The sequence below is a fragment of the Hypanus sabinus genome, chromosome 13 (assembly GCF_030144855.1).
Source record: "Hypanus sabinus isolate sHypSab1 chromosome 13, sHypSab1.hap1, whole genome shotgun sequence".
Taxonomy (NCBI): domain Eukaryota; kingdom Metazoa; phylum Chordata; class Chondrichthyes; order Myliobatiformes; family Dasyatidae; genus Hypanus; species Hypanus sabinus.
The window spans coordinates 56,698,017-56,770,105 of record NC_082718.1 but is presented as its reverse complement, the minus strand read 5'-3'; the positions used below and the strand labels follow the sequence as shown (position 1 = coordinate 56,770,105).

The 72,089-nt window shown below is 43.0% G+C and overlaps 1 protein-coding gene across 1 annotated transcript; it reads left to right on the top strand.

The window, feature by feature from the left end:
* Positions 1–14,324: 14,324 nt before the first annotated feature.
* st8sia1 (ST8 alpha-N-acetyl-neuraminide alpha-2,8-sialyltransferase 1) lies at positions 14,325–69,807 on the top strand. Its single transcript, XM_059986786.1, has 5 exons — positions 14,325–14,506; positions 38,662–38,806; positions 52,618–52,727; positions 56,453–56,545; positions 69,333–69,807. Exons 1-5 carry the CDS (start codon positions 14,325–14,327, stop codon positions 69,805–69,807), a joined length of 1,005 nt encoding a protein of 334 aa, XP_059842769.1.
* Positions 69,808–72,089: the final 2,282 nt, after the last annotated feature.

The following is a 72,089-nucleotide window of genomic DNA, read 5'->3' as shown; positions in this document are numbered from 1 at the left end:
CAGATCTCCTTTAAATTTCTCCTATCTAGCCTTACACCACCAGACACCAAACATTGTGGGGGGGGGGGGAGAGGAGTCTTTGACTATCTAATGAATGCCTCTCATAATCCTACATTCTGGTGAGAATAAACCCAGCCTATCCAATCGCTCCTTACAACTATGAGCTTCCATGCCTGGCAGCATCTGGTGATTCTCTTCTGCACTCTTTCTGATGGTTCTGTATCCTTCCTGGAGTCTAGTAACCAGAACTACACATAGCATTGAAGTGCAATCTGTCCAACGTTTTATGCAACTGCAATGTAATATACTGAATCCCTATAGAAGAGTCATACTACTTATCCACCTGTCTCACCACTTTCTGGGACCTATGGACTGGCACCTCAATGCCTCACCCCTGTTCACCCAAAAATTCTATTCAGATGTATCACCACACTTCTTCCAAGCAGGTGTACTGTATTTGGTTTTTATATTAGAGCAACCAAACTGAAATTGGGTGACTGTTTGGTGACCACCTTCATTCTGTCTACAGGATTGATGCCCAGCTTCCCATTGTCTGTCAGTTAAATTTTCTGTTCCCTCTCAGACCTATCAGTGTGTAGTCCCTCAGCTTTTGAGACTCAGTGTTGAATTCAGTCCTTTCAGGTCATTTCCTTTCTCTATTCTATCACAATTAGCCAGTTCAGCTGTAGTTATCCCTTCATTATAAGTAACTTGCTTCTTTCTCTCTCCAGAGTCATTGCCTGATCTGCTGAACATGTTCGACATTCTCCTTCTGGTTTCTGTTCACTGCAGTATATCTAACCTGCATTCTGCCATTCCTGTTTTCTCTTCATCTAGCTGCCCTGATTCATCTGTCAGGTACTCAACTTTGTAAGCAGCTTATCACCATAGCGACTTGATCACACTCTATCACAGATATTTCTTTTGTCCCATCCCCCAATTCTCTGCAGCTAGAGACTAACTTGATTCTCACTTCCAATTCTGACAAAGGGCTTTTGACCTAAGACATTAGCCCTCTCTCCACAGATGCTGCCTGACCTGCTGAATATTTCCAGCATTTAATACACACAAAGTGCTGGAGGAACTCAGCAGATCAGACAGCATCTATGGGGAGGAATAAACAGATGCTGTTTTGGGCCAAAATAAGTAGGGTCTGTCGTGGTTTCTCGTGCCCCACAAATGATTAGGAGACGCAGAAGATTCTTCGAGAAGGGTTAAACTTTAATTTGCAAATCAAAGCTGAGACAGTCATTGAGCTAGTCGCTTATTGCCCACCGATCTTTGGACACAGTATTTTTTATAGCAATCTCTTGGTCCAGTTGCTATAGTTGCGTTTCACATGTACCACACGTACATCTTGTCCCTATTGTTTCTACCCATTGACTTAATCATGTTCTAATCTACATCTCTTAGCTACCTCTCATTACCACACCATTGTCTTTTACATTCCTAAGATTTCATTCTCTAGCTAAATTGGGTACATGCATAGCAAATAGCAAACTCAGAACTGAGCAAAATTTATACTCCAATAGGTCCTAGCCCAAAATGTTGACTATTTACTCCTATCTATTGATGCTGCCTGACCTGTTGAGTTTCTCCAATATTGTGTATGTGTTACTCTGGATTTCCAGCATCTGCAAAGCTAACTGATTTTATGGTTTCCAGCATATTATGTTTTCAGATTTCCTGCACCTGCATTTTTTGATTTACATAATTTGCAAGCCTCTTTATCAAAAGAATGACTAAACAACTGCTACAGAAATCTCGGAGTGCAAACTAAATATCGTGGGAAATGTTATGAGGATAGATAGAGTTGACATGGATAGGCTGAACGGTTGACATTGAGAGAGTAGGGGAGATACAAACAAGAAGACATGAGTTGAGAGTTCAGGAGCAAAAGTTTAGGAGTAACATGAGGGGGAACTTCTTTACTCAGAGAGTAGTAGCTGTGTGGAATGAGCTTCCAGTAGAAGTGGTAGAGGCAGGTTTGATTTTGTCATTTAAAAAATGTCATTTATATGGACAGGAAAGGAATGGAGAGTTATGGGCTGAGTGCGGGTAGTTGGGACAAGGTGAGAGTAAGCATTTGGCACGGACTAGAAGGGCCGAGATAGCCTGTTTCCATGCTGTAATTGTTATATGGTTATAGGGTTAATTTTGGGAAAGATTAAGGAGTAATGGGTAGATGGTAAAGCTACATATATTAGAGATAATGGAATTAAAACCTATAAGTAAAACAAATGGAATTGCACATGGATAGAAATATTAATAAATGTTCATCACAACTCCCAGCCTATAGTCATTCTATTAATGGATGAAAGATTGAAATAGATAAACCATAGAAATAAGAATAATGACACCCAAAATTAATTAGGGGAAAGATTTCCTTATGACGTCGGAGGTTGTGTTGGTCCATCAATGCTGATCCACAGAGCAAACTCTGTTCCCCCACTAATTTGTTTCCATGTAACCTATTTATCCCACATTTCCATCAGCTGCCACCAGACTCTAAAGCTCACCCACAAACAAGGGGCAAACCACCCAGTCGCAGGGAGAATGCAGAAGCTCTGTGCAGTCAGTATCCAAGGGCAGGAAGGAACCCGAGTCACTTGGACTTGTGATGCAGCAATTCTGCTCACCATTATAAGTGAACAAAGTTCTTTACCCAATCATAGGTGCTTACATAAAATTGAAAGCATTTCTACTAGGAGATGACCAAGAAAGGTGGAGGAATGATTATCATAACAAAATAAGACACAAGGTAGTTGTCAGTACCTCCAGTTGAACTCAATTTTTTGGTGTGTTTTCCCCCTAGCTGTCAGTGTGTGGTTTTGTATTGCCATGTGCTCCTATCCCCACTCCTGATCTACTCTGGCCCCTGTATTACTGAGTACTCCGTCTCTCATCTGTTTCTCATTATTACCTGTATTGCTGCCCCCTGTGTCTCATTGTGCTCCACCTATCATCTACCTCTGTATATTGCTCAGTGTATTTCAGTTCTGTGTTTTTACCCGTTTGTTGACAGATTTTGCCAGTGAATTTTTCTGAGCCTTTCCAGCATTCCTATCTGTACTCTGTCTGAAAATCGACTCTGCCTGTTTCCTGATTCTGGTTTTTGGATTTCTCTGAATGTTTTGATCTCTGCCTGAACTTTGACACAGACTTTGGTTGCACCTCAGGATTTGTTAATCAATTAATATCACTGTGTGCACAGTACTGGATCCCTGCTCCAGTGTCCTGACAGTACAATCTGGCTAGAATGGATCCAGCAGATCCTGATTGTCTGAGAGCGCTCTGGAACAAGAGGAAGTGATGCTGGGGAGACACCAGAACCAGCTGGACTCTGTGTTCAGGGCAGTGGAGTCATTTTCTGCGAATGTAGCTGAACTTGTGGCCCAGACTCAGTCACTCCAGCTGTCCCAGAGCGCCCATCAATATTCTGCAACTGCATCTTCCACCCTGCCCTCTGCGTCCTCGTATGCTCCTCCCATCCAAGAGCCCCACCTGCCTCCTCCAGAAAAGTACTCAGGTGAGCCTTTTTTCTCCTGCCGCTCTTTTTATTTCCCAGTGCACCCTCATTTTTGAATAGCAACCAACAACATTTCTGACTGATCAAGCCAAGGTACCCTACGTCATCACCCAACTGTCCAATCGGGCAAGAGAACGGGGAACAGCCACCTTGGAGGCAGGCTCCTTTTTCTGCATTATGTTCAGTTATTTTCTGAGAGATGAGAAAAGTGTTTGATTGTTCCAAATGTGGGAGAGGCTGCCAGTGAAATGCTGCATATGTACCACGGGTGCAGATCTGTGTCAGATTACGCTTTAGATTTCTGGACCCGAGCCACCTCTAACAGTTGGAACTTGGATGCACAGTACGACACCTTCCTGAATGGCCTCCCTGAAGACATCAAAGATGAACTGGTCACCCAGGACCTTCCTGCCACCTTTGAAGTCCTGGTGGATTTGGCCATCCGCATTGATGTTCACCTTCAGCAGTGCCACAGAGGGAGGCATACCAGAGGGCCCTGCAGGCACTGGGTGAGTTCCAAGCTCCTCGTCAGTCTCCATTACCCTGCCATTTGCCTCCATCTACAATTCCCATTCCAGAGCCCGAGACTATGCATGTTGACTGTACCCGTCTGATGCCGACTGAAAGACAAAGGAGAATCAGCACCTGCTCCTGTTTGTACTGTGGCCAACCAGGCCACTTCATCTTCACCTGCCCAGTAAAAGCCAGTGCTCACCAGTAGGATGAAGAGTACTGGTGAGCATGACCCCTGTTCTGCCTTCCTCAACACCATTCATTCTCATACCTGCTTCTCTGGAGTTGGGTGTCCTACAGCAAGCAGTCTCCCTCTTGGTTGATTCTGGTGTGGAGGGGTGCTTTATTGATTCCAGCTTAGCTGCCCAGTGGGGATTACCCACATCTGCTGTTGGTGGCCAACGCCTTGAACGGTCAGAGACTGGCTAACATCACCCATGTCAAAGCCCTGGTGAGTCTCAGTTTATCCGGCAACCATCATGAACAGTTAACCCTTTATGTTATTGACTCTCCTCAAGCTCCCAATGTCCTGGGCCATCCCTGATTAGTCAGACACAACCCCCACATTGACTGGCTCAGTCGCAAGATTGTAGGCTGGAGCCCATTCTGTCACCCCCACTGCCTCTGCCATGCTCAGATCCCCTTGTCTCCAAGTCCAGATCCCCCAAGGAATTTCAAGACCTTAGTGCCATCCCTCCTGAATACATGGACCCCAAGGCTATGTTCAGCAAGTCCCAGGCCACTTCCCTGCCACCCCTTTGTCCACATGATTGCGCCATTAACCTCTTGCCTGGCACATCTTCCCCAAGGGGCCGCCTGTACTCCTTGTCCATACCTGAAACAGAAGCCATGAACAAGTACTTTCAAGAGTCTCTGGCTGCAGGCATTATCCGGCCATCTTCCTCCCCTGCTGGTGCTGGTTTTTTCTTTGTTGAAAAGAAGGACAGCTCCTTACGTCCATGCATTGATTACCGGGGACTGAATGAAGTCACTGTTAAGAACCGTTACCTTCTTCTGCTCATGACCTCGGCATTTGAACTACTGCAAGGAACCTCAGTTTTCAGCTTGATCTCCATAGCACCTACCATCTTGTCCGCATCCGCGAAGGGGACGAGTGGAAGACAGCCTTCAACACCACCTCAGGCGATCACGAGTATCTGGTCATACCATTTGGTCTCACCAATGCCCCCGCAGTCTTCCAAGCCCTCGTAAATGACGTTCTCAGGATGAACCAGTTTGTTTTTATTTGACAACTTTTTGATTTTTTTCTAAGTCCCTTGCTGAACACATGGGTCACGTCTGCAGAGTTCTCAGGCACCTTCTGGACAACCAGCTCTTTGTGGAGGCTGAGAAATGTGAGTTTCATCGCAATGCCATCTCCTTCCTGTGGTCTGTAATTTCAGGCGGTTCCATTCAGTTGGACCAACAGAAGGTCAAGGCGGTGGTCGAATGGCCCCAACCAACAACTCATCAGGAGTTGCAACACTTCTCGGGCTTTGCTAACTTCTATCGCTGCTTCATCAAAAATTACAGTCACTGGCTGCACGACTCACTGCTCTTACCTCATCGGCTGTCAGACCCTCCTTGGCCCCCGCTGCTGAAAAAGCATTCTCTGACCTGAAGCAACGTTTCACTTCTGCCCCCATCCTGATTCAACCCAACACCGACCGGCAGCTCATGGTGGTGGTGGATGCATCTGACATTGGCGTAGGAGCTGTACTCTCTCAGCGCTTGGCTAAGGATAAGAAGGTACACCCCTGTGCCGCCTTCTCTTGCACCTCACTCCCATAGAGTGGAATTACAATGTCGGAAACCGGGAGCTGCTGGCTGTGAAGCTAGCTCTGGAGGAGTGGAGGCATTGGCTGGAGGGAGCAAAGGTACCACTCTTAGTCTGGACTGATCACAAGAATCTGGAATATATCCATACGGCCAAGCGTCTCAACTCCCGTCAAGCTCATTGGTCCCTGGTTTTCTCAAGATTCAATTTTACTCTGTACTTCTGCCCTGGTTCTAAGAATGGAAAACCTGATGCCCTCTCCCGAAGACTTCCTTTTCCTTCCTCTGTGAGGTACCCAATGTTATCCTCCCTGCTTGCTGTCTCATGGGTGTAGCGCAATGGGACATTGAAGGCATGGTGCAAGCTGCTCAACAGAGCAAGGCAGCCCCTTGTCAATGCCCCACTAACCGTGTTTACATTCCCAGCTCTGTCCACTGACAGGTATTGCAATGGGGTCATTCTTCCCAGTTATCCTGTCACCGTAGAACCAAGCATACTCAGGCCTTCATCAGTCAGTGGTTCTGGTGGCCCTCCATCGGAAATGACATCCACAAATTTGTTTCAGCCTGTGCTCAAGGCAAGAACTCTAACCGGTCTTCTGCTGGTCTGTTACAACCCCTGTCTATCCCCAAGAGACCCTGGTCCCACATTGCCCTGGATTTTGTCACCATTTTCACAGTAGTTGATTGTTTCTCCAAGTCTGTACACTTCATTCCTTTACCTAAACTCCCCTTGGTCAAAGAAACACCCAAACTACTAGTACTGCATGTTTTTAAATTACATGGTTTACCTGTAGATGTTATGTCAGACAGGGGCTCTCAATTCACATCCAACTTCTGGAAGGCATATTCCGTCTGAATATTGACTCTGCCTGTTTCCCAATTCTGGTTTTTGGATTTCCCTGGATGGTTTGATCTCTGCCTGAACTTTGCTGACTTTGTTTGCACCTGGGGATTTGTTACTCAATTAATATCACTGTGTGCACAGTACTGGGTCTGCAGTTGGATCCCTGCTCCAGTGTCCTGACAGTAGTATGAAAAACATATGCAACAAAGACCAAGGTATTGGATTGGAGTAAAGGTGATTTTGTAGCACCCAGGGGAGACAATCAGGTCTGTAGCGAGCTTATAATGTTGGCCAGACCCTGGTTAGTTGATGCTACACTTCCATCATCCCTGGACAACCTGGCCAGATAACCTCAGAACATGACACTAGATCATACAGCACGGAAACAGACTGCTCAGCCCTCATCCATACTACTCTTCCCTATCTAACCTTCCACCAATATTTAAACGCCAGTCAGTATGACAGTGCATTGAATGGAGTATACACCCTACAAGCTGTAGCGCAGAGAGATATTGGCAAGAGCCTCTTGGTGGTGCTGCAATAACTTAAAGGACACTGCCATTTTTGTTGGATGTTGTTCCTCAAATTGATATTGGTGAAGTGTCCAAATCAGCATTCTGAAAATGTTGGTTTTGTTCAGTGGGTTCTGCATGTCGGTAGGCTTCACACAAGTTGTAGCTCTATTATTAAACCAGCATCGGATGATGCAATTACAGGTACAACAGCCTCCTTCCTGTCTGGATACCAGTGTTCTCCTGTCTTCGAGCGGTGCAACACATGCTTTTTTGATGCAATGGAGTGCTGACAGTTAAGGTCCTGACGTACTCATGGCATTGCTGCATTGTGTGAGGTCTCTGAATTTCATACCCTTGGGCTGCAGACCACAAGTGACTTAATGACTTACGATTTAGCTGCTATTGTGGAAAGGCATCCATTATGATATCCTATAATTGTTCTGTAGAACATAGACGTAGAGTTGTACATGACCTCCAACCCATAACATGCTGAGTTTTAAACCTACTCTAAGATCAATCCTACCCTTCCCTTCCACCGTACATAGCTCTAGCTTTTTCTATCATCCATGTGCCTCTCTTCTCCAAGGATCAGCACCTTGTTATGATGCAAAGACCTCTGAGTTCTTGATCTTGAGTGTGATGCCATCGGGAGCTTAGCTCCTGGTAGGGTTCCAGACTGATGCAACCAAGACCTCAACAGCGCAGCTGGCGGAAGACAATGACACATGACAATGGCAATGAAGGTGGAGGAAGGCTGCTGAAGCGAAGGGTCCACAGTCGGTTTGCATGCCATGCCAGTGGACTCTGACCCAGATCTGTCCATGCAGTGACTCCCAACATTAAACGAAGACATGAAATGGCATTCTTCATTAAGGGAATAACCCCTTGGGAGAACATCATGCATGACTCAAGTAATCGCATTACCATCTAAGAATTTCTTAAATACCCCTAATGTATCTGCTTCTTCCACCAACCTGGCAGGCACTTGAACATCTAGTTAATAATTTTTGTTCGTGAGCTTGTAGACATTCTTGAGCATCTTACTTGTATGTATATATTAAGGGATTGGACACGCTAGAGGCAGGAAACATGTTCCCGATGTTGGGGGAATCCAGAACCAGAGACCACAGTTTAAGAATAAGGGGTAGGCCATTTAGAATGGAGTTCAGGAAAAACTTTTCCACCCACCCAGAGAGTTGTGGATCTATGGAATGCTCTGCCTCAGAAGGCAGTGGAGGCCAATTCTCTGGATGCTCTTTCTTGAAAGAGTTAGATTGAGCTCTCAAAGATAGCGGAGTCAAGGAATATGGGGAGGAGGCAGGAACGGGGTACTGATTGTGGATGATCAGCCATGATCATACTGAATGGCGGTGCTGGCTCGAAGGGCCAAATGGCCTACTCTTGCACCTATTGTCTATATGCAATATACACAATGAAAAATCAGAGAGAACTCTTGTCTAAGTGGTAATTAGATGATGAAATTCATTACCACAAGGAAAATATTCTTTATATTGTGATCCTTTATCTCCCAGAATAACCTCTGAAGCAGTACTTCATCAAACACCTTTTTACAATCTAAGTATAGTGCATCTACATGTTCCCTGCATCCACACTACACATTAGATCTTCAAAGAACTCCCATATTTGAAGTTAATGAAAATAAAAACTGCAAAAATGATTTAAAGTGCTTAAATAATTGAAAAAATAATGGAATCTCAATTGAAAGTCACATAAAACTATTGCCCTTCCACAAAGCTAATCTTCTCAGTTCCTGATGTAGATCTGCAGATGTATACTCTAAGAATTACAGAAAGTTTGTGATGAAAACCAATATCAGAGCACAGATATAAAATCAACAACAGCATTTGGACAGCAAGATTCGGGATTTGATATTTACACTTGAGACCTATCTTCAGACATGGGAGTTGCCTTGGCAACCTCTCACTGCTTCCCCCACATCCCATCAGGAAAAAGATACAAAAGTCTGAAAGCATATATAACACCAGGCTCAAGGATAGTTTCTTGAATGGTTCCCTTGTACCATAAGATGGAGTCTTGACTTTGCAATCCAACTTGTTATGACCTTGCACTGCACTTTCTCTGTAAACATAACACTTTATTCTGCATTCTGTTATTGCTATCTGCAAAGCACTATTGTAAATTAATTGATCCGTATGAATGACATGCAAGTTTAGTTTACTGTTCCTTGGTATATGTTACAATAATAAATAAATTTACCGATTTACACTCCACAGTTTGATGTTAAATTGCCAGCATTCCCCTTGCCATTTCAACAACTTCTGGATTAATGTTGTACTTTTATTTACAAATTATAGCAACATTTTTGCACTTTATTTTTCTACCTGCACTGCACTTTTTTGTAATTGTAACCCTACATTCTGCAGCCTTTTTTAATTGCCTCGATGTGTTTGTTTATGGAATTATCTGCCCTGAGTGGCACCTAAGCCAAACCATTCAGGACACCAGTTTTGTTCAGTGACTAGTCAAGTTAATAACCAACCCTAAACTTTCAGTGAGATATACTCATCCAGACAGGCAGAACTGCTGTGGGATTACAACGGTAGCGTAGTGGTTAGCACAATGCTTTACAGTACAGGGATCCCGGGTTTTCCAGTTTCCTCCCACAATCCGGGTTGGTCATTATAAAATGTCCTGTGATGAGGCTGGGATTAAATGGGGGATTGCTGGGAGGCACAGTATCTCAATAAAAAAGATCAACGATGTTCGTTAGCCCCTGCTCCACACCCACCCACCAGTCACTGCACTGTAAAAACTTTAAGCCACTTTTGATAATGCTGTTAACATTGTAAATGCATAGTGGTATTTATGCATTTATGCACATTTTAGTCCATATCTCTGTATAATTCTTTATTCTTCATAATTATTTAAAGTTGCTTTTTTTGTTGCATGTCACACCAACACAGCACAGCAAATTTCTTATACATGTAAATCTATATGGCAAATAAAGCTGATCTTTAATCGTTCAATTTCATGTGATACAGACAATATCCATGATCAGAAAATTCATTCCCAGCTTTACTAAAGCATTAGAATTTCCAAGTACGTGCCATTGGACTGTTGAAGATATATTGATACACAGTGGAGTCAAATGGCATTCACTGAAAATTCTTATAACCGTTGCCACTTTTTATCATAATGCACAGGGGGGTATGTTGATTTATTTTTTCTTTTAGCCTTAAATTATTTCAGATCCATGTGAATGTCTGCTCTTTGTTCAAAGACATGCTGACCCTCTCCACCTCTGATGAGGATTAGGCCTCTGGTTTCCTTCTCCTGAAGTCAATAACCAGCTACTGAGTGAGAGGTTGTTGTTATGGCGCCACTCAGCCAGATTTTCAATCTGCCTCCTATGTGCCAATCTTTGATTCAGCCTTCGACAGCAAACTTGAAAATGGCATTGAAGCTATGCTTAGCCACACGGTCACGAGTAGCATGGGCGTAGCATTGGTGCACCTGTGCTGATTGATCTCATGGAGGGGATGTTTTTGATCTACAAGCTTTTTAGCCACTTTTGTATGTCACAATATGTCAATATGACAGACCTGAATATAGAATTTACAGTCCTTTGATACTCATGTTGAAAAAATCCATCCTTTTAGTACTGCTGTCCCAGTGTGTGGAGACATTTACATCATTATGGAGGAAACACCTGCCTAAAAGAATCAGTTGTGGGGAAGGGGAAAAAGACTAGCTCATGAGGCTTTCTAAATAAATATTCCAAAGTGTGTATTTATTGTTAGGGCCACCATCACAAGTAGCACCTAAGGAATAATTGTGCATTTTCTCCACTCTCCTTAATATCCACATTGTTCGAAAGCAACAGATCAGAATAAAATGCTAGGTTGGTGCTAAGGTTGATTCTGGTTGGCCTTCAATAATAAAAGGTTTCCTGAGTTTAAAATGTCCTTAAATATCATATGTTTGCTTCAAGCGTATTTGTATACAGGAGGCGGGGCAATTATTTTATTTTCCTTCATTTAAACGGCTATTATACACGACTGAAATAACCCGTATAATTTTGTTTTTGAACATGGATAAAACAAGTAATTGCCCAGCATCTTATTTAATAAATTCAGTGCCTTTCATTAGAATGATTACTGGACTTTGTTAGAATTTTTGAAGTTGGGACAGAAAATTGTCCAGGACAAAATCCATTTGTTAATTATTATTGTGGGTAAAACCCATGAAGGCATTTGTCACGTCACTTTAGGAAGCTAAAAATCAGTACTTTTGTACTCAGAAGACAACCCTGGTTAGTACTGGAAGGGCAATCAGCTGGGAATGGCAAGTATGGTGGGATATTGAGGAATACTTCATCTGACCAGATTTTCAAGAAGAATCCCTCTTGTGTTATACAAGCAAACCACTCCTTGCTGATTGAGGCAGAAGTCTTAATAAATTTAATTCTAAATCCAAAAACTTAATTCAATATGACCTATGCCAAACTGGCACACAAAATGGTTGTTTATCTAATCAGACAACTAATATTTACTTTTTAAGCTTTCTAATTGACAAGTCATTAAGAACCATAGAACACAAACAAACCACATGCATGTGGCAAAGCCACACTATTAATGTAATGCTTTATGTAAGTTGATTTATTATTGTCACAAAAGTACAGTGGCTTTTCTGATAATACTCGTTGCTTCACGGAGACAATGGGAAATGTAGTAATTGATAGTCAATTTCTGTCGGGTTGTTCAGGCCACAGGACAGCATTCTTCAAAAGTAGTGCGGTGTTCACCACAGCACGTAGACGACGACTGAACTCAGCTTGATAAGTATGATTCAGTGGTCAGAGTATGAGGAAATGATGTGTAGTGAAAGGCTAGGGTTAAATCGGGGGTCGCTGAGCGGCGGGGCTCAAAGGGCCGGAAAGGCCTTTTCCGCCCTGTACCTCAATCATCAATCAGTTAGCTTTGTGGCAGCAGGGTGATGCTGAGTTCAAAATTGGAATGTAAGGGTTCCGACCGTGTTTAAAAGTTGGGAGCACGTGGTGACACAGCTTTGTCCGTATGCACACTGCGTTAAACCTTTTTTTTACAAAATTCCTTTATTACGAATATCGGTGCTATACAATATATACAAAACAGTGACCAACACAATTACTTCACTACATATAGACAATACTCATTAAACCAAAGTGTTCCTTCCCATCGCTGTCAATGATGGCATTTACGCCCAACGGTCCCGGAACGCCTCTAAGGTCGCCGTGGACTGTGCGTGTTCCTGTTCAATATTTACCCCAGCACGAACATTGCCAGGCAGATCCTCCCGTCACCCGTTTCCAAGACCCACGGATGGCTGTTTCCGCCTGCCCCAGGAGCAAGTTAACAAGGACATCCTCATCCCTCCATGCCCCCCCCCCCTTTACTGGACGACTATATATAAACAGGGTGGGGCTAAAGTGCAACTAAAAGGCGAGAAGCAGCCCACGCAAATACGTAAAATGGGGCTGCCCACTCCAGGACATGTGGTGCACGGTCTCCTCCAGCCCACAGAAATGACATGCGGGTGGGAGATCCGTGTACAAACGAAAGAACTTTATTGCAGGGCACCGCTCTATGCAGCACCCTCCAGCCCAGATCCCCCAGGTGTATGGGAAGAACCCCCTCGTAAAGGGACCCGCCTCACCTCCAGGTGGAAAGACCGACCGCCACGGCGTGTTGGGATAGTGGACAAGGGCAAGGAAGTGGAGGGTGTGGAGCAGTAGCCCATACAGATACCTCCTACTTGCATCCCTGAATGGGATCGTGGGTGTCGAGGAGATAGCTCAAGTTGCGTGGACTCGGCTCTCGGATGAGATTGCGGGGCCTGGGTCATTCCACACACCTGAGCCGCACCGACATCCTTTGAGGTGGGGCAAGGGTCGGCCGGGACTCCGCCCTCTGTCAAAGGAGAGGTTTCCCGGCCTGAGGCGACTCCCAGGAGGTCCAGATAGAAGCCGGGCAGACTCCGCAAAGCAGCACGGCTGACGCCCGCCGGTGGCAGCCGCATATCTTCGTGAAGACAGCAGCCCCCTTGGGGGTTTCTGCTGCCCCCTTCTTTAAGACGTTTCTCCAGACTAATCCGATGGAACGCCTCAGTAGCGGTCATGTCAATTCCATTCCACTGTGAAGTGCCTTGGATTGCTTTGTTCGTAAAGCCGTTGTATGAAGGCAGGCAGGCCGGTTCCTTTAAAGGGAGGGAGATTGATGTAAAATGTTGTTTCTTATACCAGAGCACGATTCGAAGTGTGGGCAGGTGCTGCTAAGGGGAATATAAATGAAAATTGAGGACAGCAGAGGGTGCAATTTCAAACTGGGATCAAGGTGCATTTGTGCAGATGGAGTGAGGGAGCGCTGTTTTGCGCCTTGTGCGGTTGCTGTGTCAGGATGTGCTTGATATTCGACACTACGTAGCAAAAGGAGGGAAAACGCTCCAATCTCTAGTTTCATATGAACGTCAAAAAAAAAATTTACAGGCATTTAAATGCTTAAAAATCACAAGGAGCTTGTTAACAAACCCCTGTACGTTTAGCAGCGGGTGTTTTTTTCCAAGCCAGAAAATTATATATGTATATATTTTTTAAAGGCTTTGAGCAGCCCACTGAATGAGTATTGTGGCATTTGAGATCGGGGGCGGTGAGAAAACATAGCCCTCCCACTGTAACAGACAAGTCAGGAGCCAAGCAGCCGGTGGATGTGCCTCTCACACAAGGCTTGCTTTGTGTAGTGGGCGAGAACATTGCATCCCCTCGCTGCATAACACTTTTTTTTTGCATCATGGATGCAGCATTTTTTGCATGCTGCATATAACTTATCTAACCTGAGCTGCGGATTTATTATTCTGCATTTGTGTACCCCCCCCCTCCACGTTATTAGCAATACATCGAGGTTAAACGCAAAACGATCCTTTTTTTTAAAAAAAGAGAATCGTCAAAGATTTATTCGGCTCGTCCAGCTCCGAGACCGAAAGGCTGGAAGCTTTCAGCTGGCAAAGCCCACCAAATGCTGCATTGTTACAATCTCTCTAATTGTCTGCATCTCGAGAGACTAGAGGACCATGTGAAGCTGAACGCCTCCCTCCCTTCGCTCCCCTCATCCCTCTCCTTGCGCCAAGCATGGTGCCGCGGTGGCTGTGCCCCCGCTCCCGGCTGTCGCTTGGGGTAGCCCTGTGTGTCTTTGTCCTCTGTTGGCTCTACGTCTACCCGGTCTACAGGATTCCTAATGAGAAGGAGATCGTCAGCGAGATCTTACAGCAGGCGAAGTGGAGGAGAAACCAGACAGCCGTCGCTGATTTCAGGTAGGAGAGGGTGGGCGAGGGCAAAATGGTCAGTGCGGGGAGATATAACGGCACGGTGATTTTTAATTGACAGCAAATGTGGAAAGAGCCGGTGAAGTATTGAGAGCAGCGCAGCGTCTCCATACACACAGCAAGGGACAGTGTCTCTTCCACACACATGCATCCCATTGTACCGGCACACCCACATACACCAGTTCAAAAACATCTATTTATTTATTTATGTATGTCGTGGAATACACCATCCACATACCAGTTTAATAATATCAGAGGACTGTATATACATTTGAGAATAGACGTACCAATTCAAATATATCCATATAATGTGTGTATGTGTAACAGACGCATACTGGAATTTGCACCAAACCAAAGATGCCCATATTGTATTGTCCTCTAAACGCATGAACATAATTTACCAATTGAAAGATGTCAGTGTATTATTAAATATACGTGCTTATGTATATCCAATATCTCATACACACACCTATGATGTGCATTTATGTGTATGCATGACCTCCACATACATGACCTCCGTATGCTGGGTGGATCTGGCATCATTACAGCGGCCAAGCCCCCAGTGAACATAGCACAGCTCACATTCTTCACCAGGTGTAACTTGTATATCTCACTGGCTCGGATTCAGCTGTTGGGGCAGATAAACCAGGGAACACTTATTTCTGCTGCAACAGCCCTGTATCTGAAAGAGGGCTTGATCTTGCTGGAAACCACAGTGTCACATCTCCAGGGCTGAGGAGAAGGAACTATTTTGGTTTTGCGTAAGTGATTCTACTCATAGCCTTTAATTATCTGTCCATTGTAACCACACAGTAGGTATTCAGACTAATCTGATTAGAAGGTCTACAAATAAATGAATAGTGCACTTGAGATCTGAGTTCCAAATCAACTGCTAACGGTTTAGATAAGACCATAAGACATGGGAGCTGAATTAGCCTTTGAATATTCTCTTGCTAATTTATGTTCTTTGTGAGGGTGTATAGTACTGTGCTGGCTGCTGGTTATTGGGCATAACTGGCAGAGCCCTGTGTGATTTACCGATCATTTGTCGTGCTTATTTTGTGTCCCAAAGACTGGAGAAGGTCAGTGGTCACTTGGCAGGCTACACTGATTGTAGATGTGTTGTTTTCCCGTCAAACCACCCCCCCCCCCCCACCTTCCAGAAAATGAGTGTTGTGAATGTAAAGATCACACTCTGCACGTTCAGTGGTACACAGACAGGCTGACCACTCCCAAGAGTGGTGCCTGGTCATAGAGTCAGTCATACGGTGCAAATTCAGGCCCTTTGGCCCACTGAGTCAGAGCTGACCATCGACTTTGCCAGATTCTATGACTCCCCGTCAATCTGGGGTCGACTTACAATGGCTACCTAATTTACTAATTGGCTAGTCTTTGGGATGTGGGAGGTAACCAGAGCAGCCAGGGGAATCTCAGAGGGAGTACATGCGGACTCCACAAAGACAACATCAGAGAACAGGATTGGACCTTCCTCACTGGATGTGTGAGACAGCGACACTGCTAACTGCAGCTCTGTGCCTCTCGCATCTGCATTGAAATCCCCTATAATCATTACCTGCGGTACAGACACTTACTCTGCGGGGAGCACGGAGGATTTTCAGGAGACTCAGGAACTAATTAATAGTGTGTGTAAGGTGTTCTGAGATCGGAAACACCCTTGATTTAAGAGAAGATTCGGGCTCCGTTCATACCTCAGCATTGAAATTGAAAACACGCAGCTACCCCCAGGACAGGATGTCCGCCACCAAACTCCCCAGGTGAGCAGGATGAAAATTTCAAATCAAAACATAAAATGCTAGAAATACTTAGCAAGTCAGGGCACATCAGTGGGAACAGAAACAAAGTTTTGGGAGAGGAGAGAGAAGCATATGTAGTAAATTGAACAGGTAGGTCCAGTGGGCAGAGGTGGTTGGGCAGATGTGTAGGGCATCAGCAGACTGCTAATCTTAACATATTTATGTTAATGAAAGGAGCCTTACTGGTAGGATGACTAAGCTGGGAGTGTGGATCAGTATGGTGAGATAATGATATCGTAGCACCACTGAAGTATGGTTGAGGTATGACGAGGAATAACAACACAATGCAATACTTCCAAGCATGATGGCGGGGGGTGGTGGGGGGAAGGCTGCTGTACAAATAACAGGGCGCTGTGCTGCTAATCAGGGAGAGCATCGTAGCAGTACTCGGAGAGGACATTCTGGAGGGATAAGAAGGAGACAATACTTTGATCTGATTATACCATAGGCCTCCAAAAGATCAGCAGGATTCAGAAAGGCAAATATGTGAATAAATAGCAAGAGGATGTACTGACCAGCTCTTCTGTTTGCTGACATTGAGGGAAAGGTTGTTCTCATGACACCACGTCACTAAGCTCTCATCTCCTACTTACTCTGACTTGTCATTGAGATTTGGTGCATTATGATGGTGTCATTTGTAAATTTTGACATGGGGTTAGAGCAGAATCTGGCCAGGCAGTTGTGACTGTATTGGAGGTAAAGTAGGGGTCTGGGCACACTGCCTTATGGGGCACCAGTGTTGAGGATAATCATGGTAGAGGTGTTATATTGTTTTTTTTTTATTTAGAGATTCACAATGGTGGCAAGCCTTTCTGGCCCAAAGTGCCTGAACTGCCCAGTTGCATCCAGGTGACCAATTAACCTACTAACCTGTATGTCTTTGGAGGAAACCAGAGCACCCAGAGGAAACCCACTCGGTCACAGGGAGACCATACAAGTTCCTTACAGACAGCGGTGGAATTGAACCCGGGTTGCTGGCACTGCTACACTACCTACCCTTACTGAATACGGTCAGTTGGTGAGGACGTCCCCGGATGTAGTTGCAAAGGGAGATGTTGAGTCCCAAGTCCAGGAGTTTGGAGAGGGAATAGTTTATATTATATTGTATTTTCTTTTAAGTTTGCATGGAATCATGGCATCGAAAGCAGAACTGTAGTAAATAGGAGTCTGATGAAGGTGTCTTTAATATCCAGATGCTCCAGACATGGGTGATGGGCCTGGAAGATGATGTCTGCTGTGAACTTGTATTGGCAGTAGGCAAATTGCAGTGTGTCGAAGTTGTCCAGGAGGCTGGGACTGATCTGTGCAAGTACCAGCCTATTGAAGCATTTCATGATGATGGATATCACAGCCACCAGATGGTAGCTGTTAAATCACGTAACTATATTTTTTGTTGCTCCCAATATGATGGTGGAAGACTGTGGAGGAAACCTGTGAACAGTGGCCACAATTTGCTTTAAGGTATCTGTGGAAGAGAATGAGGTGGGATCTAGAGTTAAAGTATTAAATTGGGGGAGCGCTGATTTAAATGGTACAAGACCAGGACACGGCAAGAGTAAATCAGGAAGAGCTGTTGGAGGGAAGAAACACAAGTGACTTGATTAGATTAGGTTAGTTTTATTTGTCACATGTACATCAAAAAATACAGTGAATTGTGTCAAATCAAATCAGTGAGCATCAGTGTCGCCATACTTTCGGCACTAACATAGAGTGCCCAAAACTTACTAACCCTGAAATACGTCTTTGGAATGTGGGAGGAAACTGGAGCTAATGGAGAAAATCCAATGTGGTCACAGGGAGAATTTACAAACTCCTCACAGGCAGCCGTGGGAATTAAACTCCAATCACTGATCGCTGGCTCTGTAAAGCGATGCACTAACTGCTACTCTTTAAAAGCAAAATACTGAGTTTGAAATTATCGTGTCCCTGCAAGGGTGAAAGGATTGCGGAGTCTTGTTTAACAAGGGAATTGGAAAATTTGATCAGGCAAGGTTGGGGGTGGGGGGAGATTATGTAAGGAATAGGAAACTGGTATCACTTTAAGATTTATAGAAGCTATAGGAGACACTTTAATAAAGCACTTAGGAAGGCAAAAAGATTATATTAATTAGCCCTGACCAAAAGAATTAAAGAGAATTCCAAAACATTTTTTTAACATTAGAAACAAGTAGATAGGGAAAAAGTATCTAGGTCCCTAGAGGGATCAAAAGGGAGATTTTTGTATGCAGCCAGGCTTTATCTGTGGTGTCCTGAATGAATACATCAGTATTCATCAGGGTGAAGAATGGGGAGGATGAAGAATCAAAGGAATGATAGTCTGCAATATATTGCAGTAATAGCTAGAAACTGGAAGACTGGGAACATTTTAACAAAGCAACAAACAACTATTAACAGGAAATTGCAATAAGGAAATGGAAGATAAATTATCAAAGTAAATTAGCACAAAATGTATTAACATATAGTAACAGCTTTTATTATTAGATAAAGTGGAAAAGGGTAAAGTGAACTTCAGTCCCTTAGAATAGGAGAAGGGAACTATTATTAGGTAAAGCAGAAATAGCTGAGTGTTTGAATTACTATTTTGTGTCACTCTTCGTGGTGGAGGATGTGTCTCGTACGCCAAAGGGAGATGTTAAGGATGCAGTGGGAGGTGAGGATCTCGATACATTTGCATAGTGCTGAACAAACCAGTGGACCTAAAGGCAAACACGTACCCATTCTGGTGGAATGCATCCCAGGGTACTGAAAGATATGGCAGATGTTGTAGTAGTAGATGTTACTGGTAATTTACCAAAATTCTATAGACTCTGAGGGCTCTAGTAGATTGGAAGACAATGTCACACCACTGTTTTATAAAGGATATTGGTAAAAGACAGGTAACTCGAGATTGGTTACCGTAAAATTAGCAGTCAAGAAAATGCTTGAAGCTATCATTAAGGAAGAAATAGCTAGACTTCTGGATAAAAAAAGTTCATCATAGATTCAGTAAGGGCAGGTCCCATTTGACAAACTTACTGGAGTTCTTTGAGGATATAACGTGCGGAGTGGATAGATGGGAACAGGAAGATGTATACTTCGATGTCCAGAAGGTGTTTGAGAAAGGCCTGCAGATTCATCGCCTTGGACAGGCTACCATCTGCGGTGGAGACTGCCAAAATTGTTCCGCGCCAGGTCTTCCGGATCCGTGGTTTTCCAGTGAACGTTGTATCAGGTTGTGATTCGCAATTCTTGTCATGTTTTTGGAGGGTGTTCTGTAAGTTGATTGGGGCAACAGCGAGTCTTTCCCCTGGGTTTTACCTGCAGTCCAGTGGCCAGGCGGAGTGGATGAACTAAGATTTGGAACAAACCCTAAGATGCCTGGCCTCAGAAAGACCAGATGAGTGGGTGTGACCATTTGATGTAGACACCTCGCCCACAATACTGTACAGAATTTGGCATGGGGATGTCTCTTTTCGAATGGTATTCTCCGACTCTGCAAGGAGAAATAGACTGGGGAAGGCAGATTTTGTTGGCCTGTACCCAGAAGGCTTAAACAAAGGCTAAATGGTCTGGCAGTCTGCTCAGGATTTGCCTCTCCAGGTTGAGCCTAGGAAATTGGCATCCAAGTTCATTGGATCCTTCAAGGTTCTGAAGAAGTAAACTTGGTGGCTTATACCTTGCAGCTCCCCAAGACTCTCAAGATCAATCTGTTCCAAATTAAAACCTCTGAACACCAGCCCTTTCACCCTACCTCCATTAGTCCTTCCGCCACCAGGTTTGTCGATGGGGAAAGGTCTTCACCACGAGCAGAATTCTGGTTTCACGAACTGTTTAAGATGTTCAGCAGTTCCTCGTGGACTGTGAAGGATTTGGACCCACGAAACAGTGCTGGGTTCCTGAAAGGGACAGCTTAGATCCCGCTCTCACCCAGGATTACCATCACCATCTCTTCGAGCAACAGGGCCATCAGGAGTTGGTCGTGCACCCAATCGCACCAGCTTCTGGGGCTTAGGTGCTCCGGAGTATGGATAGCTGGATTGGCCCCTAAGGTTTCAGGGCTGTCCACCAATTGGCAGCCATGTTGGGCGCCAGGATTTCAATATTTAAGGATCATCTGAACAGAGGTTCAGTGTTTAATCATCAGCTCTACTTAGATCATCATCTGGCATCTAGTTTAGTATTCTGTGCTCGTTTCAGTCTTGCATCATGTCTCAATTCCAGCCTCAGGTACTTCATCCCTGCCTAGGTCTCATCGCAATAACCCCTTCAGTCATTTGTGGAAATCCCTGGTTTGTGAGGCTTAGGAAGAGAATGAGCTCAAGTCTTTGTGATAGTCATGGAGACACAGGATAATAAAAGAGGAGGAAGCTCGCAACGTGGTGAGTGACAATCAGGTCAGGCAACATCGGTGGAAAGAGAAACCATTAGCATTTCAGGTCTGGTACCCTTCATCAGAACTAGCAAAGAGAGATGGGTTGGTTTAGGTGGAAGAGAAGAGAGGGGAAGCAATGGGTGGAACAAAGGGAATTGCTCTGATTGGATGAAATAAAGTGGCAGTAATCTCATTAGTCTGTATGATGTGGTCCTAATGTTGTATAGTCAGACTGTATATTTAAAAACAAAAGACGGCAGGCAAAAATGGCCACTGTAGATATAAACAGAAAGAAAGAGACAGTTTCCTGAAAGTTCAAGGATTTGATGTTGAGCCCTGCAGGCTGTAACTTGCCAGAGGAAAGACGAGATAGTGATACCCAAGCTTATGTAGAGCTTTGTTGTTATTGTGCTGAAAATTACAGAATGATCAGAGAGGGGTGGAGACTGATTGTGGGAGAGCATGGGAAGCCCGGGATCATCCCTGCGGACTGGGAGTAGTTGACCTGCAAAGCAATCACTCAATCTGTGTTTGGTTTCTCCGGTGTAGAGGAGGCCTTCTCGTGAATGCAGTGCACGAGACGGGAAGAAGAGCAAAGAACCCCATCCACCTTCTGCTTCCCTGCAGCAAAGGCTGTGGACCATATTGTTGATCAGTCAGCTCGCAGCTCTCTGAGCAGACTGCTTGGCCGGTTCCTCATGGTGCTACAAAGAAAGTTAGGTGTGACTAGAACCGGAGATCATAGGTTAGGGGTGAAAAGTGAAATATTTAAGGGGAATTTCTTCACTCAAAAGTTTCTTCCCAACCCGAGTCAGAGGGTCTTGAGAATGTGGAAAGAGTTGTCAGTGGAAATGGTGAATGCAGGTTCGATTTCAGCATTTAAAAGTTTAGATAAGTACATGGATGGGAGGGTTATGGAGGGGTCTGGTCTAGGTGCTGATCGATGGGACCAGCCGGAATGATTGTTGTGCACAGACTAGATAGACCAAAGAGCCTGTTTCTGTACTGTACTAACTCTAAAGGGTCCCATTCCAATCCACTTAGTGAAATACTTTTCAAATGTAGTTATTGTTTCAGATGGGAAATATTATAGATAATGAATATGCTGTAAACTCTCAAATAGCCATATAATGAACTGAGTGATTTTGGACAAGAATAAATAATCAGATAAACCAGTAAAGAGAATTCATCTGCTCTACATCAAATACTAAACAGACACAGAATATTAATCAGAAGAATGCTGATTAACAAACCCGGAAGGGAAGCCTCTTTTACTCAGTCTGGGCAGGGTATGTTGTTTCTGAAGAAGGGTCTGATGTATATGATTTGTGACGTGGGTTCTGCAGCTGTGTCAGACCATATAGATGCAGCATTTTGAAAGGTTTCCCAGTTCAACTCACCTTAAGCCGTGGGGAGCCACCATCTCCAATATACCTGTATATGAGCAGCCCTCACCATCAAACCCGCAGACAAAGGTGGTGCCGTAGTAGTCTGGTGGACGGACCTCTACCTCACTGAGGCCAAACGGCAGCTCCGACACCTCCTCGTACTTACCCCTGGAACAGGACCCCACCCAAAAACATCAAACTATTGTCTCCCGTACCATCACTGCCCTTATCAACTCCGGAGACCTTCCATCCTCAGCCAAAAAACTCATAATTCCCACACTCCGCACAGCTCCGTTTTACCTCCTCCCCCAGATCCACAAGCCTGACTGTCCCGGCAGACCTATAGTTTCAGCCTGCTCCTGCCCCACCGAACTTGTGTCTGCCTACCTGGATTCCATTTTGTCACCCATAGTTCAGTCCCTCCCCACCTTCATCCAGGATACATCTCATGCCCTCCACCTCTTCAATAACTTCCAGTTTCCCAGTCCCGATCGCTTCATTTTCACAATGGATGTCCAGTCCTTATACACTTCCATTCCCCATCGAGAAGGCCTCAAAGCCCTCTGCTACTTTCTGGACAATAGACCTTACCAGTTCCCTACCATCACCACACTCCTCTGGTTGGCGGAACTGGTACCCACACTTAATAACTTCTCTTTTGGCTCTTCCCACTTTCTTCAAACCAAGGGTGTAGCTAAGGGGACTCGCATAGGCCCCAGCTATGCCTGCCTCTTCGTGGGTTATGTGGAACAGTCTATGCTCCAAATCTCTACTGGTACTACTCCCCAATTTTTCCTTTGCTACATTGACGGCTATATTAGTGCTGTCTCCTGCACCCATGCTGAGCTGTTCAATTTCATCGACTTTGCCTCTAACTTCCATCCAGCCCTCAAATTCACTTGGTCCATCTTGGACGCTTCTCTCTCGTTCGTGATCTCTCGGTCTCCATCTCTGGAGACAGACTGTTCACTGACATCTTCTGTAAACCCACTGACTCTCATAACTATCTTGACTACACCTCTTCCCACCCTGCCACATGCAAAAATGCTTTTCCCTATTCCCAGTTCCTCCGTCTCCGCCACATCTGCTCCCAGGATGAGGCTTTCTGTTCCAGGACATCTCAAGTGTCCTCTTTCTTTAAGAATCATGGTTTCCCTTCTGCCGTCATCAATGATGCCCTCACTTGCATCTCCTCCATTTCCCGCGCTTCGGCCCTCACCCCATCCTCCCGTCACCACAACAGGGACCGTGTTCCCCTTGTCCTCACCTACCACCCCACCAGCCTCCGGATCCAGCATATTATACTCTGCAACTTCTGCCACCTTCAACAGGACCCCACCACTAAAGCACGTCTTTCCCTCTCTACCCCTCTCCGCTTTCCGCAGGGATTGTTCCCTCCGCGACTGCCTGGTCCACACGTCCCTCCCCACAGATCTCCCACCTGGTACTTATCCCTGCAAGCGTAAGTGCTACACCTGTCCCTACACCTCCTCTCTTACCACCATTCAGGGCCCCAAACAGTCCTTCCAGGTGAGGCAACACTTCACTTGTGAGTCTGTTGGGGTAATCTATTGCATCCAGTGCTCCCGGTGCGGCCTCCTCTACATCGGCGAGACCCGACTCAGATTGGGGGACCACTTCATCAAGCACCTCCACTCCGTCCACCACAACAGACAGGATCTCCCGGTTGCCACCCACTTCAACTCTGCTTCACATTCCCATTCGGATATGTCCATACATGGCCTCCTCTACTGCCATGATGAGGCCAAACTCAGGTTGGAGGAGCAACATCTCATATACCATCTGGGTAGTCTCCAGCCCCTTGGCATGAGCATTGAATTCTCCAACTTCCAGTAATTCCCTCCCTCTCCCTTCCCCCATCCCAGTTTCACTCTGCCTCCTCCTGCAGCTACCTATTACCTCCCTCATGATTCCACCTTCTTCTACTATCCATAGTGCTTTCCCCTTACATTCCTTCTTCACCTTTCCTGCCCATCCCCTCCCCCATCCCTTGATCTTTCCCTTACTGGTTTTTCACCTGGCACCTACCAGACCTCTCCATCCACCCTCCCCCCACCTCCTTTATAGTGCCCCTGCCCCTCCCTCTTCAGTCCTGACGAAGGGTCTAGGCCCAAAACGTTCACTGCTCGTTTCCACGGATGCTGCCCAATCTGCCGAATTCCTCCAGCGTGTTGTGTGTGTTGCTTTGACCCCAGCATCTGCAGAGTATTTTGTGTTTAGGGCTGCATGAGATGTGTTGGGTAAGGAGATGTGAAGGTATTGATTTATCTCTATGGCTTCTGTGGAAAACTGGAAGGCTTCCCAGGGGTTGCTTTGTAAAACAAGGAAGTTTTCAGTTCTTCAGTTCACTGTTCAGTTTTGGTTTAAATACTGCAGGTTAAGGAATTGAATCATTTTTGGTTCTAAGATCATAAGACGTAGGAGCAGAATTAGGTCATCAAGCCTGCTCTGCTATTCCGTCATGGCTGATCCTGGATCCCACTCAACTCCATATACCTGCCACATATCTGAACAATGTATCTCAGAGGTTAAGTTAGAAACTTAGGAACTGCAAGGTAAAGGAAGACCATAAATCATTGATTCCTTTAACTATCCCAATAGTTGAATAATCCAGCAATAACTAATTGTGACAATCACTTGGTTAATCCACAGCAGGTTCACACAGTGAAGAAGTGTAGAACTATGGGAATCATTGTCTAAATAACTTTTGTTCTCTGAGAAAGTTTCCCTTACACATGCTGTACATCAGATATTTCGAGAGAATGAAGTAAATAGTAGTTGTGAAATAAGCCCATCCATCTGGCCTTAAAATGAGTCTTTACTGATCCAAAACATTTCTTCTTTTGCACATTGGTGTATCAGATCAAATAGCGCTCCATGACAGCAGTATCAGTATGCACATCATATTTCTAGGAATATTATGGAGTGATTGGGACTGGGGTGCTCCACAGTTGCTGGGACCTCGGTGTTGTACTGATGGGCTCGAGCAAGCAGTAGAAGGATCCTAGTGCACTTTTCTCAACTTTGCAGCCACCACTTTAGTGCAACATCAGAAACATGCACTGAAAGCTAATGGCATGGTTTCCACCTAGCTGTGGTCCTCACTGGAAGCTTCACCTTGGAGGCCAAAAAAGGGGCAGTAAAGCAACTGAGCATTTAGTTAGGGCAGTTCCTGGTCTACACCAGGGTGCAATTAAACTGGAGCTGTAATGTGTCATCTGAAAACGTGAGCACCTCCTAATAGCCTATCAGGCAGAGAGTGCGAGATGTACAGCACCTGAATACTTCAGAAAGTGATTTCAGAGAACTGACAGGGAGAGGGTGTCCCCAGCCATATCTAGTGATGTTGATAGGGATTGCATCTTCCTCCTGTCGCCTCCAACATCTCCCAGATTCCCTTTTCCATCATCCCTTCAAAACAAATCAGTAAGCATTAAGACCTGGGCCTCAACATCTCCTTGTGTAATTGGATCCTGGATTTCCTCACTTGCAGACCCCATTTAGTTTAGATTAGCATCAACACCTCCTTCACAGTCTCCATCAGTACAGGTCATAAACCCCTTATGACCATGTGACTAAGCTGCTCCAGTGCTGTATTGAAGTTTGCTGACAACACCACTGTCACTGGCTGAATCAAAGTTAGTGAGAAAGTAGCATCTAGGGGGGAGATTGAAATTCTGGCTGAGTGGCACCATAACAACAACCTCTCACTCAGTGTCACAAGACCAAAGAGGTGGTTCCTCATCAGGGGATCAGAGGTGGAGAGGGTCAGCAACCTTAAGTTCCTCAGTTGATCTGGCCTGGGCCCAGCTGCGTGCAGTTAGGAAGAAAGCACAGTTGTGTCTCTACTTCCTGAGGAGTTTGTGAAGATTCAGCATGGTATTTATAACTTTGTGGTGGAGAGTATACTGACAGGCTGCATCACAGCCTGGTGTGGAAACACCAATTCCCTTGAACGAAAATCCTACAAAGAGTAGTGGATATGGCACAGTAGATCTCAAGCCATTGAGTACATCTACATGGAGCATTGTTGCAGGACGGCGGCATCCAGCATCAAGGACCCTACCACCCAGATCATGCTATCTTATTGCTGCTGTCAGGAAGAGGGTACAGGAGCCTCAGGACTCGTACAGGAACAGCTATTACTTCTCAGCAATCAGGCGTCTGAACCACTCCACTTCACTCAACCCCACTTGCCCTATCACTGACTTGTTCCCACAACCTATAGATCCACTTTCAAGGTCTCTTCATTGCATGTTCGTGATATTTATTGCTTATTAATTTATTATTACTATTTATTTTTGTACTTGCACAGTTTGTCTTTTGCACACCTGTTGGTGCAGTTTTTCATTGGTTCTATAATGGTTATTGGATTTATTGAGTATGACAACAAGAAAACGTATCTCAGGGTTGTGTATGGTTGTATAAATTTTACTTCACCTTACCTGTAATCATCCACCAGCTCAATTCCTCACTGCACACCAACCTTCTGACCTCCTTCTTTGCAGTCCTGCTGAAGTGTCTTGGTCCAAATCATTGACTGTCCTTTTCCCTACATAGATGCTGCCTGACCTGCTGGGTTCCTCTAGCATTTTTGTGTCTGTTGCTCCAGATATCCAGCGTTTGCAGAAACTCTTTGTGCCTGCCATGTCGTGTGGACTGATTTCATACCACGGGCTGTCACTGCCCTAGTATCCGTCTGTACTGAGGGAGACACGTAATCTCCAGGTTGTAGTGATAGGTGTTGGTCTCTCCTGTCCAGCAGCACTTAGCAGTGAGTGGGGGAGGATTTCCCCTCTCCAGTGACGGGAAGGATCTCTACCCTAGCCTACAACAAAATGCATCTCAGGGTTTCATAGGGTGACATATACGTACTTTGATAATAAATTTATTTTGAACTTGGTACTGTAGCAAGACTGATGGTTAGAAATTAGTCACAAAATCGAACAGCATAGAAACAGGTCCTTCAGCCCAACTTGTCCGTGCTGATCAAGGTGCCCATTTAAACTAATCCCGTTTGCTCACATTGGGCCCAAATCATTGTGAAACATTCTTGTCCATGCCTCAACCACTTCCTGTGGCAGCTTGTTCACCGTCCACTGAATCTGGTCTATTTGAAATCTTTCTCCTCTCACTTTAAACATATGCTTCCCTGTGTAAAAGACTGTGTGCATTCCCCCGTCTACGACCCTTGTGGTTTTATACCCCTCTATAAGGTTACCCCTCATTCTTTTCAATTACAAAACTTTATTCATAATTTTAAAAAATGACAAGAATAAACCATGCAATGCCTTTTCATTCTTTACATTCACAGTCAATGCTTTCTGTTCTGTTCTATAGCATTCATTCACATCAATAGCACTGCTGCCACTCCTGTGGCTCCCTGGGGTAGGGTACTGCTACAATAATACATGAGGAGCTTCCTCCGCAGTAAGAGAAGAACCTGACAGTGTGGTCCTCACCCATCAGACCCCTCATTCTCCAGCGTTCCAAGGAATGTAGGAGAGTGGGGCAGCACAGTGGTGTAGTCTAGGTTACATTGCCTGCGAATCCCGATCGGGGTTTGAATCCCACCACTGTCTGTATGTCCTCCCCATGACCGTGTGCGTTTCCTCTGGTCACACCACGTTGCAAAGGCTTATGGTTAGGGTTACGGTTAGTTGGTTGAAGGCAAGCAGTGTTGGCTCTAGAAGCGTGGTGACACTTGCAGGCTGCTCCCCAGCACAGTCCTTGGGTCTGTGTTTGTCGTTGGCACAAATGGTACATTTCACTGAATGTTTTGATGTACATGTGACAGGTAAAGCTGATCTTTAATCTCGAATAAAGTCCCAGCCTGCCCAACTTCTCAGGCCCTCAAGTCCTGGCAAATCTCACCACCTCCCGTGGAGCAGCTTTAATAGGTTTTGGTTTACCAGCCCCTTTACATCTGCCACCCTCACCCGTGCCATCTCCTTCTGCCACCCACACACAGTCGTGTGTGCGGCATGTCTTCTTCTTGCACCCTGATCTCTTACTGCCTCCAGCCCACTCTCCTGAGTCGGAATCAAGTTGATTATCACCCATTTGTCATGATATATGCAGTTTTGTGACAGCAGTACAGTGCGACAAAATGAAAACCTGTAAACTACAAAAATATAAATAATCGCGGAAGGGAAATCTAGCTGTAGTGTTCACGACTTCATGGATCTTTCAGCAGTGTGGTGGTGGAGGGGAGGAAGCTGTTTCTAAAATGTTGAATCTGTGTCTTCAGGCTCTCTAATGAGAGCCCTATGCCACTTAACTGGAGAGGAACCAAAAAAAATTATTTGAGAAAATTACAAGGAGGGTAGGAGATGCAGTAGACGTGGTGTACTTGGATTTTCAAAAGGCCTTTGACAAGGTGCCGCACATGAGGCTGCTTAGCAAGTTAAGAGCCCGTGGAATTACAGGGAAGTTACGAGCATGGTTGGAGCATTGGCTGCTCTGCAGAAAACAGAGAGTGGGAATAAGGGGATCCTATTCTGGCTGTCTGCCGGTTACCAGTGGAGTTATTTGGACCACTGCTTTTTACGATGTATGTCAATGATTTGGACTATGCTATTAATGGATTTCTGGCTAAATTTGCAGATGATACAAAGATAGGTGGAGAAGCGGGTAGTGCTGAGGAAACAGAGCCTGCAGAGAGGCTCAAATAGTTTAGGGCAGGGGTCGGCAACCTTTACCACTGAAAGAGCCATATGGACCCGTTTCCCGCAGCAAAGAAAACACTGGGAGCCACAAAACCCGTTTGACATTTAAAATGAAATAACGTTTTTTTTTGCCTTTATGCTATGTATAAACAAACTATAATGTGTTGCATTTATGAAATCGATGAACTCCTGCAGAGAAAACGAAATTACGTTTCTGCATGCAACAAAAACATTTTGAACTCCGAAAAAAAGACGTTGGGTTGAAGGTTACTCCATAGTTAGCCTACCTTGGATCGAAAAATTAAAAGAAATCGCGCACTGGCGGGTGTCAGGCATTGGCAGTGGTGACGTATATTAATAGCGATAAAAAACACGTTGTAGCGGTGTGCTACATGCAGCGCTAAAATAACGACACGGAGTCAGTAAACTGCAGTAAAAGGTAACTTTATTCGAACTAAACAGCCTTGCTTTTAAGCCTCCCTCAACCTGCCCCCCCCCCCCCGTGGGCGCGGATGCTCCAAAAGACACGTACTCACAAACCCCCGTAGGCTATCTCCCTTAGTGGCTAATTGTGAGCCGGTTCGGATGTGCCAGGAAGTGGGTCGCCACAACGTTTTATTTAGATTGTACAAGATCACCATAATCTTCAAACTTAGAATTACATTTCAAAAACTAACAAACTAACATAAAATACATTTTAATTAAATACTCATCATTTATTTTCCAAATCCACAGGGAGCCGCTGCGCAGAGATGAAAGAGCCGCATGTGGCTCCGGAGCCGCGGGTTGCCGACCCCTGGTTTAGGGGAATATGTAAAGAAGTGAGAAATGAAATACAGTGTTGGAAAGTGTATGGTCATGCACTTTGGTAGAAGAAATAAATGGGCAGTCTATTACTTGTATGAGGAGAAAATTCAAAATGCAGAGTTGCAAAGGGACTTGGGAGTCCTTGTGCAAGGTACCCTAAAGGTTAACCTCCAGGCGGAGTCAGTTGTGAGGAAGGCGAATGCAATGTTGGCATTCATTTCTAGAAGTATAGATTATAAGAGCAGGGATGTGATGTTGAGGCTCTGTAAGGCACTCGTGAGACCACACTTGGAGTATTGTGTGCAGTTTTGTGTTCCGTATTTTAGAAAGAATATCCTGACATTGGAGAGGGTTCAGAAAATATTCACAAAAATGATTCCAGGAATGAAAGGGTTGTCGTATGAGGAATGTCTGGCAGCTCTTGGGCTGTATTCCCTGGAGTTCAGGAGAATGATGGGGGTGGGGTGGGATCTCATAGAAACATTCTAAATGTTAAAAGGACTGAACAGATTACATATGGCAAAGTTATTTCCCATGGTAGGGGTTTCTAGGACGAGAGTGCACGACTTCGGGATTGAATGATGTCCTTTTAGAACTGAGATGCGGAGGAATTACTTTAGTCAGAGGGTGGTAAATCTGTGGAATTTGTTGCTAGGAGCAGCTGTGGAGGCCAAGTTATTGGGTGTTTTTAAGGCAGAGATAGATAGGTTCTTGATTAGCCAGGGCATCAAAGGGTATGAGGTGAAGGTAGGGGAGTTAAGATGACTGGAAGAATTGGATCAGCCCATGATTGAATGGCAGAGCAGACTTGATGGGCCAAATGACCTACTTCTGCTCCTATGTCTTATGGTCTTACGGTTTTAAAATAATTTTCCAGGATGTTACTGAGCTAGATAGCCTGGGTTCTAAGAAGAGTCCGTATAGTCTTGTACTTTGCTCCCTGGAGCTTCGGAGGTGGAGAGATGACCTCAGAGGTTTGTAAAATCATGAGAGGCATAAATAGGGTGCATCGTTGCAATCCTTTTCCTGCAGTACGGGTCCAAAACTAGATGGCACAGGGTTAAATTGAGAGTGGAGAAAAGGGTATCTTTTTCACACATGGTGGTGAGTAAAGGAGGAAGCTGCCAGAGGAAGTGGTAGAGGTGAGTATAATTACAATAGTTGAAAGGCATTTGGACAATTACATGGATTGGATGAGGCTAGGGTGATATGGGTCATATAATATCTTTTTTTTTGTCTTGTACTATACTTCGCCACAAAACAACAGATTTCACGACATAAACCGATTGCTGCCATTGGTGGAAGCTGATTTGCGAGGCACGTTTTTCACACAACAGCAGGTAATTGTGTGAATCACACTGCCGAGAGAGGCTTTGGAAGCAGATATGATAGAAACATGTAAGAGGCATTAGGCATTTAGAAAAGTAAATGAACAGGCAAGAAATATGGACAATGTGCAGGCAGACGGGTTTAGTCATGATCAGCATAGACATTGTGGGCTGACGTGTCTTGCTGTGCTTGACTGATTTATGTGAATCAACCACTCCAATTCTTGCACCTTGTGCATTTCCGCTTTTTTTTGTGAGCTTCCTGATTACTGTTGCAGCCTCAAGTTCTAAGCTTTCCTGTCTGGAGCTCTCTGTCGAACAGTGCTCTTTCTAACCATCCTTTGTGATTAAGTTCTAGACATCTGCGGTAATATATCCTCATCATCCAAGTCTGTATAATAATGTTCCTACAAAGTGCCTTGGGACTCTAGTACTATACATTAATGACATTTATTTATAGGCAGCCTTTAATGATTACTCCACAAATCCGTATTTAAATGCTTTGAGGTTCCCAGCATCTGGTGAAATTTGGAGATGTTCCATTTGGTTTTACACTAATTTGTTGCTACTTCATTAATATCTTTTTGGAGGGACTATATTGGGGTATTTGCTGAGTCACCACCAATTTTCCTACCAAGAGAGATTCTTAAATAAAACTTGGAGGTTGATAAAGAAGTATCCAATAACAAAAACCACTTCGTAGTAAAAAGAAGAAACCAAAATGGGCCATAAACTTCAAGGATATTCCATTTCTCCATTGCAGAGAAATTTTGTCAATGAAGTTCTTCATGTTTGGGACAATTTTTTTTTGTTTAAAATGAATGATTTTTTGACTAGAAATCGTATCCAGGAAAACCCAAATGTAGGGCAAGCAGCTTCTGCCTTTGGAAAAGTTACAGAATGGTTTGTTTTGGGGTGTATTCCCAGGTGAAAGAGGCTACTGTCTGGAGAGAATGGTGGATAATGGGAAGTCTGAAGCATAACCTTAAGTGGATACGTTGAAGCATTTCATGTGTATGTCATATAACACAGAAACAGGCCCTTTGGCCCACCAAGTCTGGGTTCTTCGCCAATCAGATAGCATGGAAACAGCCTCTACACTGACTCCATGCCACCTTCAGCCACCCATTTACAGAAATCCTCCATTATCCCCATCATATTCTATCGTTCATCTTCACACTAGGAACAATGTAGTGGTAGATTGGGAGTGTAGCTAGGTCAATATGGTGATCCCTTGTGGTGCTGTGAAGGAACAAGGTGATAATGCTGAGCCTTTATAAGAGACTAGTCAGGCCACACTTGGCAGTTGAGAATATTGTCAATAGTTTTGGGGTCCCATATCTCAGAAAGGATGTGTTGTCACTGGCAAGAGTCCAGAGGAGGTTCTGGACGATGATTCTGGGAATGAAGGGGTTAACATATGAGTGTTTGGCAGCTTTGGGCCTGTACTCACTGGAATTTAGAAGAATGCCAAGGAGGGGGTGGGGGAGGATTTCATTGAAACTTATTGAAAGGACTAGATAGGGTGGATTTGGAGAGGATGTTTCCTATGGTGGGGGTTCCAGAACTCGAGGGCACAGCCTCAAAATTGAGGGGCAGCCTTTTAAGAGAGGAATGATAAAGAATTTTATTTTGGCCAGAGAGTAGTGAACACGTGGAATGCTCTGCCACAGGCTGTGGTGGAGGCCAAGTCCGAGGGTATATTTAAGGCAGAAGTTGATAGTTTCCTGATCAGTCAGGGAATTACAGGATAGGGCAAGAAGGCAGATGTATGGGGTTGAGTGGGATCCGGAATCAAGTATGCTGGAATGGCGGAGCAGACTTGATGGGCTGAATGGCCTAATTCTTCTCCTATGTCTTAGTTCTAATGTACAGCAGTCAGTTAACCAGTCAGCTCCCATATCTGAGGGAAGCTCGCGGAGGAACTCTTGGTCTGAAGGAGAATTTGTAAACTGCACACAGAGAGCACTGGAAGTCAGGATTGAACCTTGGTCACTGGAGCCATAAGCCAGTGCCACTTCACCATCAGCAGTGTTGCTGAGCTTTTGTCAGTGGGGTTTTGTGTGCATTGAATTGCACTGGTAGGTGGAGTGTGTAGCTAGGCTAATATGGTGATCCCTTGTGGTGCTGTGGAGGGTAGCAGAAGATGAGAGGCCTGCAGTCCGTGTCTGTCCACTGCCAGAGTCCTTCTGGGGTCAGAGCTATCCAGTGTTCTGGACAGGAATTGGGATGCTTCTCCCCCCCCAGGGTCTTGTGTTTCTTCCTCCCCTCCCCACCCCAACCCTGACTTCACATCTTTTTCTCTCCATTTCTAATGAAGGGTCTCGTCCCAAAATGTCAACTGCGCTCATTTCCATAGATGCTACCTGGCCTGCTGAGTTCCTCTAGTGCAGGGGTCGGCAACGTTTACCACTAAAAGAGCCAATATGGACCCATTTCCCACAGAAAAGAAAACACTGGGAGCCACAAAATGAAATAACACTGCATACAACGGGGTTTTTTTGCCTTTATGCTATGTATAAACAAACTATAATGTGTTGCATTTTTGAAATTGATGAACTCCTGCAGAGAAAACGAAATTACATTTCTGCATGCAACAAAAACATTTTGAACTCCGAAAAAAAGACGTTGGGTTGAAGGTTACTACATAGGTAGCCTACCTTGGATCGAAGAATTAAAAGAAAGCGCGCACTGGCGGGTGTCAGGCATTGGCAGTGGTGATGTATATTAATAGCGATAAAAAACACGTTGTAGCGGTGTAGCGCTACACGCAGCGCTAAAATAAAGACTGCAGTCAAAGGTAACTTTATTCGAACTAAATAGCCTTGCTTTTAAGCCTCCCTCAACCCAGCCCCCATGGACGCAGATGCTGCAAAAGACGCGTACTCACAAACCCCCGTAGGCTATCTCCCTTAGCCGGAATGCTGGCTAATTGTGAGGAAATGTGTCGCCACACTTGATTGTACAAGATCACCATAATCTTCAAATTTAGAATTACATTTCAAAAGCTAACAAACTAACATAAAATACATTTTAATTAAATACTGACCAATTATTTCCCAAAGCCACAGGGAGCCGCAGCACAGAGGTGAAAGAGCCACAAATGGCTCGGGAGCCGCAGGTTGCCGACCCCCGCTCTAGTGTTTTGTGTGTGTCATCCTGACTCACATTTTTCTGTCTCTGCTGATGTTACCTGACCTGCAAAATACTTACAGTTGCTGCGTTAAGTATCTGTCAGCTTTTTCCTCTCTCCTCTGAGGCAGGTATAACTTCATTTGTCTCCATGAAGTTATACCTTCCTCGGGTGGATTAGGTGCAATTTAAAAAGCCTTCACCACCCTCTCTCAGCTAGCACTACCACCACGTCCGACATCCTGGACCCTGCTGGCCTCTAACCTTCGTCACACGCAGTCTTTCTTCTCACCGTCCATCCCCCTTTCCTGCAATTGAGAAAGCCTGCTTCCTTCTAAATCTGATGAAAGGTTTATGGACAGAAATGTCAGCTCTTTTCCTCTCTCACAGATGCTGCCAAACATCTCCAACGTTTTCTACTTGTTCCATTTTAGATATCCAGCAATTGCAGTCTGCTTGCCCCTTACTAACTTTGTGCTCTTTGGTGAAATAATCTATCAACCACCCCCAGGTTACAAATGCTCAAATATGGAAAAGCACAACATGGAAACGAGCTCCTGTTATAGTGAATTCAGAAATCCTACATACATACTACGTTTGATCTTACAAACTGCTGAGCTAGTTTCCTGCCTCCACTTCTAGTCATTGTTATTTTTTAAAATCAATTTTATGTACTTTTGTTACCTTTCATTACAATGCTGTGGAGTTACAGTCGCAAGAGGTGATTCTTGTATGTTTTCTGACTTACGGCTTAAATAGACTGATGGACTTCCGTAAAAACAACCCTTTTGTTACCCGGGGCTTCTTGTCGAGTGTTGATGGAGAAATGTGATTGACACTGTTGTAGACTTGCCAAGCTGATTGACAAACATCCACGTGGGATTAAAAGGCGGAAATGAGTGAATGGCAAACCAACTAAGTGGTGGCACACTGAGAGTCATGGTGAATAGTTGATTTTCAAACTAGAGAAATGACATTTTGCTGCTGCGGGATATCCTTGAGCATCACACACAAAATGGTGGTGGAACTCGGCATCTATAGTCGACATTTAAGGCTGAAACCCTTCATCAGGACCTGGTGTTGGGATCTGATGAAAGATCTCGGCTCAAAGCATCCACTTTTTGTTCCTTCCATAGATGCTGCCTGGACTTTTGAGTTCTTTTTGTCTGGCTCAGGAGTTCTGTGATTTTGTTAATGGCATCAGAAGTGCGCCGTTTATGTGTAATTTAGACACATAATAAGCAGCGAGGAAGATGTCCACAGGCACTGGGAGACTGTGGATTGGTCACCTGTATTCAGAAACGGAGTAGGTGGATGGTTGAACTGAAGAAAGACAGGGAATCTGAAATTTGTATAATCTGTCTTTTTGCATACCGTAAATTCCGGTGTATAAGCCGAGAACTTGGCCCTAAATTTTGGTCCTAAAATTAGGGGGTCAGCTTATACAGAGGGTGCCAACTTTGGAAAAACAAATACACGGAAGATAGGTCGTATTCATTGGCTGTTTTTGAGTCAAATTGGTTCCACTGTCGATGCATGAATTCTTTGGTTTGTGTAAACTCACATCTAGTGGCTAGAGCATGGAGATCAAACCACTGGGGATGACTGCAATGTCTATATTTTCAGCTTTCAATGCTGCTTTTGTCTCACCTGACAACTGTGCTTCAAACATGTCCCTGACAAGTAGCAACTTTTCCTTCCTGACACCTTCGATGCCACACCTCTTTAACCCACTTCAAGCAACCCGCTTCATCCATCCAGCAGCGTTCTTGAACATAAACAACACCCTGCAGGAATTTTCTGAGCAATCTTTGTTTTTTGTCTCAACACAAGATCACATCTATTCATAAATCGGGTGCACCAACTTCTCGCAGCTTTGAAATTTTTGCTGTCCTCGCAGTGTTTTTCGTTCCATTTCAACGCTTGAACTCAAATCATTTCTCTGGTAACCATGTATCCAGACGATCGCTGGTGATTCACCTACTCTAAAACATTTTCTTCCAGTTCTGGCCACTGGCATGTTATCCCATGATTTGCACATTTCATCTTTGGCATTTCCCTCAACATGCTCTTTGCCTTTCTCCACTCTCTCTCGTTTACACTAAACTTCTTAGCAGCTACAGAATTATTTGTTCCTTTAGCAAAACCAACACCCTTCAGCTTGAAACCAAATCATATCGCAATTGTTTTAATCTTTTGTACATGATGGTCGCAAACTCAATACTGAGTATACGTACTGATCCTCCCACCCCATCATATGTTTTAACAAGATTATGATGGGCGCTAAATGGTTTCATGGGGGTTACATTTCATTGGAAACCTAATCCAAAATTTCTCTCCCTGATTTATTTATTAAGAATTCACCTATAACACTCTACAATGTGTAGGCCTGTTTTCTTAGTAGGTACTAGTTCACAATATTTCCAGGGTCCAGATCCAGCAAAGCTGAGTACCGGCATGTGATAACTTGTGATCTTTTCTGGTTAAATCAAAAACCTCTACAAAAGGGGTCGGCTTATACAAAGGTAACATGAAAAGGTCACTTTTTTAACCTTGAAAATGGGGTGTCAGCTTATACTCCGGGTTGGCTTATACCCCGGAATATACAGTACTTATTGAAGATTTTGCAGTCCATTAAAAAAAAATCTTTCTTGTAGGTTTGCTCTCATAACTTTCTTTTTCCTCTCTTGAGCACTTAGTCTTTTTTTTGCCAGATTTAAGCCTGCTTGTACTCCTTGGACCTACTACATTTTCCGATAACTTCCCTCTGGAGACTAGCAGAGGAGATGGTTCCTCTGGATCCAATACTATCCTTCACTTGTTACTGTCATGCATTAGTGTAGGCATCTATTTCTTCCAAATCAATGTTTATTATTTAGAGATGCAGCACGATAACAGGCCCTTTCTTCTTTTTTTTTGTAATTTTTTTTATTGAAGTTCATCATCAAGCAAACATTTCCATAAGATGTATTTCAGACATTGTACATATATATCATATAATCATATATATCACAAATCTCCACAAAGTATTTATCTGAAGTATATACTTATAGAAAAGAGTGGAAAGAAAAAACAAGCAAAAGGAAAGAACTATGTACAAGTAGGGAGTGATCTTTTTTTTTACAACAGATTCATTGATTTGTGAGAATAAAATCAGGCCTATGAGGCATTATGTAGTTAAACAATTTTTCCCAGTATGAATCAAATTGTTCCAAAAAAGGCCCTTTCAACCTAGTTACACTGGTGACCAGTTCACCGACTAACCTGTAGGTCTTTAGAGCGTGGGATGAAACCAGAGCACCCAGAGGAAACTCACACAATCACAGGGGGAATGCACAAACTCCTTACAGAAATGAACCTGGTCTGCTGGCTCTGTAATAGCATTACACTAACTGCTACACTACCGTGCTGCCCATGTAGACGTGGGATTGCTGTGATCCTACTTTGTAAACAAGCATGTAGCACGTAATGAGTCCTCCAGTCACTAGTGCAGCTGCTTTTCAAAGGCAGGTTGGAAAACTAGCTAGAACTGCCTTAAATCAGTTGTTACATTCCTCACAGACCTAATATAACACATGAAGGGATCTAAGCTGACTACAGTATGTGATGTGGCCTTAGACTTGAGGCAATGCATGAAGGATTTAAAACTGCTTCTCTTTCTTGTATATCTTGAACATATCTCAGCCTGAAAGGGGATCTTAAACCTGATATAATGTGTGAGGGCTCACACTGGTACGGTGTTTAAAAAGGTCGTATAATTAGAGTATCATGTAGAGGCGAAACATACTCTTCAGGAGGACAGAGTTGCGGAATACAAAGAACAGATGAGGGAAGAATTCCTTTAGCCAGAGAGTGGTGAATCTGTGTAATTCATTGCCACAGAGGCCAATTCATTGGGTATATTTAGAATAGAGGATGTTATGTTCCTGATTAGTCAGGGCATCAAAGATTACAGGGAGAAGGCAGGAGGATTGGGCCTGAGAGGGATAATAAGTCAACACTGACGGAATGGCAAAGCTGACCCGATGGGCTGAATGGCCTAAAGCTGCAAACTCCACGTCGTCAGCACCTGAAGCCAAGCTTGCTGGAGGTGTAATTCAGTGTTTCTGGGTTCTTAATTGCAAGAACTTTAATCCTTGTGTTTCTACTCAGGCCAGATTAATTGTACTGGAAGTACTATTCATTTTTAAGGACTAATTATTATTGCTTAAGCTGCACTGCATTTCCCCTTTAACACTGTATTTAGTCACGATGAAGGGCTCAGCACCAAAAGCCAGCTGTTTATTGCTCTCCATAGATGCTGCCCGACCTACCAAGTTCCTCCAGCGTTTTGGGGTGTGGTCCCCTTTAGCGTTGTTGCTTTCTCTGTTACAGATAAATGGAAAGTACTTCCACAATTCAAAGGTGCAGCCCTGATACCCTCCTTCAATTTTGGTGTCTCATTAACTGCACCACCTTCCTTTGACTTTCCTTCCAATATTTGTGCGTTTGTAGAAAGACCTTGTTGCTTCCTGTTAACTTAACAACTTGCAATACAGCCCATGTCAGAAGCACAAAATTGTCAGAGCGGTTGTCTGTTCGTCACTTTGAGATTTTCCATTTAAAATGCACCTTGTTTTTTTTTACCCCCTTAGGCAACTACTGCAGCAATGCTGTGATACACAGAGGCTTTTTGCAGTAACCAAGTTGAACTCTCCAATGGGAAAGAGCCTTTGGTTTGATGGAGAGTTCCTCTATTCGCTCGCTATCAACAAGGAAATCTTCTCCATGTTTCCTCAGGTTAACTATCTTTAACTACTCTTATTGCTTTTGTGAGTGAGGGATTGCTTGTGTGGAGGCTTTGGAGAGGGCTCCGAGGAGATTTACCAGGATGCTATCTGGACTAGAGAGCATGGCTTATGATGACAGATTGAACAAACCAGGGTTTCCTCTTTGCAGCAAAGGAGGATCAAAGGTGACTTGATAGAGGTGTACAAGATGATAAGAAGCTTTGATGAAGTGGAAAGCCAGAGATTTTTTCCCAGGGCAGAAATGTCTAATATGAGGGGGCATCGTAGGAGGAAAGTATAGCGGAAGTGTGAAAGGTAAATTATTTACATAGTCTGGTGGATGTGTAGAATATTTTGCCAGGGTGGTGGAAGAGGCAGATCAATTATAGGTATTTAAGACACTCTTAGACACATGGATGATAGAAATATGTATTTAGTTATTGAGATACACTGTGGAATAGACCCTTCGAGGCACACCCCCGGTTTAGCTCTAGTATAATCACAGGACCAGTTAACCTACTAACTGATCCGCCTTCGGACTGTGAGAGGAAACTGCAGTGCTCGGGGGGAAACCCATGCAATCCACAGGGAGGACATACAGACTCCTGTATCAACAGATAATGTTGATGTTGAAATTGGACTCTGATCTCTGATGCCCCGAGTTGCAGCAGAGTTCTTCTTACCATTACGTTTCCATGGCAAAAAGGAAGACTGTGTAGAGGAGGAAGGTCAGGTTGATCCTAGAGTAGGTTAAAAAATCAGCACAACATAGGAGCCCAAAGGGCCTTTATTGTCCAGTAGTGTTGTATGTTCTATGTCAGCCATGGTAGTGCATGTGAAGCCCATCTAGTGTGGCACGTCAGGTTTTAAACCTGGCACATAGAGTATTGATGCCCAAGAGAAGAGAAACAAAAAAATTAATCATAGTATGCACGGAAAATGTATTTATAATCATGCAGGTTACTCATTTGGTAATATTATCAACAGTGAATGGTCTTTCCATTATGTAAAATGTGATTGAATCATATTGTACAGCAAACCCTTCAGCCCACCATGCATATGATAACCATTATGCCTATCTCTACTTAACCCACTTGCCTGCATTAATTCCACATCATTTATTCATGTACCTCTCCAGTTACTTTTTCTTAAATATTGCTACTGTTTCTGCTTCCACCTCCATTTCTGGCCGTTCATTCCAGATACCAAATACTCTCTGCGAAAAATTTAGCTCTCAGGTGATCTTTAAACCTCTTCCCTTTAACAAACCTGTGCTGTCTAGTTTTAGACACACCTAACAGACTGGCTGTCTACCCTATTAGTGTCTCCATATACCTCTATCATGTCATCTCTCAGCAGGGAAAAGCAGCCTATCCAATCTCACTTTATCACTCAAGTCCTCTAATCCATGTAACTTTCTCATTAATATTTTCTGGTCTCTCTCTAGCTTAATCCCTCATTCCTATAGTGCAGTACTGAGAATGACACATAATATTCCAGTCATGGCCTGACCATTGTTTTATACTTGTAAACTGATGTCCCATCTCCTGTAATCAGTGCCTTGGCTGATGAGGAAAAGCATACTAACTGCTTTCTTCACCACCCTGTCCACCTGTGATGCTACTTTCAGGGAGCATTGGACTTGTACCTCAACACCCCTGTCACTACTTTCGGATATGGCTTGAATGTGGAGAGAGAGAAACACTAAAGTGGGTTGATGGTTCACAGACTTTAATGTGAACAGGATTTTAAGGAAGAAAAAACAAAAAATGCCAGGCAAAATAGGGCTGTTACTAAAACTCCCAAATGGACAACTACATGCCAACACCGTGGCCGAAAAGAATATCTGAATATAAAAGGATTACTGCTAGTCTTCAGGGCCAGTTGACTTGACAGTCCACTTACTCAGGCAAGGCTGAATGCAAGCAGGCAGCATAATGTTGCTGTGCTTTGCTCGTCTTGACAAGTGCTGCAATGAAAAGAAGGGAGTTAAATACAGCCATAATGAAATAATAATTAGCTGGCAAATACATATTCATTAGTGCAATTGCCAGATCTGCTGCTCAGCCTATCTCCAGGGGCATGTGGACCCTGCGGCCAAGTCCGTGATTATGACAGGGACTGTGCCCGCTGGAAGTCCCAGATGAGCTCCTTGTCTGAGATGTCCTTCGCCAAGATTCAAGAATGTTCTTCAGGACCAAACCCTTCCCATTCCACAAGGTTCTGGACCTTAACACGTACCTGATGAGATGCCAGGATGTGCCACACCATATAGACCAGGGAACCATCTAGCAAGTGGAGAGGAGGGGGAGGTAAGGTGACTGGGGCCAGGGGAGAGGAAGTAACGGGCTTGAGCTGAGAAACATGGAATACTGTGTGGATCTTCTGTGATGCATTCAAAGGGGGACATACCCATAGAAGATGATTGGAGGATACTGTGGGCGATCTCTGCCCAAACCAATTGGGAGCTCCAGGATGTGGGGTTGGAAAAGTCAAGGCAGCTCAGAGTTGTCTCCAACTCCTGGTTCACTCTGGCCATTGGATTGGGGGTGGAAACCAGACGAGAGGCTGGTTGTAGCTCCTACAAGAGAGCAGAAAGCCTTCCAAAAGTGGGAAGTGAACTGTGGTCCACAATCAAGCATGATGTTGTGAGGAAAGCCGTGGAGCCTGAACACGCGTTGAACCATGAGTGTGGCAGTCTCACCAGCTGATGGGAGCTTGGGGAGGGCAATAAAGTGGGCAGCCTTGGAGAATCGATCCACGATGATCAAAATGGTGGTGTTTCCATCAGATGGGGGCAGCCCAATGATGAAATCTACTGAGAAGTGGGACCAGAGGTGGTGGGGCACAGGCAGTGGACATAACAGACCCATAGGATGCTGGTGTGACATCTTGCTTTGGTGGGTCAGTCAGACACGAGGTTGTGGACATCCTGGGTCACCAAAATTATCTCTTAATAAAATCAATTGTCTGTAGCTTATCCCCTACCTCAGTGGTCCCCAACCACTGGGCCGCAAAGCATGTGCTACCAGGCCACGAGCAAGCGATAGGATTTGGTGATATGAAATGATACGAGTCAGCTGCACCTTTCCTCATTCCCTGTCATGCCCACTGTTGAACTTGAAGACATGCGAGGTCATTATCCAGGCGAGGTCGTCAGTTGGTCACTAACCTACAATTATTTGATGAGTAAAAAAGAACGTCGCTTGAGAGTTACTTTGGAAGAGGTGGTAGGGGACATAAAAGGTGATGATAACACAGAGACAGCTGAGCTGAGACCGCAAAAAAAAAGCTTCCTTCAACAGAAAATACGACGAGTCGTACATAAAATATGGCTTTAATGCGACCGGTGATTGGCATGCTTGAAGCCCCCTGTGTGTGATATGTGGAGACAAGCTGTCTAATGAGGCAATGAAGCCCTCAAAACTGCTTCAGTACCTTGAGTCCAAGCACCCTGCACTTAAAGACAAACCCATTGAGTTTTTTGAGCGGAAAAAACATGAGCAAGCGGGACAGAAGCAAGTGCTGAGAGCCACCAGCTCCACAAATGCTGCTGCTCTGAGAGCTTCGTACTTAGGGGCTAGCCGTGTTGCTAAGGCTAAGAAGCCTTTCACTGTTGGTGAAGAATTGATTCTGCCTGCTGCCAAGGACATGTGCCGTGAACTGTTGGGAGAGGCTGCAGCTAACAAGGTGGCACCAGTTTCTCTTTCAGCTACCACAGTTTCAAGGAGAATCGATGACATCGCGGAGGACATCGAAGCCCAACTGTTGGAACGGCTTAACGAGTCACCATGGTATGCTATCCAGGTCGACGAGTCTACCGATGTCAACAAGGCAATACTGCTGGTTTATGTGCGATATATATTTCAAGATGATGTGCACGAGGATATGTTGTGTGCACTGCCGCTGCCAACTAACGCAACTGGGGCAGAACTATTCAAGTCTTTGAATGACTACACGCCAGGCAAACTGGACTGGTCATTCTGTGTTGGAATATGCACAGACTGGGCTGCAGCTATGACTGGATGGCTGTCTGGTTTCACTACCCGAGTCAAAGAGGTTGCTCCTGAATGCCAGTCTACTCACTGTGTCATACACAAGAAAATGCTGGCTAGCTGAAAAATGTCACCTGATCTTAACAGCCTATTGAGTGACGTTGTTGAAGTTATCAATCACATCGCAGCAAAAGCCCTTAACTCACGTCTGTTTGAGCAGCTTTGCGAGGAAATGGATTCAGTGCACAAACGCCTTCTCTTACACACTGAGTCAGGTGGCTATCAAGGGGGAGAACCCTGGCCAGGGCTTTTGAGTTAAGAGAGCCGCTACAGAGATTTCTTTCAGGGAAAAAGTCACCACTGACAGCACACTTCAGTGACGAGGAGTGGATAGCAAAACTCACTTATCTGTGTGACATCTTCAACCTGCTCAGTGAACTCAATTTGTCACTTCAGGAGAGAATGACAACTGTCTTCACATTGGCAGATAAAGTGTCTGCTTTCAAAGCCAAACTGTGAGGACAGCGAGTGGACAGGGCATATTTAACATGTTCCCAACATTAGCTGGGATTTTGGGAGAGACTGAGGCTGCACCATCCTTCTCACAGCTGGTGCGTGATCACCTATCTTCACTGTTGACAGAATTCGAGCGTTACTTCCCAACCACAAATGACTCGAGACGTGCAAAGGAATGGGTTCGTAACCCATTTGTGAATGTCCCCGGTGAATCATCCATGTCAGTGCGAGACGAAGATCAACTCCTCGGGCTTGCAAGTGACGGTGGGCTGAACAGTATGTTTGACAACATCTCTGCCAGCATTCTGGATCAAAGTCAAAGCTGAATATTCTGAGATAGCCACAAGAGAACTGAAAACGTTGCTTCCATTTCCAATATCATATCTCTGTGAAGCGGAGTTTTCTGCAATGAATGCAACGAAAACTAAATTGCGGAATATACTGGACATAAGGAACCCCTTCGAGTATGACTGTCTCCCATCAGCCCTCGATTGGACAGTCTTGTTGCAGGGAAACAAGCCCAGGGCTCCCACTGATTCACCGATATTGGTGTGTTGCAATGATTTTATATGTTCATACGGGGAAAATATGCGCTGTGTTTAATATCCAAATGTTACTTAAAATGTTATGATGCTATTGACTTATAATTGACTTATCACTATATTCATGTGAGGAAAATATGCGCTGTGTGTTTAATATTAAATTTGTTAGATAAATCCTTTTAGAAACAATATTGAGTGTATTAGCCACTTATAAGTGATTTATCACCTATATTCCGGTTGTGATTTACACCCCCACTACCAGTCAGCAGTGCAAAAAAGGTTGGTAACCCCTGCCCTACCTGACCAATGAAATCTCAGGGCCAAGGTCAGCTGCTCTGTCCCAGCTGGGGCCATCTTTGTATGGTCGAGACTTGCTGTCGCTATTTTCGGATACGGCCCAAGTGAGGGGAGAGAGAGAGAGAGACACACTAAAATGGGTCGATGGTTCACAAACTTTAATGCAAACAGGATTTTAAGGGAAAAGAAAATAATAAATGCTAAACTAAACAAATTATGTCAACACTGCAGCTGAAAGGAATATCTAAATATAAAACGCACACCGCTAGTCTCCAGCGTCCAGTCAACTCGATAGTCCACTTTCTTAGGCAAGGCTGAATGTAATCAGGCAGCAAAATGTTGCTGTGCTTTGCTCAAGTCTCGACAAGCGCTACAACAGAAACAGGGAGTTAATGAAATAATAATTGGCTTACATATGCATATTCACGCGCAATTGTCAAATCTGATGTGCAACCTGCCTGTGGGGGCACATAGACCCGGCAGCCAAGGCTGGATTTGTGACAGTCCCTCTGGTCGGCAGCACAGCCCAGGTCACTGCTGTTTATTCTGTCTGCCCCACCCTGGTTTAACTTCCCAAAATGTTATCAAGTTACACTTGTCTGAATTAAATTGAATCTGCCATTTCTTTGTCCACTTTCCCAGCTGACATTCTTCACTTATTACCACCAATTATGGTGCCACTGCTGCATTTTCTAATCATGCCACTTACATGCTTATATATATATCTATAGAGAGAGAGAGAGAGAGAGAGAGCTCCCAGTTCCAATCCCTGTGGCACACCACTGGTCACAGGTCTCTAATCTGAAAAACAAACTCTTCAAACGACCACCCTTTGCCTCCCACCAAGCCATTTTTCTATCCAGTCCGTTAGCTCGCCCACTATCTAATCTATTCTAAATAGTTGGACCAGCCTACAAAGCAGGACTTAGCAAAGTCTATACAGATAGTGTCTACCACCCTGCCCTCATCAATCCTCTTGGTCATCTCATCAAAAAAAATCTATCAAATTTGTGAGACATGATCTCCCACATACAAAGCCATACTGACTCAGCTTAATCAGTCATTACCTTTCCGCAGGCAAGTGAATTCTGTTTCTCAGAATCTCTTCCAGCAACTTTCTCATTGCTAATGTAAGGCTTACTGACTTGACCAGCTTAAGGAAGTTGTAAACCAAATACAGTTATGTGAGGTTCTTACAACTGATCTGGGAATTAAAGAAATCTTAAACCTGGTTCAGACTTCATCAGGGAGTTTAAACTTGACATACGATTTGAGAAACCTTTAACTATTCATGCAGAAACTTAATCCAATGTAATATTTGACAGATTTTATAAAAACTTGGATAGAATAGACAGATATATAAGTCAGCGGGAGACGCTCATGGAGTGAGTACTGTTTTAGATTCGCTCCATAATCTTTACTTTTTTTAACCTTTGATCACCCTTATCCAACTTATTTTGAACTACACCAAAAGATTCTTGCTATTTTTTTGGAATTATCGTTAAGAGTTTATTGTGAATTTTTGAAGATATGCAAACAGAAATGTCTCTTAGATCTAAAGGACGAGAACCTGGGCGCAACCCGAATGGTAATGGAAAGAAGCAAGCTCATCCGCAACGCACTGAATTAACTTATGAACTGTTTATGGAGGTTTTGGATAAAAGATTTGATGAACTACAACAAATTTTTAAACAAGATATAAAGGCTTTTCAAGATTATATGGTTAAGACGGATTCAGTAATTAACCAGCAGCAAGTTCTCATCGTATCTCTGCAAGAAGACGCTCGGAAACGAGATTTGACAATTGAAAAATTGCAACAGGATTTAATTTCGACCACTAAATTGGTGGAAACTCTTAAAAGCCAAGACTTTGAGAATCGGTCCAGAAGACAGAACCTACGTATACTCAGTCTCCCAGACGGCATAGAAAAAGACGACCCTTCAAAATATTTTGCTCAACTTTTAAAAGATGCGTTCCCGTCGGTTTTTTCAAATAACCCTCCGTTACTTGATCGCGCACATAGAATTTGGCGTCGATCATCGAGTGCTCCAGCTAAACCTTCGGTTGTAATTGTCCAGTTTCATTATGTACATGACAAAGAACAACTTATTCGTGCGGCTCGGCGGGTAGGATGGTTAAATTTCAAGATTACTATTTCCATTTGGTTGAAGATTTTAGTCCTGAAGTTATGAAGAAAAGGCTTCTTTTTAAACCTCTGATGTCTGAATGCTATGAGAAAAATCTAAAACCTGCGCTCTTATACCCCGCAAAGCTTAGAATCTCTCCGCCGAATGCTCCACGCCAGGTTTTCCTTTCTACATCTGAAGTGAGAAGTTATCTGGAGGAGAACTTCCCTACTGCTACAGACTCTCATCTCTAATAAATGAGTGATTCTGATCCTGTAAGATGGTTTTCGATTCCTCAAACCAGATTTAGTCTCTGGTTATTGGTGTAGGTTTATCCTATACTTTATATTTAAGTTAAAGTGTGTTTTTGTCATATTAATCGCTCTGTTTTATACACTTTAACCATTATACTATATTCTTGTCTATTATTTTTGTTCCTTCGAAGGTGTATTTTTAACCCTTTGAAGGTGAATTCTTTTTTTATTAAGATGGTGGTTTTTTGAAAAATATTTTTTTGGTTTTGTTTAAGATGGCGGTATTTTTTTTCTCTCTTGTCTTCTTCCTACAATGCATCGCTTATCATAGTTTAAATATGTTTTGTTTTGTCTGGGTTATAACCCGAGTTTTAAGCTTTTAGTGATAATATTCTTTTTTTTATAACTAAGTATATTAAGAAGTGTGGTTTTAGTATAGTGATCATAATTTTTAAGGTCGGGGTGTTTTTTTTAGTATATATCCTTTATATACGGAGTGGTCTTCTGCTGATATGGGGGTAGGATTAGTCTTATCTTTTCCTTTTTCAAGCCACAATTTGGCTTTTTTTCTTTTTCTTGTGGGGGTGGGGGATGGTCTGTTCTCTAATTTTATTTTTCTTTTACTAGTTTGTTTTAGTTTTTTCATTTGGTCTGTTTTTGAACTTCAAATATGTCTATGATGTCGTCACTTCCGGGTCCGCTCTTTATTTTTGTTCCTCTTCCGGGTGCATGAGTTTAAAATCTGGTTAACCCTTTTTATACCAAAGGGTTGATTTTAGAATTATCGCTCAGACCATTAATTTTGTGTCTTGGAATACTAATGGTTTAAACGATCCGATTAAACGAAAGAAGATTTTCAAAGTATTCCAAAGACTTAATGCTCATATTATTTTTGTTCAAGAAACTCATGTGAGGAAGGAGGACAAATATCGCTTTTTTAGGTCTTGGTGGGGTCAACAGTATCATTAGAATTCGAATGCCAAAGTAAAGGGAGTTTTAATTTTTATTGACTCCTCTACTGCATTTGTTCAACACGATATCTTTTCGGATCCTAATGGTAGATTTTTGTTAATTACGGGTTTACTTTGTAATAAAAAGGTTGCTATGGTTAATGTTTATGCTCCAAATGTGGATTGTCCTGATTTTTTTAAGTCCTTATTTACTTCTTTACCTAACCTAAATGAAGATAAGTTAATAATGGGTGGTGACTTTAATTGTTGTTTAAATCCTTTGATGGATAAATCTTTATCTATTCAGACTTTACCCAATAAGGCAGCCACTTGTATTAACTCCTTTTTGTCTGATAATGGAGTTTTTGATATTTGGAGATTTCGGCATCCTGACGATGAAGAGTTTTCTTTTTTCTCACATGTTTATCATTCTTATTCTAGAATTGATTTTTTTTATTGACTCTTGTTTTATTCCATCGGTAATTGGCTGTAATTATGATATTATAGCTATCTCTGACCATGCTCCATTAAAACTTTGTATTAAATTTACGGATATAGCTTCTAATGTTAGGCAATGGCGATTTGACTCTACCTTACTGCAAGATCCGGACTTTATTAAATTTATGAAGGAACAGATTGATTTCTTCTTTTCAACTAATTCCACGGATGATATTTCTTGCGGAACACTTTGGGACACTTTTAAAGCGTATATACGTGGACAGATTATCTCTTACTCTGTTGGTTTGAGAAAACACATTAAGAAGGAAACTCTTTTATTGGTCGATAAAATTAAAGAGATTGACAAGAAATATTCGATCACTCCTAGTATGGAGCTTTACAAACAAAGGGTTGAACTTCAGACGGAACATAGTTTATTACTTACATCTCCAATTGAAAATCAATTAATGAAAACCAGATCTGATTTTTATATACATAGTGATAAATCAGGTAAACTGTTAGCTAGTCAGTTGAAGAGTGCTTTGGTTAATCGTCAAAACACTAAGATTCGTCAGCAGAATGGGGATTTGACAGTTTACCATGATGAAATAAATAAGTCATTTCATGACTTTTATACCTCCCTGTATCAATCTGAATTCCCACAGGAATACCATGTGTGATTTTCTTGGGAAATTGAATTTTCCAAAATTATCATCCGATGATCTTTCAATATTAGATACTTCTATTACGGATGCAGAAATCAAAGGAGTTATTTCCCCAATGAATTCTGGGAAAGCACCAGGTCCAGATGGGTATACAGTAGAATTTTTAAAATGTTTTTCCGCTACTCTTTCTCCTTAGTTATGCAGGGTTTTTGAGGAAGTGATTAGATTGGGGAATTTGCCACAATCTTTTTATAGAGCTTCTATTTCTTTAATACTGAAGAAAGATAAAGACCCTACTGACTGTGCATCCTATAGACCAATATCCTTTTTGAATGTAGACTCCAAGATCTTTTCCAAGTTACTGGCATCCAGGTTGGAGAAGGTTTTACCCCAAATTACTTTGGAAGATCAAACCGGTTTTATTAAAAATCGCTATTCTTTTTTCAATGTTAGGAGATTACTGAATATTGTCTATACTCCTTCACATAGCTCTTCAGAATGTGTTATTTCTTTAGATGCAGAGAAAGCATTTGATAGAGTTGAGTGGCCTTACTTATTTAATGTGTTGGGGAAGTTTAATTTTAGTCCGACATTCATTTCCTGGATTAAACTGATTTATCACACTCCAGTAGCCTCAGTGTTTACTAATAATCAAAGATCTCCCTTTTTTCGTTTATTTCGGGGCACTAGACAAGGCTGTCCTCTTAGCCCATTACTATTTAACATTGCTTTAGAACCCTTGGCAATTGCCATCAGAGAATTACAGGATATTTTGGGTATTAATCGTGGGACAGATATTCATAAGTTATCTTTGTATGCAGATGATTTATTATTATTCATTTCTAACCCTGAGAAATCTATTCCAGCAGTTCTATCATTGTTGGCTCAATTTAGTGAGTTTTCTGGGTATAAGTTAAATCTTAATAAGAGTGAATTGTTTCCTTTGAATAGACAGGTCCCAATTTATGGAAATTTACCTTTTAAGTTAGTTAATGACTCTTTTATTTACTTAGGGATTAAAATCACAAAAAATCATAAAGAATTATTTAGGTTTAATTTTTTACCCTTAATTGCTCAGATTAAAGGTTTGTTTACTAAGTGGTCACCATTATCTTTATCTCTGATAGGTAGGATTAATGCTATTAAGATGGTTATTTTACCTAAGTTTTTATATATTTTTCAAGCGGTACCAATTTTTATTCCGAAATCTTTTTTTTACTAATGTTGATTCAAAAATTTCCTCGTATATATGGCAGAATAAAAATCCCAGGTTAGGTAAAATATACTTACAGAAGACAAAGAAGGAAGGTGGGTTAGCATTACCTAATTTCAGATTTTATTATTGGGCAGTTAATATTAGATATTTGTTATGTTGGTTGAAAGACTGGGATGGATCTTCTGGCCCTCATTGGGTGAGTTTCGAAATTAAATCGGTACCAGGTTATGCTCTGGGTTCTATTTTAGGGACTTCTCTCCCTTTTGCTCTTTCTAAATTGCCGAAACGAATTGACAACTCGATAGTTAAACATACTTTACGTATATGGTTTCAATTTCGGAAATTTTTTGGGTTGACTAAATTCGTTTTAAATATTCCTATTGTATGTAATTGTTTTTTCCACCCTTCAATTATAGATCAAGCTTATTCGGCTTGGAAAACTAAGGGATTACTAAGATTTTCTGATTTATTTTTGGACAATTGTTTTATGTCTTTTGAGCAATTATCTAATAAATATAATTTGCCTAGATTTAATTTTTTTTGATATTTACAGATTAGGCATTTTTTAGGTACTGTACTTCCTACGTTTCCAAATTTTGTGTCTTCAGATATTTTGGAGAGTTTGTTTGAATTAAACCCTTTTCAAAAAGGGCTTATATCAAAACTTTATAATATAATTATGAATACATTCAGAGCCCCTTTATAAGATAAAAATGATTGGGAAAGAGAGCTTAATCTTATTATTCCTATTGAGAATTGGGATAGAATTCTTCAATTAGTTAATACATCTTCTATATGTGCCAAACATTCATTAATACAATTTAAGGTAGTACATAGGGCCCATATGTCCAAGGATAAATTAGCTCACTTTTATTCTTATATAAATCCTATTTGTGATAGATGTCAATTTGAAACTGCGTCTTTAACTCATATGTTTTGGTCATGTCCGCTTTTGAAAAATATTGGAAAGATATTTTTGATATTATCTCTGCTGTATTAAACATCGATTTACAACCCCATCCTATTACTGCAATTTTTTGTTTACCAATGATGGACTTACTGCATTTATCTTTTATCTTCTTCCGCCTGTCGAATGATTGCATTTCACACTCTGATGGCGAGAAGATCTATTTTGCTGAATTGGAAGGAAATTAATCCTCCCACTGTATTTCATTGGTTTTCTCAAACTATGTTATGTTTAAATTTAGAAAAAATTAGGTGGTGTATTTGATACCTATTAAATTTGAAAAGATATGGAGACCATTTATTCAATATTTTCATATGATGTAATATGACCCTGTTCCAGGCTTATTTGATTTTCCAGCTTTAATCTTATTTATGTTGAGAGGATCGGAGTTCATGACACTGATGATTATGTACTCTTGTGAGATATTATAGACAGCCCTTTTTTTGTTTTTTCCTTTTCTAGATTTTCTTTTTTTTTTCTTTTTTTTCTTCTTTATTAGTTATTAGATTAGTAGGTTAGTTATTTTTGCATATTATTTTTTTTCTCTTTTTTCTGTTTTTTTTTCTATATTATATATTAGGTAATACCTAGATTTACCTTGTTCATACATATACTGCATGGTTCATGTTTTGGGAAAACTCATTTATATTGTAATTATTGCTTATGTATTCTTTCATGTGCAATGGGAATTTGTATGTTTGTATTCCCTATATTAATATATCAATTGTATTTTGTACTTATTATTAATGATAATAAAAAGATTGAAAAAGAAAGAAAGAATAGACAGATATTAGACGCTGCAATAGATGAAGGATTGTAAACTTGATGTGGGTCGGAGAGAGCCTTAATCCCAATAGAATATATGAAGACATCTTAACCCTACCAAACAGATGAAAGTCTTGCACCTGGTGAGAACCCTGCATAATGCGCAAGAGATTTTAAAAGTTTGTTTAATAAAAGAAAGTATCTCAAACATGGTATATAGTATATGATGGGGTTTAAATGTTGCAAAAAGGATCATAAATGAATTCGCTATTACAAATTGTCCCATGATTAGGCTGGGGTTATATCGGAGCTCGCTGGGCAACGCGGCTTGAAGGACCGAAACAGTCTGTTCCACGCTCTATCTCAGTAAACAACTAAACCTGGGAGAGTGTAGGGCAGCAAGGTAGCACAGCTATTAACATAACACTATTGCAGGGCCAGTGAGCGGGTTTAACTCCTGCTGTCTGTCAGAAATTTGTACAGTCTTCCTGTGACCACCCGGGTTTGTAGGTCAGGCGGTCTCATGGGTGTAATCGGGCAGCATGGACTCGTTGGGCCAGCAGGGTCTGTTACTGTGCTGTTTCTCTAAATAGGAAATAAATACACTGAAAGTGAATTGCAAACTTGGTCTGATGTATGAAGGGATGTTAAACCTGAAACGATGCAAATGGAAGTGTAAATCTCCGACCATCCATCCAGGTCACAATCCTGTCGAGTTTGCTGGTCTTTACAGTGGGGTAGTTAAGAAGGCTGGAATAATGCTGGAGGAATGTTAAAACAATCACAGTTTTTGGAAGGATCTTATCTTGTCTCTGTAAAAGTGACCAAGGGACTCAAATAGCAAGTAGAGAGATGAAGAATTCCAAGTCTGTAAGAGGGACTTAAGATCTGGAATGGTGCTGATCTTGCCTCTGGTATGAAGTACGAGGGATCATATAGCCAGAGCACTGTACAGAGAATTACCTGTATAAAGCCTTGTCTAGTGAATGATGAACCTTAAAGCATGGTAAAAATAAGAACTGCAAGGACTTGAATCACAAGGGACATGAAAGATACGCCGCAATGACCAGGTTTCTTGTCTGTTGCTAGGATACACCGTTCCAGCTGCCATTGAAGAAGTGTTCAGTGGTTGGAAATGGCGGAATTTTGAAGAAGAGTAATTGTGGCAGCTTAATCGACAAGGCGGACTTTGTCATGCGGTAAGAGGACTTTTTGATGCCCCTTATCTAGTCTGTGGTTAGATATTCTACTTCCATGCACGAGCTTCTGCTGGAGGAATTTAGCAGGTCAGGCAGCATCTATGTAAACAGACAACATTTGGGGCCGAGAACCTTTATCAAGACCAGAAACCAGAATGAGAAGGTGGGTGGGAAGGGGAAGGACTACAAGTTGGCAGGTGTGGGTAAGTGGGTGATGTCGAATGGTGTGTGATATGTAGAAAAGTAAAAGGCCGACGAAGGAATCGGATAGGAGAGGACAGTGGACTGTGGAAGGAGGTGGAGAACCAGAGGGAGGTGATTGACAGGTCATGAGGGCATGGGAGGGGAAGAGAACAGGTGAGATCAGAAACTGATAAAGAAGAAATATTAGAGGAAACTATTTGAACAGTGAGGTTTCCTTCTCACAGCTCTGACCCCTGGGGAGGAAGGTCATACCATAATCCACCCATTGCTGCCTCTGATACTGGTGTTGTGTACTATTCAGCTAGGCTAGTGGTCGCCTACCCGTCGATCTTTGAGACTTTCCCAGTAGATCCCGGGGGAAAAGAAAAGGAAAATGCGCACCAGGCAGAAAAGACCGGAAGTAAAACACCGAAACAGCTCTCTGCAGCGGGAGCACCGCTACATCACCATTATCCTAATTGGCATCAACCTATCTTTATAATGCTCACATTACAACACTTCTCCCCCTTTAAATTCCAACATTCCCCAAAGAAAAAGAACTGGGAAACAAAAACTGTGGTGTCATTAGCTTGCGTACCTCTGAAACTTATACCAGTGTCTCAGTAAAAGTTTACCCATACAAAACACCTGAAAAACGTGGCAGATTCAACATTCAGTCCAACAAAGGAAACTGTCCTTTCAAATATTCAGTCTGTCAGGAGGTTTGCGAGGGCGCTGTGCTGCAACAGATGAAAATTATTAAATCTAAGTACAGGAGCTGTCTTACTGACGGACACCTCACAGACTGTCTCAAACTGGCTGTCTGTAGCTATGAGCTAAATTTCAGGGAACTAGCTGAAAGTATTCAGCCCCAGTCATCACATGGAGTGCAACAGTCAATTTTTATCCATTCATTTTTTGTGTTGAAATAAAATTAAATAATGAAACGTAGAATTAAAGGTGTTGTAATGTGAGCATTATAAAAACAAGTAACACCAATTAAGATAATGGTAACATAGCAACACTCCCGCTACAGAAAGCTGCCTGCAAAGAGAGACTGCTCCCGGGACTGCGGGGCTCCACTTCTCCGCAGTCCCTTCTGCCCGGTGTGCATGCATGTGTCTAAACAACTTAGTAGGTCGATCTTGCCTTTCACTAAGGCCGAGGTAGGGGATCTTGGGCTTAAAAAGGTTGGCAACCACTAAGCTAGGCTGTCTAATATACAGTAACAAAGTCAGAAAGGATCAAGTTATTGACACATTTATTGTTTTAATTGCAAGCGAAGCTACATCCAGACATAATGTCAGAAAATAGCTTAACTCTTATAACTCAAACAAACTACTTTAATACTTTTTACAGAGAACAGTAATCGGGTTGTTTCATTCCATAACATTCCTCTGTAAGTGGACGTGTGGAAGATGTTTCCAATTGTGAGGGAGTCTTTAGAGCAAGAGAGCTTAGCCTCAAAATAGAAGGATGTGGGTGTGTGTGTGTGTGTATGTATGTGTGTATATATATATATATATATATATATATATAGAAGGATGTGGGTGTATGTATGTGTGTGTGTGTGTATATATATATAAAATATAGTGAGGCAATGTTCATGGGTTCAATGTCCATTCAGGAATCTGATAGCAGAGGGGAAGAAGCTATTCCTGAATCATTGAGTGTGTGCCTTCAGGCTCCTGTATCTCATTCCTCTCATTCCTGATGGTAGCAATGAGAAGAGAGTATGTGCTGGATGATGGGGGTCCTTAATGATGAATGTTGCCTTTTTGAGGCACCGCTTCCTGAAGATGTCCAGGATACCGGGGAGGCTAGTGCCCACGATGTAGCTGACTGAGTTGACAACTTTGTGCAATTTCGATCCTGTGCAGTGGCCACACCCCATACTAGACAGTGATACAACCAGTTAGAATGCTCTCCACAGAACACCTGTGGATATTTGCGAGTGTCATTGGTTATGTACCAAATCTCCATAAACTCTTAATGAAATATAGCCGCAGTCATGCCTTCTTTGTCACTGCATCGATGTGCTGGGCCCAGAATACATTTTCAGAGATGTTGACACCCAGGAACATGAAATTGCTTGCCCTTTCCACTTCTGATCCCTCTGCGAGGGCTGGTGTGTGTTCCCTCGTCTTAGTCCACAGTCAATTCTTTGGTTTCATTGATGTTGAGTGCAAGGTTGTTGCTGTGATATCACTCAATTAGCAGATCTTTCTCACTCCCATCACCAAACCTTCTCGTCACCATCTGAAATTCTGCCAACAATAGTTGTGTCATCAGCAAATTTATAGATGGTATTTGAGCTGTGCTTAGTCACACAGTCATGGGTGTAGAGAGAGTAGAGCAGTGGGCTAAGCACACACCCTGAGGAGCACCAGTGTTGATTGTCAGCAAGGTGGTGATGTTATTTTCGAACTGCACAGACTGTGGTCTCCTGGTGAGGAAGTTGAGGGTTCAGTTGCAGAGGGAGGTACAGAGGCCCAGGCTTTGGAGGTTTTTGATCAGACCTGTGGAAGCAAAATTATATTTAAAGCTGCAAGTTGATCGGCTGTTGATTAGTGAGGCTGTCAAAAGTTACAGGAATAGGGCTGTAGAATGGTGTTAAGAGTGAAAGTAATTTGGCCATGACTCGTTGGGCAGAATGGTTTTCTGCTTCTTTGTTGGTTCAAGAACATGATAGTTGTACGAAAGTATCTGGTCCTGAACATGTTTCATGTTTCTACACCTCCTGCCTTATGGTAGCAGTGAGAAGATGGGGTGACCCAGATGGTGGGGTTGATGCCCCCTTCTTCAAGCAGAGCCTGTTCTAGTATTAGTTATTTCTGGGTTAAAGATACTGGCTGTGTATCAATGCCTCTCATAATTTTACAAACTTCTGATGGTTCTCCCGTCAGCCTCCGCCATTCCAAAGAAAAGAGCCATCATTTATCTGACCTCCCCTTGTAGCAGGTGCCCTCTAATGCAAACAGTATTCTGGTATACCTCTTCTGCACACACTCTAAATCCTGCACATCTCTTCTACCAGAATTGAAGTTGGTATTCCAGGTGCGGCCTAAAGCTGCAACATGACCTCTGACCATCAAACTCAGTGTCTCAACTAATAAAGGCAAGTATGTCATGCATCTTCTTTACCGTCCTATCAACTTGATGGCCACTTTCAGGGAGCTATGGACTTGAACCCCAAGATCCCTCTTGTTTTCACTCCGGTCCCATAGGCATTGAGGTAATGATGGGCATCTACTAACTCTGTCACTAATGGGGCTGAAGATAGCGTAGGCTGGTGCATGCCTTCTATCTCTCACACAGAATGAACATGCCAATGCACTACAGTAGCATCCTAACATCTAAGTCAGGAGGGTAAAATCCCATTTTACTCATGTGCTGTTTTATAAAATAGAACACTGTGTGTACAAAAAGCATAATGTAGTGTAATACATGATTGAAGTTTTAGTCCTGTCGGGGAGTTTGTGAGTAAAGATGAAACAGATGTGGACTGTAAGCTGACAAGTGCACCTTTTGTCTCTGTACAGCTGCAACCTCCCCCCTCTCTCCAGTGAATACACCAGTGATGCTGGCTACAGAACACACCTGGTGACTGCAAATCCAAGCATCATTGAGAAAAGGTACAGTAGAAAATGCGTTCGTCCAAAGCAGAAATTAATTCAAGGACAGAGACAAAGTCTTGTTCATTTCCCCTCCCTGCACTGTTATACACCAGGTCATTCTGTTACTTGGTGACCTTCATTAAGGTAACACCGATAACAATAATTAACCTAAGAGGCAAAGGGAAAACAATGCAGGGCTGCTGGTCAATTCCTGGAGCTTCTGATGCACTGTGACGCAAAACAAGGGAATGAGCTGTATCGTTAGCTATGAATTGTTGCCCAGTTCCAAACATGTTGCAACCTGAATGGATGAGTGGAAAAGGCAGTAACTAGTTGTAGTGAACACAAGCTAATAGTGCTGACCTTTATATGTACCTTTTAGCTGGGGGTCAAGCAAAATAGATTTTGATCTCTTTGGGTGTGATCACTGTGGTTTTTGGCTTTGAGCTCATTTGATTTATTGATGTTTTAGAACATTGCAGCACGGTTGTTATAAGTGAGGAAGCAGATTCGATAGGTCTCAAGGACATGGATTCTGGACACGCAGCCTTGGCAGTAAAGGATTTTATTTACAGAAGGCAAATGTGGGAAAATGGCAACAGAAGCAACACTCACATGCACACAATTTACAGCAGTCAGATCGGCAATAAAACACATGTGGACAATTACTAACGAATGTGGGAAAATCACGTGGGAACAAAGCACACACACACACACACACGACCAAGGGAAAAGTCAATACGATACCCGCCCCTCCCCCCCCCCCCCTTTGACTCTCTGTGAGCACAGGTCTTATGCTACTAGGGACAATCATCAACGCTCCCAACCCTATTCAATGCACAACTCACCAGCAGTTTCTCCAGTGCCGCTACGGTTCTTGGCCTGGAATGAAGCAGGGTGGTCCCTCACAGATTGCAAAAAAGAGAGAAAGGGTCCAGCACACGTGGCACCCTTTATAGTGCAGCAGGGCTGGAGGATCCCACCCAGGTCATTCACAGGGAAGCCAATGGCTCGCTGCCAGCAGAGTTAAGCTGATTACAAAGGCCAAATACAAGGCTAATTAAAGGGGGCAATGGTTAGGTGTGCATTGATGGGCGAGGAGGGGGTCAAACCTTGATTGGCAGGTGGTGTGTCTTTCAACCAGGTGTTACGACCCCTCCAATACAATGATACAGGCCCTTCAGCCCATGATGTTGGGCCAACCTTTTACCCGAGTGTAAGATCAATCTATCCCTTCCCTCTGACATAGCTCTCCAGTTTTCTATCATCCATGTGCTTATCCAAGAGGTATTGACTTGTGTCCCTAGTACCCCTAATGTGTCTGCAACCACCCTTGAAAGGACACCATTCCATGTATAAAATAAAAACTACCTCTGACATCCCCCCCCAATAGATTTTTTCCAATCACCTTAAAATTGTGCCCCTTCACATAAGCCATTTCTCAATAGGTTTCAATAGGTACATTTAATGTCAGAGAAACCTACAATATACATCCTGCAAAAAAAAAAATTAGGATGAATTTTACACACATAGAATGGTGAGTGTGTGGAATGTCCTGTCAAGGGTGGTTGTAGATACATTAGGGGTATTAGGGGCACTTTCTGCTTTTGGAAGCAGTCTCTGGCTGTCCATTTGATCTGTGTCTCTTATCATCTTGTACACCTCTATCAAGTTACCTCTCATCCTCCTTCACTCCAGAGGGAGAAGTTTGCTAGCTTCTTAAGGCATGCTCTCTTATGCAGGCACATCTCCTGTGCACCTTCTCTGAGGCGTCCAATCTGCTGTGCCTTGTTTTGGTTGCGCTAGATCTGTTCACGTGTTGGTGTGCTCTTGTAAGCACAGTCAGGCGATTCCTGCTTGTTTTCCTGCATTTATTAATATGTGCATGAGGCGTAGCCACCCGCCAGCAGCAGGAGAGCTGGCGCACGCTGGGTCGGTCCGCCTTCTCACCAGTCTGTAGGCAGTCATGCACCGCCCTCCAGCGTCACCCAGCCAGCGCTCTGTTCTCTTCTGCCTATGACCTCAGATCAGATGTGGCAACCCACTGAATTTAAGCATATTACTAAGCGGAGGAAAAGAAACTAACGAGGATTGCTTCAGTAACTACGAGTGAAGAGGGAAGAGCCCAGCGCCGAATCCCTGGCTGCCCGGCAGTCACATGAAATGTGGCGTATAGAAGACCTCCTTTCTCTGAATTCTCCTTCTGCTCACCCAGATGTGCTGCCACCATCGTCAACAGCTTTTGAAGAAACTGTTGTGCCAGTCTCAGCACCAGTTCCTGATGCTTCACTCATTTTTCACGATGAAGATGTTGATGATCCTGACAACCCCACACTTGCAGACATGTAACTTTGCCTGAAAGTATATTAAACGTCTCACTATAGAAGCAGAAGTGTTCAACTGTTCTGTGTAAGTTAATTCCTGTATATTTACCTGTACCCTTTATTTTATCTGTGCCTGTACAGCATATTACTTAAAATCTCACTTGCTACTCATTTAATATTTGTTTAATTATTATCTAACTTGTACTGATTTTCATGGTATTTTAAAAGTGTGATGAGGCGGTTAGCTATTGCTTCATGGGATCTTTCCGTAATTCGGCATTTTCATTAATCCAGCACTCCTCAGGTCCCAATGTTGCCGGATTATAGAAGGTCAACCTGTATATTCAAGAGAAAAGAATAAAATGTGGAAAGAGTAGAGCCAATTTGAGACAATAGTGGCAATGGGTGCATGGACTGAGTTGCTATAAGTGAGGGTCGAGTGAATACATTTGACCTTGTAGATGGAAAACTCAGCGATGGGTAGGTGAAACTCCAGTGCAAGACTCCAGAGATTGACAATACAACGTCTTAGCTGGCTAAAAGCTGACAAACACCAGGTAAGGTTTATACCAGGCTGCTAAGGGTGGGTGGGGGTACAAGAAGAAGTTGCTGAGATTTTTATTTCTACATCTGCCATAAGTACAACAAATCTGGTCCCTCTGTCTGTTTCAGAGCCTAGTATCAGTAGCCTGGTTGTAATTGGAACGGATTTTGATGGACCAAATGAATTAGGCTCAACCACTTCCAGCTGCCTCATCAATGACCTCCCTTTAGTCTTAAGGTCAGAAGTGGGGATGTTTACTGATGATTGCATCACTGATGCAAGACCTGGACAGTCTACAGACCAGGGTTGATCAGTTACAAATTTTCCTCATGCCACACATGTACAGTGACACGCAAAAGTTTGGGGACCCCTGGTCAAAATTTCTGTAACTGTGAATTGTTAAGTGAGAAGAAGATGAACTGATCTCCAAAAGTCATAAAGTTAAAGAGGAAATATTCTTTTCAACATTTTAAGCAAGGTTAGTGTATTTGTTTTGTTCAATTTTAGAATGAAAGAAGGAAAGGAGAACCATGCAAAAGTTTGTGCACCCCAAGAGATTTGAGCTCTCAGATAATTTTTACCAAGGTCTCAGACCTTAATTAGCTTGTTACAGCTATGGCTTGTTCACAGTCATCATTAGGAAAGGCCAGGTGATGCAAATTTCAAAGCTTTATAAATACCCTGACTCCTCAAATCTTGTCCCAACAATCAGCAGCCATGAGCTCCTCTAAGCAGCTGCCTAGCACTCTGAAAGTTAAAATAAATGATGCCCACAAAGCAAGAGAAGGCTATAAGAAGATAGCAAAGCGTTTTCAGGTAGCTGTTTTCTCAGTTCATAATGTAATTAAGAAATGGCAGTTAACAGGAACAGTGGAGGTCAAGTTGAGGTCTGGAAGACCAAGAAAACTTTCTGAGAGAACTGCTTGTAGGATTGGTAGAAAGGCAAATCAAAACCCCTGTTTGACTGCTAACCCTAAGACTTCAGGAAGATTTAGCAGACTCTGGAGTGGTGGTGCACTGTTCTACTGTGCAGCGACACCTGCACAAATATGACCTTCATGGAAGAGTCATCAAAAGAAAACCTTTCCTGCATCCTCACCTCAAAATTCAGCGTCAGAAGTTTGCAAAGGAACATCTAAACAAGCCTGATGCATTTTGGAAACAAGTCCTGTGGATTGATGAAGTTAAAATAGAACTTTTTGGCTGCAATGAGAAATGCAATGTTTGGAGAAAAAAGGGTGCAGAATTTCATGAAAAGAACACCTTTCCAACTGTTAAGCACGGGTTGGATTGATCATGCTTTGGGCTTGTGTTGCAGCCAGTGGCATGGGGAACATTTCACTGGTAGAGGGAAGAATGAATTCAATTAAATACCAGCAAATTCTGGAAGCAAACATCACACCATCTGTAAGAGAGCTGAAGATGAAAAGAGGATGGCTTCTACAACAGGATAATGATCCTAAACACGCCTCAAAATCCACAATGGACTACCTCAAGAGGTGCAAGCTGAAGGTTTTGTCATGGCCCTCACAGTCCCCCGACCTAAACGTCATTGAAAATCTGTGGATGGACCTCAAAAGAGCAGTGCATGCAAGACGGCCCAAGAATCTCACAGAACTAGAAGCCTTTTGCAAGGAAGAATGGGCGAAAATCCCCCAAATAAGAATTGAAAGACTCGTAGCTGGCTACAGAAAGCTTTTACAAACTGTGATACTTACCAAACCTGGTGTTACTAAGTACTGACTGCAGAGTGCCCAAACTTTGGCTTCGGGCCCTTCACCTTTTTTGTTATTTTGAAACTGTAAAAGATGGAAATAAAGAAGTAAACTTGCTTAAAATATTAAGTGATGTGTCATCTTTAATTTTATGCCTTTTGGAAATCAGGTCATCTTTTACTTGCTTCACAGTAACAGAAATTTTGACCAGGTGTGCCCAAATTTTTGCATGCCACTGTAACTGGCAATGACTGTATCCAACAAGAGAAAACCCAGCTCTCACCCCCTCTCACTGAAAGACTAAAAGATATAGGAGCAGAGTTAGACCAGTCTGCTCTGCCATTCTGTAGATTCACCACCCTCTGGCTAAAAAAAGCCATTGCCATTGCTAAGTATCTCCACATCAATAACCTCGGTGTTACCATTTGGTGCCACAGTAGCTCAGCAATTAGCATGATGCTGTTAGAGCTTGGGGCATCAGAGCTCAAAGGTCAATTCCAGCATCCAACGTAAGGAATCTCTGTATGTCTTCCCCGTGGAGTGCATGGCTCTTCCTGGGTGTTCCTGTTTCCTTCCACAGTCCAAAGACGTATCGGGGGTAGGTTAAGTGGTTGTTGTAAATTGTCCCAGGACTAAATTGGGGTTGCTCTTGCAGAAGATACAGCATGCAATACTCCATGCTGTATTGTTAAATAAAATAATTAGAAATAAGATCGACCAGAAACTGGAGTAGCCATGTGTATGCTGAAGGTCAAGTTGAGGTTTGTACCAACTACCAGGTACACTGCAGCAACTCACCAAGAATTCTTGTACAACACATGATCTCCACTGGCTAGAAGAACAGGGCACAACCTGGAAAATAGTCTCCAAGTTGCACAGCGTCATGCATTATAAATCTATCGCTGTTCATTCACTACTGGGCCACATGTACGCAAGATTAGGTCAGAGACTAGGGCTTCTGAAACGATTAACTCACCTTCTGGCTCCCTAGAGCTCATCCCTTGCTACAGTGCTCAAGTCAGGTGTGTGTTGGAATACTCTCGAATTTTCTGTGTGAGTTCAGCTTCAACAAATTCAGGAAGCTTAACATTTACTGGAGCATAGCAGAATGAGGGGAGATCTTATTGAGGTGGATAAAATCATGAGCGGCATAGATAGAGTTAATATGCACAGTCTTTTTCTCGGGATTGGGGAATCAAGAACTACAGGACATCAGTTTAGAGAAAGAGGAAGTATTTAATTGGAATATGAAAGGGTTAATCTGCTAACCAATCTAGTTCCTCCCCCCACCCCACCCCTTTATCTATTACCTCAGTCATTGCTCTGTAAACACCCTAAACCACTTTTTATAAGCTGTTTATGTTGTAAATACATGACGTGTTTTTGTATTTGCACACATTTTATTCTATATCCATCTTTAACCTCTAATTGTAGAGTTTTTATATAATTATTTATATTTGTTTAATGTGTTATTTTCCTGTTGTATGTGACACCTGACCAATACACCACAGCTAATTCCTGAGGCATTAAATATATATATAAGGCAAATAAAGTTGATCTTTGATCCTTGGCAAGCAATTATTTTCACCCAGGCATTTAGTATATGGAATTAGTTGCCAGAGGAATTGATTGAGACTTCTGTGGAAGGAAAGCTTTAAAGAGATAGAACCAAACATGGGCAAGTTAGCTGGAATTTTTGATTGGCATGGACCAGTTGTTATAAGGGCTTCTTCCCATACCCTTTGATCCTGTGACAACAGAGGACATTGCAGTTCACTTGATAGGCAACTTGTCTGGACAGTAGCAGCTGCTTGTACCAACTACCAGGTACTCTGCAGCAACTCACCAAGAATTGTTGTACAACACCTGATCTCCACTGGCTAGAAGGACAGGGCACAACCCGGAAAATAGTCTCCAAGTCGTGCATTACAAATCTATCACTGTTCATTCACTACTGGGCCAAATCCTCTCCCTGACTGCATTGTGGGTATATCCACCCACCAAGATCTGCAGCTGACCACCACCTTCTAGAACAGCAATTGTTGTTCAGTGGTTAAGTCGAGTCAGACTCTTCATGACCTCATGGATCATAGGGTCCACGGCAAGATACGGAAGTAGATTGTCAGGCCTTTTGTTACTGTCGCTGACGGCTGGGCGTGCACTCAGGACCATCTGCCTTGAAGTTCAGTGCTGATGCCACAACACCACCAGCTGGCCCAAAAATGTCAACTAGGGAGGAGTAATTAAAACGCTGGCTCATGCTGTGAAGCCCACGTCCCTTGAATGGACAAAAAAACCCCAAAATAAATTAACAATTACTTGGAAAGGGGACAAACAAGATCTCATGCGGGAGGGTGGTCTAAAGATTAGGACCCATGTGTTCCAGATGAAGTTGGCAAGACAGATTGTGATTGGATGCCTGTGACAAGTGAGGCCCTCCAGGTATCTGCTGGAACTAATGCTGTTTGTAATGTAATAATGCCATGAGACATAGAAACAGAATTGGCCCATTGCTCCACCTGATTAATTTTCCTTCCCAATCCCATTCTCCTACCTACTCCCTGATACCTTTGATGCCCTTACTAATCAAAAACCTGTCAGCCTCTGCTTTAAATATACTCAATGACTTTGCCTCCACAGTTAGCTGTGGCAATGAATTCAGCAGATTCACCACCTTCTGGCTAAAAAAATCACTTCTCATCTCTGTTCTAAAGGGATGTTCTTCTATTCTGAGGCTTTGCCCTATGTTCTTAGACCCCTCTCCCCCTCCATAACTGGAAACATTCTCTCTTTGTCCTTTCTGTTTAGGCAGCTCAATATTCAATATTTTTCAAAGAGATTTCCCGCCCCCACCCACCTCCCCATTCTTCTAAACTCTAGCCCAGAGCCATTAATGAGCTTCTCATATGTTAACCCTTTCAGTCCTGGGATAATTCTCAGGAACTTGCTCTGGATCCTGTCCAATGCCAGCACAGCCTTTCTTAGATAAGGGCCCAAGCCTGCTCACGTTGCTCCAGATGCAGTCTGATCAATGCCTTATAAAGATTCTGCATTTCATCATCACTTTTATGTGCACTAGTGATTTAGCTGTGGATTTAGATTGCACATTCAACAAGTTGGTGGATGAAACTAGATTGCTGGAGTTGTTGAGGCTATGTGAGGTTGTCTTAGCCTTACAGGGTGATATCAATGTGCTAGTGCATTTAAGGCAAAGGTTGATAGCTTCTTGATTAGTCAGGGAATAGAAGGTTATGGGGAGGAGGCAGGAGAATGGGTTTGAGAGGGAAGTGGATCAGCCACTCTGAAATGGCAGAGCAAACTCGTTAGACCAAATGGCCTAATTCTGCTCTTATTATGCATGTTGGGGGTACTAGTGAGGCTAGAGCAAATTCCCTGTATATTAGGGTCCTAGGGAGTACTGAGTAATCTTCGTATGCAAGTCCAAAGATTCTTGGAGGCAACTGCACAATTGATAAGTGGGTAGAAAGGCAAATAGAATACTACTGGACACTGAATACGAGAACATAGAGCACTACAAGCACAGTACAGGCCCTTCGACCCATGATGTGCCGACCTTTTAACCCTTCTCTCCTACATAACCTTCAATTTTTCAGTCATCTATGTGTCTGTCTAAGAGTTTCTTAATTGTTCCTTTGTATCTGCCTGTACTACATCCCTGGAAGGGCACTCTATGCACTCACCACTCTTTATGAATTTAAAAAAACTTTAACTTTGACAGCTTCCCCATCCCTCCAATCACCTTAAAATTATGCTCTCTTGTATTAACCATTTCTGCCCCGGGAAAAAAAGTTGCTCGTTATCCACTCAATTAATGCCTCTTCATCTTATACACCATGTCTGCCTCCTTTGGTCCAAAGAGGAAAGCCCTAGTTCTCTCAGCCTATCTTGATAAGACATGCTCTCTAGTCCAGGCAGCATCCTGGTAAATCTCCTCAGCACCCTCTCTAAAACTTGTATATTTTAACTATAACGAAGTGGTCAGAAATGAACACACTATTTCAAATGTGAGTTATATAGAGCTGCAGCAGTACCTTACAGCTCCTGAATTTAATCTGTCACATAATGAAGACCAACACACCATACACCTTCTTAATAATCTTAACACCTTGTGTGGAACAGGAAGGTTATGCTCCAAATGTACAGAATAAAATGTGGATAAGTTCTCGGCTGGAATATTGCCTGCAGTGCTGGCCAGCTTGCTTATAGGGAGGACAAGCTCACCTTGGAGAGGGTGCAGAGGAGATTCTCCAAGATGAAAAGTTATGAAGAGAGAGTGGAAAGCTTATTCTCCCTGGAACTAAAGAGGTTAAGAGGGAACATAGAGCATAGAACAGTACAGGTCCTTTGGCCCATGACGTTGTGCTGACTTATGATAGAGGTGTTTAAAGTTATGGGTTGTACAGATAGGGCAAACCACAGAAAACTTCCCTAGATAAAGCTGGAGGACATAGGTTAGGGCAGGGGTCAGCAACCTTTACCACTGAAAGAGCCACTTGGACCCGTTTCCCACAGAAAAGAAAACACTGGGAGCCGCAAAACCCGTTTGACATTTAAAATGAAATAACACTGCATACAACGTTTTGTTTTGCCTTTATGCTATGTATAAATAAACTATAATGTGTTGCATTTATGAAATTGATGAACTCCTGCAGAGAAAACGAAATTACATTTCTGCATGCAACAAAAACATTTTGAACTCCGAAAAAAAGACGTTGGGTTGAAGGTTACTTTTAAGTAAAATACTCAACGTCTATTTGAGTCCTTCTTGTATTTATGAAAAACGCCAAACTTAAATTTGCCGCCAGCAGCAAACCAAAAATAACGTCAGCCAGCTGTCAACCTGAAAAATAAAAGGACTATTTCACTGAACAATGAAAACATATGAATATACGTAAAATAATACGCAATTAAAATATTTATCATACTTCTTCAGGTTGACTCACACCTGACAATGCAGTCGTATTCAGTAGGGATGGATCGATGCTTAGGGGAGTGACCGGGAAGGATAATGTGTTTTTTGTCCTCTCTGAACTCACAGAAGCGTTTCCCAAACGATGTTTGCATTGCGATGATTGCAGAATGTAAATACTCCGAATTTATCATGTTGTGACATTGTTTGAACTCTCTCAAATTGGGGAAGTGAGACAATGTGCCTTTCTGTAAATCTCTGGCAAGCAACGTCAACTTGCGCTCGAATGCAAAACATCCTCCAACATGTGCAGGGCTGTACGTCCTTACCCCATTGAAGAGCTGTGTTCAGCGTGTTCAGGTGCGCTGTCATGTCTACCATGAAGTGTAGCTTTTCCAGCCACTCTGGCTGTTCCAGCTCAGGAAAGTCGAGCCCTTTGCTGCCCAGGAAAGTTTTCACTTCTTCCAGACGCGCGACAAAGCGTTTCAGCACCTCCCCTCTGGACAGCCAGCGATAAAAACACGTTGTAGCGGTTGCTACACGCAGTCAGTAAACTGCAGTCAAAGATAGCTTTATTCGAACTAAACAGCCTTGCTTTTAAGCCTCCCTCAACCCGCCCCCCATGGGCGCGGATGCTGCAAAAGACACGTACTCACAAACCCCCGTAGGCTATCTCCCTTAGCCTGAACGCTGGCTAATTGTGAGCCGGTTCGGATGTGTCAGGAAATGGGTCGCCACAACGTCTTATTTAGATTGTACAAGATCACCATAATCTTCAAATTTAGATTTACATTTCAAAAACTAACAAACTAACATAAAATACATATTAATTAAATACTGACCATGTAGCGGTGTGCTACACGCAGCGCTAAAATTACGACACGGAGTCGGTAACTGCAGTCGAAGGAAAAAAACTTTATTCGAAATCTTCAGCCTCACTTTTAAGCCTCCCTCAACCTGCCCCCCCCCCCCCATGGCGCAGAGGCTCCAAAGCTCTGTGCTCGCAAACCCCCGTAGGCTATCTTATTGTGAGTCGGTTCGGATGTGCCAGGAAAAGGGTCGCCACAACCAATTATTTCCCAAAGCAACAGGGAGCCGCAGCACAGACGTAAAAGAGCCACATGTGGCTCCAGAGCCGCGGGTTGCCGACCCCCGGGTTAGGGAAAGAGATAAAAGATTTGGGGAGGGATCTGAGGGTGATGTTTTTTGACCCAGAGAATGGTGAGAGCCTGGAATACCCTCCCAGTGAGAATAGATCAGCTTTATTAGTCACACGTACATCAAAGCATACAGTGAAATGCATCCTATTGAATCAACTCACATCAATGAGGATTGCTTGGCGGGGGAGGGGGGGGGGGCTGCTCACCTGCACCAACGTAGCACGCCCACAACTTACCATCCCTGACCAGATGTGTTTGGAATGTGGGAGGAAACCAGAGCACATGAAGGAACGTTGTGTGGTCACAGGGAGAGCGTGCAAACTCTTTACAGACAGTGGTGGTAATCGAACAGTGATCGGTAATTGCGATAAAGCAATTGGATTAGCTGTTACACTATTGCGCTGCCCAGCTACGCTGATTAGTAGAATCAGAGTCACTGACAGCAGGATCCAGACAATCATTTGATTTGCTCCCGTGCTGGAAGTTCCCGTTTTGTGTGACCCCGTGACTGCTAATTTTATGTGTGTGGGTGACGCTGAGTCTGTATATGCGAGTGCGTACACTGTGGAGGTGTGTGTATGTGTAGACGGAGCTGTGCGTGAATTCAAATGTGTGCACGTGTGCGTATATGTGAGAGCTTAAGTGTGCATGGAAGTGTGTGTCTCCACTCCAATGACGTAAGAATTGTTGAGTTCATTTGGTGCCAATTTACATTTTATTCAGACAATGCATGTCTGGAAAGGGATATTCTGTGTCCCTGCCTGAATGTTCTGATTGTCTGTCATGATTACAAAAGTGCTATTCTTTCAGTCCCTAAGTCCCAGCAACGTCTTTTTGGTGTGTGATTATATCGGAAGGTTTTTCTTGGGGGAGGTGGAATGAAACAGAACCTTTCAGTGAAGCCCGACGACTTCCCGCAGCTCCTGGTAACAACAGCATCCCCTGCTGTGGTCATCCATGCAAGAGAGTGGAAAGAAACTCCTTCAAAAGAAATGATCAGTAGTGGTGAAGTCTGTCTTGAATTGGTCTTTTCTTCTACATTACCAGGCACAAACCCTGGATAGTTCCCCAAGGAGTCCTGGTGGTTTGATTTTGTTCCTGAAGTTTTAAGGTTGGAGGCTGTATTAATAAGGGTGATTATCTGCCTTCCTGATAAACCTACCATTTAGTACAGAAATGGCTCATAAGGAGAGCTTGAGTTAAGGACACACTGGATATAGAGTCATAGAGAAATACAGCCCTGTGGCCCATCTAGTCCATCCCTAAAGCATTTAAACTGTCTGCGACTTTTTTTTGCCGTTCGTATCGGACGCTAAGGGAGGCACTTACATCTTTGGGGCTATGGTTAAAAGTGAAGAGTCAGTTTTTTTTCCTAGGGTTGGAGAGTCTGAAACTAGATAGCACAGAACAGTACAGCTCAGAAACAGGCCCTTCAGCCCACAATGTTGTGCCGAGCCAGCACAAAAAAATAAAAAAAATCAAAAACTAATCCCTCCTAGGCACACAGTGGCCATATCCCTCCATCTTCCTCACATCCATGTGCCTATCTGAACATCTCTTAAAAGCCTCTAATGTATTTGCTTCTACCACTATAGCAGGCAGTGCATTCCAGGCACCCATTTGCCCTTCACATCCCCCCTGAACCTAATCCCCAGCACCTTCAATGCATGCCCTCTGGTTCTACTTGTCTACTCTATCTCTGCCTCTTATAAGCCTGTATCATATCACCCCTCAGCCTCCGCCACTCCAAGGAAAAACCACGTTTATCCAGGTTTAAGGTGAGAGGAGAAAGATTTAATGGGAAACTGAGGGACAGCTTTTTCACTTGAAAAGCGATGGCTTTGTGGAACAAGTTGCCAGAGGAAGCAGTAGTGGCCGATACAATTATAAAGTCAAAAAAAATTCAGACCGGTACATGTATGGAAAAGGTTTGGATGAATACAGCTAACTCAAGGCAGGTTAGATGGCATGGATGAATGGGCATCACTATATGACTGTCCATCAGCCTATTTAATCCGTTGTCAACATTATTTAAGTGGACATGCCATGATGACATAAATTGATTGTCTATAAAATTCAAGTGGTTAATACCAGAACATTTGTATTTACACGATCCCTTCCCTTTCTTTCAGATTTCAAAACCTGCTGTGGTCTCGGAAGTCCTTTGTTGAGAGCATGAAGGTGTATGGCCGGAGCTACATTTACATGCCAGCCTTTTCCATGAAGACTGGCACAGATCCATCCTTCCGAACGTACTACACTCTGTCTGACTTCAGTGCCAACCAAACCATACTCTTCGCCAACCCGGACTTCCTGCGCAATGTGGAGAAGTTCTGGAAGAGCAAAGGGATCCATGCCAAGCGTCTCTCCACAGGTCTGTTCCTGGTCAGTGTAGCCATGGGCCTCTGTGAAGACGTGACCCTTTATGGATTTTGGCCATTTTCAATAGATCTGCATGGTAACATGATTAGCCACCACTATTATGACAATGTGATGCCATACTCGGGCTACCACGCCATGCCAGAAGAGTTTCTCCAACTTTGGCTTTTGCATAAGAGTGGCATTTTAAAGATGCAAATTGGTAAATGTGCAAATGGCCCTGAATAATCTTCATTCCAGAAGAAGGGGGGTGTATATTGTACAGGTTTCTGCTGTATCCGTTTGGGTAAAATCTTATCAACTTGCACTGACAAGATGTTCCATTTTAGTACTGAGTGAATGGGTTTGAAGGCAGAGCATACCCTATTCATTACCACAAACTGTGAATGGATTTACAACAGGCAAGAGTGAGCCCGATCTCACTTCCAGCACCTGACCTGCACTGTGCCTGGAGTATTATGTTGAAAGGCGTAAATGAGAGACTGTTGGAAGGACGGTTTCGTTTTATACTGTTACCAGGAAGCAAACGTATTGCTTAGGAAGTTCAGAGGATGAGTTTCTACCAGGCTGTGTAAATATTGTCTTGCAGTTGTTGCTGAAAGATTCTCAAGGAGCATTGAAACATTGATGAAAATATCACCATGTTTTCAGGACTTATCTGGTGGGTTTACTGGATCCAGGGTCAGTCTTGGTACATTCTGTAAAAGTGCATGCACTAAACAAATCATGTGAGTCTTTTTACTCATTTCTGTTTTGTTCTTAGGAATTGTTTTGCAAGCATTTCAATCAGTGTCAAGGAATTAGCTTTGTACTTTTTAAAGAAGGAGGATCTTTTGAACCAGCATAAATGAGTCAATCTCAATCAGTTTTGCCTTAAATTTGCAGATACAGAATAGGCTTCCAACCTTGTGTTGGTCTATAAATTTTATTATGTCGTTCCATTGTGATTTCTCCTTTGTTCCAATGTGGTCTCTGGAGACAGCTGATGATTTTTCCCACAGTGGGCATGCTATTGAATACATAGAAAAAGGCAGAAGCCCATTGATATCATAACTTACAAAAATACTGACAGCAGTTGAATGCATTTGTTTATTGAATGGACTTTGCAATGTTTTTGTGTACCTCTCTCTAACATAGGAAAGGCAAGGTAATATCTGTGGGCGGTGGCTGGCTTGATTGGTGTTCATACTACTGAAGATGGAACTGTTGAGAGCAACTTTGCGATTTCCACAGCAAGGCAGTGGGGATCGCAAAACTGCTCTCATCAGTTTGTATGAATTCCTGAGAGTAAAGAGGGCAGAATTACTCTGTACACTTACCAATCGTGCAGCCTATGTTTTCAGTAAATTATATTTTAGGCCAAGAGTGAGAGTCAATTATTTCACCTCATTTGTTATGTTAGTAGGACAACAAATCTTTTGATCTCCTGATTAGAACCTGTGGCAGTCCTGCCTTTAATTTTCGATCAGGTATCTTTGGTGAGGAAGATTTGTGGATTTAGCAGCAGAGTTGTCTGTCTGGTGTTAATTTTTTTTAAAAAGATGATCTTTTCTGACTCAGGTTTAAAGCTATTTCCAATACATTCGTCCTTCAGTATTGTTTTTGTGAAAATATTTCAAAGAGGGGTGACTTTTTCCTTTGTAGCAAATCCATGCCAAATTCAGGGAATGTAGGACTTTCAGAAGCACTATGTCTCCCTTCTGGTGAAACTAATTTGCCCTCGCGTCACGATTTTCTCGTGTTGATATAGCCAATGGAAAGGAAAATGGGACCTTTTTAGTGAGACGTACAGGTTTTAGGGATACTGGATCCTTATGGTAAATATACTTACATTGCCATGTCTCTGAGGAAATCTGGATTTCAGAAAGCAAGTTTTAACTTTGCAAAATGTATTGCCAATTTGTACACAATTAAGGAGAATAAGAAGGTAAATCTTATTCTTATAGTAAATGGTTTTGTGAACTTGTAACTTAGACAAAATGTAATTAATATTCATAGATCTGCCAAGTTACATAAGTGCACTTGGCATCTCCCGGTGTGAGGGGCTTTTTGACTTCAGAAAGGAAGTCATTGTTGGACTTGAAGTCTAGAGTGGTGTAAGCTTTCAATCCCAGGAGACGGTGAGGAATTTAGGGTTTTTAACTCGTCAGGCTGCTGCTTTCCAACCTGTGCTTGGAAAGTGTCAGGAGTTGGGTGTTGGATGGAGCATTGTCAAAAAGCAGACTGCTTCACTCCTAGTCAGAGGCCAGTCCCTCTGAAAGCTTCCTTCCAGCTTGCTAAAATGCTGAACTTATAGGAAGGAAGTATATGACTTACTAGTTGTGTGGAGGGAAATCCTATAAAATGAAATAAACTAGAGGCTGCAAACGAAATAAAATAGGATCGAGCCCACGTGGGTCAGTATAATATCACAGATTGTGAATGATTAGTGGGTGTCATTGGATGTTTTGTCTATTAAGTGCTTATGTGAAAAGCCTTGTAGTCTCTTTTGAGGGTTTTAGAAATAGTTG

What these genes read in the sequence shown, in the direction of transcription:
- st8sia1 (XM_059986786.1), top strand. Translation starts at nt 14,325, where the DNA reads ATGGTGCCGCGGTGGCTGTGCCCCCGCTCCCGGCTGTCGCTTGGGGTA. An exon ending in AAGGCGGACTTTGTCATGCG is followed by an intron (nt 52,728 to 56,452) that starts GTAAGAGGACTT and finishes GTCTCTGTACAG; the next exon opens with CTGCAACCTCCCCCCTCTCT. An exon ending in CCAAGCATCATTGAGAAAAG is followed by an intron (nt 56,546 to 69,332) that starts GTACAGTAGAAA and finishes CCTTTCTTTCAG; the next exon opens with ATTTCAAAACCTGCTGTGGT.